Genomic DNA, 67023 nt, shown 5'->3' on the forward strand with positions numbered 1-67023 from the left:
AGACTTTGTAGAAGTTATGGTGAACAGCGAGTCTGCTGTTCAGGTTGGATAGTGAAACTATATCTCCCAATCAAAAAGAAGCCATGTGAGGTAAAACATCATCTCACACGGTTCAATGCAGGAACCGTCAGAGACAAGCCATGTGAGATACTTGGTTTTAGAGCCTAAAAAATATGAAAAAAATGTTAAACTCTTTTTTTAAAAATAAGAAAAAACTTGCAGACAAATACCAGGCCATCCAGACATCTCCACAATCGTCCACTTTTTTGTCTCCTCATTTTGTCACCAATTTTTGAAGTGCATAACCCGGAAATCAAACTCACAATCTCGTGCATGTGACCCAAACCTCCTACCAACAAGGATGTGTTTCATGCTAGGGTTATAGGATATATTCATTTTAACCTATACATAATATATTCACTTGGTGCCAAATTTGAAGTTAGACATAATTAAATTTAAACACATGTCAAATTTGAATGATACATTCACTTACAAATTTAAACACAACAATGAACTTAAACACACCGGAGAATTTAATTTAATAACTGATATTTTCATTATACACAAAAGAAGATTAGTACATGACAACTACATTTTAGCATATCACCTACACACTCCACTATTCTATAACATCCTAGCCTACTGTCGTCATCGTCGCTACTGATCTTTTTTATTTTACACAAGAAATATCAGTTATACAAGAGATCCTAATTACACAAAATTCTCCCTCGGGATACAAAATGATGCTAAATCCCAATGCTAATTTTGGATTAACATGCATGCCCCACTAATCTAGCCTACATCAAATGCTAATTTTGGATTAGCATGCATGGATCAACCCGACTTTGTGCACGCATGTGCTCATATTGGTGCTTTGGACCTACACCACCCTCCATGGCTACGACCACAATCACCTTGCTCTCAGCTTCCTCGGCAACATAAGGGCTATCATCTACTTTAGCAAACTCATCAACTTCCGATCCAGTCTTAGCGTCTGCGATGCTCATGGTAAGATTGCGTGGGGATGTTAGAGTATATTCAACTGTTATGGAAGAATAGGATTTGTTATGATTGATTATGATCTCTCCGATATGATTTGGTTTTATATCTAGGATTGCCTTGCGATCCAAGTCATATACTCTATATAAATACGCTCACAAGACTCAATGCAAATCATCCATCGTAGTATATTCATCGCCTTACAATCTAGTCTATTTTTAGTAAGGTCAAGTGTACAAACATTTCTTTTCTGGAGTTGCTGGGGAGACTAATTCCAAAATATGGCTCTGGCTGATTAGTAATTATGCAATTATAACAAAAGACAACAAGCTGAAAAGAAACCGGCATGGAGATGCTAAATGTGGATTCTAAAAAGAAGATAAAACTTGGCCAAGTATGTATGAAGTATTGTTGGCTTTGTGATTCGAGCAGATTGTCGTCCTGGTAACTTTGGGCAATATAAAATGTGGGTGACAAAGTTTTTACCAGGGGGTAGAACGAGTCTCTATGGTAGGGCTTACAGCTATATGCTGGGCCATTTAGAAACTTCGGAACTGAGCATGGTTTTTAGAAAAAAATTGGTCAAATACCCTACGGAAGTAATTTGTTATGAATGCTTCTTTTTGAAATATTCGGCAGGTCTTCGGAAGAGGACTTCAAACAAAACTGATTGATGGAGTTGATACCCTGCAGGCCGTAGCACTCTATCACCATCCAATGTTGGCTTTTCACCGGACCAAACAATCACACGATGACACGAACAGAGGAACACAAAGAACACAGAAGAACGATGGATTTTTCTCAAACCAGAACTGTTCTTTTTTCTTCATCAACTCACATTCACAAAATCTGATCGTCTGGCATGCTTATTAGTCTGAGCGTAGCCTTACATCCACACACAAAACTGACTTGAATTCTCACATAAACTCCTACAAAAAATATACTTCTATGCACGCACGCACACATGTCAAACTAGTACACGCATGCCATACTAGTCCTACCAAACTAAACAAAGCACGTCGATATCCTAGCAAACTAGTCATGTAACTCCCAAATTCTATTATGGCGATGCTAGTACAATCTCTAAATGCTTACTATCCATCTTAACTTACCTAAACAAGATTAAACCTAACAATGACTCTCTTAATCTTGTTGTTGTCACGTACTTAGATTTTGCACATGTTGATGTAGCCGGGCTCATCTATGACTTGACCAAATCACACTTGATCCAAGACAACTGAGTTTACAACACAAGCTCACCATATTGCACCGAACCCATGTATCCGTCTTCACCACCATGGAAGAGTCTTCGATGACCACCACCATCACCGAGACATACTTAGCGGCTACCTTCTCACCTTCCTAACAACTCCAATTGTCCTTTTACCATTGACACAACTTGACGACGATGAAGACTCCGACTGGAGTTGAAGCACTTCTAAGCACTCACGGTATCTTGTGGGCACAACTAACACAAGAACTTACCCACATAAGTGCTCATACATGCATGGACTAGCAGCATGCATGCCTACCTAAACACATGAACACAAGTGTACGGGAAAACATCTCAACATGCTAATTAGCATTCACACACACACTACTCGCACATGGACACTTCAACACACCATGATGTGATGTCACCACGTCTACACACATCGTCGTTGTCACCAGCAAAACAAGGTTGCCAGACATCTCGTACATTGCATCTCTCCGAGGCCTCCCTGACCCTAATGCACTCTTACTCTTGCCATGCTTGGCTTGCTTCCTTCTCCGAAGGTACCTATAGCAATGCTATGTTGACCATGTGGCCACCATTGCCGCCATGCTTCCTATCGCTTCGCGTAAGTGTCATCGATGTTACCACAACCTCTCGCTACCATCCTCGATGACACCATGCTATCGGTGTCACCGCTCCCTGTGGAGACCCGACCAAACTGCACTTGGTTCACTTGAATGGCCAATTTTCTGCTTAAGTTGAGGGCTAACATACGCTCACCAAAAGGCACGACATATGTTAAACATCAACTAATGCGACAAATCAATTCACCATCCAATTGAAACGAATGCAATTCCGGTAGTCCTGGTATGTGTATTTTGGTAATTCCCAGGAGAGGTATTATCTAGCGTAGTTGAAATATGTCTTGGTTTATATGTGATGAGTAATTGACAAGGTTGTTGCTTTTGGTTTGATGATTTTGAGATTGCATAAGCTTGTCTATGTACTGCATTGATGATCATGATTAACCTAAGTCGCAAAGAAAATAGAGTTGGCATTTTTGTCTCCGAATCTAGAAAAATTGCATACGCTGGAAAGTCTGGCGCTGGACAATTTGTACATGCCGGATGATCTGGCGCTCAGGAGAACTTCACGCCAGAGCATTTCAACTTAAAAGCAAAAGTTGAAGTACACATCGGATGGTCTGGTGATGGGCAGCAGTACACACCGGGCTAATTTTTACAGAGAGCTTGCAGGATATGTCTGGGGTGAATAGTACACACATCGGATGGTCCGGAGATGAAGGATGAGAACACCAGAGAATACGTCGGACTATTTCTTGCAGAGATGTTGCAAAATCGATTATCTGAGGAGTTGAACATGCCGGATGGTCCGACACTCAGAATGGGTCATCCGACATTCATAATTTTTCAGGATATGTTTTAAACTGAGGATTTTATTTTTGGAACTAACTAGAGATGATTTGGAAATATATGTTTGCTTGTCTCATGTTGTGCAGGTGATGGATGCAACTTGGTGGTCGACGACAAAATAATCGAGGACAAGCGGGTGCTTGGTACCAGCCGATCAAGAAGGCCGGGCGGAGTCAAGGGCCATCCTAGCCGTGCACATAGAGGTCAAACAAATCATGAGAAGATGGATGAAGATGACATGTTGACAAAGTCAAGCAAAGGAGATATTTGTGCAAGTGACAAGGCAGTCCGAGGGATCGGGAGCGGGAGAGACTTGCCGGTGGTTAAGATCACAAGACGAAGTACACGTGTTGACATCGGGATGCTTGCTTAAGGTGTAAGCAAGTGGCAGTGAGTTACGCTTTGCGAAGCATGCAAGGCGGTTTCGCGGTTTAGCCTCAAAACCATGGAAGGATGGAGTGCACGTGGCATCATCGTGAAGCTTTCATCGAGGTGAAGCTAAGTTGTGAAGGCACCACAGTCGTCTGATGGATAAAACAAAAATAGACTAAAATGCCTTGGTGGTATGTAGGAGGCCATTAGATGTGAGGGGTATTTTAGAAACAAGAAAACTTAAGGGCCAAACTACCTCTCTAGGCCTATAAATAGAGGGGTAGGACTGTGTGGGTGGCTTGAGCCAGCCATTTGAGTTTATATGCTAGGATTTTAGAGGTAAGGAGAGATGAGTGCTTAACCAATGTGTAGGTGAGAGCTTTTGTGAGTGAAACTACCTTATAATCTGGCTAAAAGATGGCTAACCTTTGCAAGAAATGAAGTGGTTATTTCCTTCGCTGCTTTTATTTATCTCCTTCTAGTTGCCCTCTATTGGCTCCCTTACTTTGTTGCAAGTTTTTTCTTTTTGTTTATGATTTTTGTTTTGGATGACGAGCTGAAATTGTCCCATCTTGGAAAGTCATTCTTCTTGTTGCTAGAGGTATAAAATTCACATACATATATATACAAGTTGGTCTTGAATTCCTTTTCCTCTAAATCATCAACTTGAAGAATTTCTTTACTAGGTGTCTATCTTTTTGGGTTCAAGGTGTTCTCCCTTCAAATTGCAACCTTTTCGTGGCTATGACTCGTGGAATAAGTTTCAATAGAACCTAGTGTTTATATATATCCATGAGAGTCATACTTTCTTCAAGGATCTTTTTGTGCAATATGTCTTTCCTAAGTTTTTGCTTTCGCTCTTGGTTCTAAGGTGCGTTGGGAGAAGACCATCAGTTTCGAAAGAAATTATGAGACGCCTATTCACCCTCCTTTAGTCGTCATTCTCGATCTAACAAGTGGTATTAGAGCTAGTTTCCTTACTAGTTGACCTTAACCGGCTTTGTGATCCACTGGTGACAATGGAGAGACATGAAAAGATCACTCTCTTTGAAGGTCGTGATTTTTCGTACTAGAAGGTGTGTATGGATGCTTACCTCTTGAGCCAAAGAAGTGCAATCTGGGAGATTATGGACTCCAATTATGAGATCCCTACTGCTCGTACTTCTCAGGCCTAAATTGAACAATATGAAGTTAACAATAAGGCTAGAAATATATTGTTCACCAGCCTGAGTCGTAATGAGTTTGACAGAGTCCAACACCTCTGTACCGCTTGTGAGATTTGGTCCACTCTTAGTGTCTTTCATGAAGTCACTAACCAAATCAAGGCTTGGCGTCAAAACACGTATAATCAAGAATATCAGATATTCGTGCAAGACCCTGAAGAGTGTTTGGATGCTTTGTTTGCTCAATTTGATGGAATTGTCAGCAACCTTAGATCCACTAGGATTTTGCCTTACTCTGACCATGAGAGAGTGATCAAGCTTCTCTATGCTCTTGATCATAGCATATGAGAAGTAAAGATCTTGAGTATTGAGAAGTCATCGAGTTATAACACATTGACTTGTGATGAACTCTTCAGCAAGCTTAAATCCAATGAGATAGCCAAGGCGGCTAGGATAGGCCTAGGAAACCCCCTACCTCAGAACATGGCATTGGTTCAGAACCTAGTGGTGGTAGTTAGTTGGCCTTTCTTGTGCTAACCCTTTATCTAGTAGATTTGCTTTATCTTCCTTGGTTTCTATCACTGAAGAGCAGGTGGACGCACTCGATGACGAGGATTTGGCTTTGATCGTGAAAAAGTTCACCCGCTTCTACAACAATAGAAGAGACCAGAGGAGAGGCAGTTCTTGTGCTTGTTATGAGTGTGGTGATACCACTCATTTCAAGGCAGACTGTCTGAAGCTTAAGAAGAAGGAAGACCGCAGCCACGACCACGACAAGCACAAGAAGAAGAACAAGAAGCACTTCTTCATGAACCACGACAAGATGACCAAGAAAGCGGCCAAGGTGGCATCTCAAGCTTTCGTGGCAGCGCTCAGCGACAATGACACTTCCTCGGGCTCGGAGGAGGAGGAGCCGCCCGTAAAGAGCAAGACAAAGAATAAGGACTTCACCGACCTTTGCTTCATGGCGGATGACAACAACAATGACACCAAGTTTGATCCTTCTGAGGTATCACCTTCCTACAACCAGCCTTCTATTCAGGTTGATACCTTGAATAATATTCTTATTAGCCAGGATAGATTACTTAAGAAAGCTGTTTGTGAAGTTAAAGAACTCAAGTCTAGGCTAGAATGTTCATCTTCTGAGCTTGAGTTGTTTAGGTCTAGGGCCAGGGATGAGGAGTGTGATATTTACCTTGTGGTCATGAGTGAGCTTGCCGAGCTTTATACTTTGCATGCTCAAATCGCCATCTGGCTTGAGACTGCCGAGGAGAAGCTCCTTGAGGAGGAGTCTAGGTCTACTCTTTTAAGCGCTTTAAATAATTGCCCTTTGCTTGCAAAGGATGTTGAGATAAAAGACATGCTCATCAAGGAGCTAGAGTCTAGATTGGAGAGTGCTGAGTGTTCTAAGGATGTGCAGCTAAATTGTTCTAATTGCATTGTCTTTAAGGATAAACTCAGCTGGGTTAGAGGGCAAATTCAAAAGCTTATGACTGAGAATGAGTATCTCTTTTCTCTTGTGGAGAAGTGCTTAGAAGGCAAGGGCAAAATGGATTTGTTCTTGGCTAAGACTAAGATGTGTCCTGATAAGACTGTGTTAGCTTTGGGTTTGGGTTTTGAAAGTTGCTTACTCCAGTTCTGGCAAGATTGTTTTTACTGCACCCACTACCTTATAGTATAAGAAAGCTAAGATCAATATTGCACAACCCATGCTAGAAAAGAAGAAACCCACACCACAACTCACAAAGAAGAAACCCACACCACAACCCAAGAGAGCTCCACAACATAAGATAAAAACCCATGTGAGAGAGTCTAGAGTGACCGACAGTCGAGTTTCTGAGAGACGCTACCACTCCACCTACTGCTAGTGAGAGGGTTACCTAGTTGGGTTTTGCTTTCGTTGTAGGAGGGATGAGCGGCATGAGTGGGAGTGGAATACTCGGGACATGTACCACCCCTCTTTTGGTGTACATGAGCCTTTTCCTCGCTCTTATTCATGAGGTTTTGACGCTCTTCAGTTTCCTCCTAGAGGTGGTACTTGGCATGAATCTTACTATGATTCATATGGTTTTGGTTCACGTGTTAGAGGCTTTGAGTCACAACGCCTTGGCAGACCACGTTTTGGTTCACGAGTTAATTTGCATGCACCTACTTTTACTACTTCAGGGCAGATGACTCAGTATGGGGTTTCCAAGAGGTTTCTATCTAACCCCAGTACTGAGCCATTCACATATTATTCTTCACATATGTAGGTGGTAGGCAGAAGCTTGGAGAAAAAGTATCTCATCGACTCCGGTTGTTCGTGCCATATGATTGGAGATGCATCATGGTTCTCCAACCTCACCCCGACGAAGTGACATGAGTACATCACTTTTGGGGATGACAAGAAAGATAGAGTGAAGGCCAAAGGTATGGTAAGAGTGAGTGAGAGTTTCACTCTCAAGGATGTGGCTTTGGTGGAATATCTGGGATATAATCTTCTTTATGTATCCCAACTGTTGGATGAGGACTTAGAAGTGCGCTTCAAGCGTGATGCTCCTCGAGTTCTCGATTCTTCAAGCGCTTTGATTTGTCAGATATCTCGAGTAGTGAGAGTTTTTGGAGCCAATTTTTTGAGTCTTTCAGTTCTTCTTAGTGTTTAATTACTCAACCCTCTTCTAAGCTTTGATGTGGCATCGAAGACTATGGCACATGAGTTTTGATTTGCTTTCTCGTTTGAGTGCCCTAGGCTTGTTTCGAGGATTGCCAAAGCTCAAATTTGGGAAGAACCTTGTTTGTGCTCCTTGTCGGTATGGCAAGATGGTTGCCGCCTCTCACCCACCAGTTAATTTCGTAATGACTAAACGACCGGAAAAATTTCTCTATATGGACACTGTTGGTCCATCCCGAGTTCGTTCGGCTAGTGGGAAGTGGTATGTACTTGTCATTGTTGATGACTACTCTTGCTACTCTTGGGTCTACTTTCTTGTGAGCAAGGATGAAGTATTATTACACTTTCAGAGCTTAGCTTTTAGATTGTTCAAAGAACTCCCTAGTGCATTGAAAGCTATCCGAAGTGATAATGGCACCGAGTTCAAGAATTATCTCTTTAATGCTTTCTGTCTTGAACATGATATTGAGCATCAATTTTCTGCCCCACGCGTTCCTCAGCAGAGTGGTATGGTTAAAATAAAGGATCATACTTTGGTTGAGATGGCTAGGACGATGCTCGATGAGCATAGGACTCATAGGAAGTTTTGGGCAGAGGCTAATAGCACAACTTGCTATATCTCCAATTAGATTTTTTTTGTGCTCGATTTTGAATGTGACTTCTTATAAGTCGCTTTGGGAGGAAGCCAAAAGTTTCTCATTTGAGAGTTTTTGGATGTCGTTGCTTCATCCTAAAGCATGGCAATCTTGACAAATTTGAATCGTGCTCTTCTGATGAGATTTTCTTGGGCTATTCTCTTTATGGTCATTCTTACAGGGTTTACAATCTTGACACTAACACCATCATGGAATCCTGTGATGTAACCTTTGATGAATCAACTCCATGTGCTAGCCGTGTTCTTGAGTGTGCAGATGATTAGGAGATGAGCGAAAGCATCTTTTTAGATGGTGACCTTCCAACTCTCGGTGATGATGAGGATGATCCACTACTTCCGGCCATCACACCTACTTTTGAGCTGGCTCCTACTTCTCTGATACCGACAGAGGGTCTTGCAGCCTCTACTTCCACTTCAACTACTTTAGAGCCTGCACCAGTACCGTTTGAGGGGGAGATCGTCTCACAGCGTGAGGCTCCTCGACTTATTCAATGAGCACATCCCCCACAATTGATAATCGATGACCTTGGTGAGAGGGTAACGGAGTCCAAATCTGCTTAATATGCTTGTTTCACAGATTCTGCATTTGTTGCTTCTTTTGAGCCCCATGATGTTGGACATGTTCTTTCTGATTCAAACTAGGTCAATGCCATGCATGAAGAACTAGAAAACTTTGAGAGACCCCAAGTTTGGATCCTTGTAGAACCACATCCAAATATCCATACCATAGGCACCAAATGGGTTTTCAAAAACAAGCAGGAGGAGGATGGGTCGGTGGTTAGAAACAAAACTAAACTTGTAGCTCAGGGTTTCACTCAAATAGAGGGAATAGACTTTGGAGAGACCTTTGCACCGGTTGCTAGACTAGAAGCCATTAGGATTCTCCTTGCATTTGCGACATCTCAAGGTTTCAAATTGTACCAAATGGATGTCAAAAGGGCTTTCCTAAATGGTTTCATAGAAGAAGAGGTCTATGTCAAGCAACCCCCTAGTTTTAATCATCCCAAATACCCACATAGAGTATACAAGCTTCAGAAGGCTTTGTACGGACTTAAGCAAGCGTCTAGGGCTTGGTATGATAAGCTTAAGTCTTTCTTGGTAGAGCATGAGTATGAGATGGGATCGATGGATAAGACTTTGTTTACTTTTAGGCATGACAATGATTTCCTACTTGTTCAGATATAAGTGGATGATATCATATTTGGCGGTTCTTTGCATGCTCTTGTGGCCAAGTTTGTAGAAATCATGTGTAGGGGATTCGAGATGTCGATGATGGGCGAGCTCAACTTATTACTTGGGCTTCAAATCAAGCAACGAAAGCAAGATACATTTGTCCACCAGACGAAGTACACCAAGGACTTGCTGAAGAAGTTTGACATGAGGGATGTGAATCCCTTGGCGACACTGATGGCTACCTCGACCATACTTGATCTGGATTAAGATGGCGAGGAGGTATACCAGCGGGAGTATAGAAGCATGATTGACTCCTTTCTATACCTAACGACGACAAAATCTGACATCCACTTCATCGTATGCTTGTGTGCGCGCTTCCAAGCTTCACCAAGGACATCTCACCGCCAAGCGGTGAAGTGCATATTGAGGTATCTCAAACACACCATTGAGTATGGTCTTTGATTTTCTGCATCCTCTTCACTTTCTCTTCGTGGTTTTTCGGATGCGGATTTTGTTGGTTGTAGAATTGACAGGAAGAGTACCTCTGGTACTTGTTATTTCTTAGGTACCTTTCTTGTTTGTTAGTCTTCTCACAAACAGTCTAGTGTTGCATAGTCAACTACTGAAGCTGAATATGTTGTTGCTGCTAGCTGTTGTTCTCATATTTTGTGGATGGTTACTACTTTGAGAAATTTTGGGTTAGACTTCAAGAGTGTGCTACTTTTGTGTGACAACACTAGTGCTATAAGCTTAGCCAATAATCCAGTTCAACACTATAGAACTAAACACATAGATGTGAGATTCCACTTCTTGAGAGACCACAATAAGAAGGGAGATATTGACTTGAGATACATAGATACGCAACACCAACTTACCTATATCTTTACCAAGCCTCCTGATGCAACCAGATTTGCCTATCTGAGGGGAGAGCTTGGAGTGTGACATCCATATGGCATTGTGTGAGGGGGAGTTGCAGTTGTACATATTCTATCTTATTTTTATTGCATTTGCATTGCATCTCATTATGTAAGATAAACATAGTAGTTGAGCTTTGACTTGTATGCCTTTAGCATTTTCCATTGCTAGACTTGAATTTGGACTAAGTTGAGTAGTTGTGCGGAGCAAACTCTTAAGCTTAGGCTCCTCTTGATGCTTTGACATGAAACATTTCAGGCAAGCTAGCTTTCCTAAAGATAAAATTTAGCAATTTTTTGAATCATGTAGACTATGAAATGCTACATTCTTGATCACCATGTTTGTAATTACTTTGGCTTGACAGTGGATTGGAAAACACTGTACTATATTTTCTGTCTTTGTCAAATGTTTATCTCATGATAGAGCCTTGGGGGAACATGTGTTCCTTGTGTCGCAAAGATATTAATTGACTTGATCTTGTGAAAAACTTGATAATGTATGCACCTTGAATGATATTGAGCAATCAAGTCTCTTGCGCTAAAATATGATCCAGTACAGTTATCTCGATGCTTCGTGTGGTTTGCCAAAGAAGTAAACCCATGGTAGATAAAAGTCAACTTGAGGATAAAATGGATAAAAAGAAATGTGCTTAAATGTTTCATTTTTAACCACTTGATCTAACTAGGTCTTGGTTTTATATGTGAGCGTTTGCAAAGCCTACTGTCATGAATGCTTGTTTTCCTAATTTGAGAATGAAATTTGCTAGTTCTTAATGCTTGTATTGTCTCGGCATGAGGGGATGCTTATGTGGTGGTCACTTTTAATATGATTCAGCTATATGAACCTAAATGCGCCAACAATTCTTCAGGTTTAGCTTGTGTAGCTTTATGTTCTTGTGACACTGTATCTTTTTGAGCCTTTGTGCAATTGTGCACTCTACATTCTACTCTCTATAGCCTTTTGATGCTTCTAGCTTTTGCAAATACTTTGTGGTATATTGGTGAAAGCTCCTTAGGATTGCATGTTGATGCATTGCATGATGCTTTATCCTTGATGTTTGCATTGCCAAAGGGGGAGAATATATGCACTAAGTTTTTAGAGAGAAAATTTGGGGGAGAAAATAGGCACTAAATCACAAAGAAGAATCTTGTATAATGAAAATTGTGCATTCATAAAGGGAGAATTTCTAATTTTTTGGCTTGTCTTTGCTTTCCTTTGGGCTTATGCAATCTTCTTATGCCAATTGATTCTTTTTGCTCTTTCTTGAATTTTTGGTCACTTGGATGAGCTTCACTTGTTGAATTTTTTCAAACCAAAATCTTTGTGCTTTGAGAATTGTCAATGCACTCATCAAGGGAGAGATTGACAAACCAAGTTGAAATGTGCCTTGATTTATATGTGATGGGTGATTGACAAGGTTGTTGCTTTTTGTTTGATGATTTTGAGATTGCATAAGCATGTCTATGTATTGTAATAATGATCATGACTAATCTAAGTTGCATAGAAAAAAGAGTTGACGTTTTTGTCTTTGAGTCTAGAAAAATTGCATACGCCGGATGGTCCGGTGCTGGGTAATTTGTACATGCTAGATGATCCGGTGCTTAGGAGAACTTCACGCTGGAGCATTTTAACTCAAAAGCAAAAATTGAAGTGCACATGAGATGGTCCGGTGGTGGGCAACAATACATGCATTACTAATTTTTCCAAAGAGCTTGCATAACGTGTCTAGGGTGAATACTACACGCCAGATGGTCCGATGATGGAGGATGAGAACGTCAGAGGATATGCTGGACTATTTCTTATAGAGAATTGCAAAATTGTTGTCTGGTGGAGATGTGAATGCGGATGGTCCGGCAATGGAAAGCAATGCACACCAGAGCTTTTCTTGCAGAGAGGTTGCAAAATGGATGATCTAAGGAGTTAAGCATGCCAGATGGTTTGGCGTTCAAAATGGGTGACCGCCGGATCATTCGATGTTCATGATTTTTCTGGGATATATTTTAAACTGAGGATTTTGTTTTTGGAACTAACTAGAGATTGTTTGGAAATATATGTTTGCTAGTCTCATGTTGTGCAGGTGATGGATGCAACTTGACGGTCGATGGCGGGATGATCGGGGACAAGCGGGGTGCTTAGTGTTGGATGATCAAGGAGGCCGGGCAAAGTCAAGGGTGATTCTATTCGTGCACATAGAGGTCAAGCAAAACATGATAAGATGGATAAAGATGATGTGTTGACAAAGTCAAGTGAAAGGGATGCCAATGCAAGTGACAAGGTAGCTCGAGGGATCAAGAGCGGGAGAGACTTACTGGCGGTCAAGATCGCAAGACGGAGTACATTTGTCGAGATCGGGATGCTTGCTTAAGGTGTAAGCAAGTGGCAATGAATTATGCTTTGAGAAGCGTGCAAGGTGGTTCCAATGTTTGGCCTAAAACCATGGAAGGATGGAGTGCATGTGGCATCATCGCAAAGCTTGCATCGATGCGAAGCTAAGTTGTGAATGCGCCACGGTCGTCCAATGGATGGAGCAAAAAATTTACTAAAATACCCCGGTTGTAGGTAGGAGACCATTGGAAGTGAGGGATATTTTGGGAACAAGGAAATTTAAGGGCCAAGCTATCTTCCTAGGCCTATAAATAGAGGGGTTGAGCTGTATGGGTGGCTTGAGCTAGCCATTTGAGTTTATATGCTAGGGTTTTAGAGGAAAGGAGTGAGGAGTGCTTAGCCTATGTGTGGGTGAGTGCTTAGCCTAAAAGAGGGTTGACCTTTGCAAGAAATATAGTTGTTGTTTCCTCCACTGCTTGTATTCATCTCCGTCTAGTTGTCCTCTATTGGCTCCCTTGCTTTGTTATGAGTTTTTCCATTTTGGTTGTGATTTTTGTTTTGGACGATGAGCTGAAATTTTCCCATCTTGGAAAGTCATTCTTTTTGTTGCTAGAGGCATAAAATTCGTATATATATGTATACAAGTTGATCTTGAATTCTCTTGCCTCTAAATCATCAACTTGAAGAATTTCTTTACTGGGTGTCTTTCTTTTTGGGTTCAAGGTGTTCTCTCATCAAATTGCAATCTTTTTGTTCATATACATCCATGAGAGTTATGCTTTCTTTGAGGATCTTTTAGTGCAATATGTCTTTCCTAAGTTTTTTCTTCCGCTCTTGATTCGGAGGTGCATTGGGTGATAAAATAGGAGAAGGCCATCAATTTCCAAAGAAATTTGTGAGGTGCCTATTCACCCCTCTAGTCACCATTCTCGGTCCAACAAAAATGAACAGATGGCATCATTTGCCCTCAAGGCAACCGCCCTAGGTTAGCGGTAGTATAGCAACTAATCACCACACCGCTCTTGGTGGGGCACAAGTAGATGGCACCTAAACTTAACCTGCAAAACAATCAACAAAGCAAGGTGAGTACAATGGTACTCGCAAGACTTACTCATATGGGTATATATATTCCTGACTCCAAGGATAATGCATTTGAATGAATTAACAAGGAATCGACCACGAGGTAAGCTTGAATTATGCGAAAGACAATTTAACGACATAACATGTAAGCACCTAACCTAACTTAACACTTTAGCTATCCTAGCAAGACAAAAGAATATAACCATAGACAACATATGGACATGATTATCTCAACTTAGAACATAATATAACCACCTCACCTTCTCCCACATATAACCACCATGCCCCAAATACCAAGCGGAACTCTACGGTGACGTCTAATGAACATTAAGCTTGCTCATAACCGAGAGCATGACAATTCAAATTGATTTTACAGGGGAGCACATCTTTACCCACACGATATGAGACCACCATCCATACAACCCATATGTTAGAAGCATTGATTCACGTGATAACCATTCATGTACCCACCCCGAACATTTGTTCCCAAGCCCGAGTATGTGGAGGCCACCTAGGTCTACTCCTGAAGCAACCTTAGGTGCCTCTTACAAGCCTGCTCACTCACATCATAGGTGCATGAGCAAAATGAAAATGGTGACTTATGATACTTGGCTCATCCTTTCCCTATTCTAATATGTGGTAGTATGAAATGGTGCTTAAGTGAACAACGCCAATGAATGGTGCTTAAACGATACAAGCGATTTATAGCATCTGAGTCCCTCGCCTGGCCTGCCCCCAACACCGCCCACATCGCATCTTATTCTCACAACTCATCATCCCAACATTGTTTTCATCGTGAAAAGTAATTAATCCATATAGCTCACGAATGATGAAATGTTCCACCGCTCAACTTCTACCGGTAATCTATGCATTGCAAAGCATTTTGGATAAATTTTAAGTTAAACATTAACATAGTTATACCTAGGTTACAAGGATGGAGATCGTCAATAATCAAGATAGGGACAATGCAACAAGATAGGTGCTATCCGATTCTCGATATCAACTCGCTAAACATGCATATACGATATATAGAAATATCTAGCAAAATTGATCAACACACCAAAATATAGAAGAAATATGCATAGATGCCTGCCTCGGTGCTCAGCTTCGCAATCATGATCAACCACAAAATTCTCCTCAAGAAAACTCATTGTTCTCTGATTCGTCGATCACTAAAAGAATGAAAATGCATCGCCATAAGCATGATGAAATGTTATGAAGTGTGCTTTATGATGCATGATCATGAACAAGATGCAACACGACATGTCATGAAAACATTGGCAAAAAAACACTTATGATCGGGCTAGAAGGGATCTAAACATCACATGGGATAAACTAAGGTCACTAGGTTCTAGGTGTCTGGCGGTTAGATCGGGTGAGGTGGCGGTCAGATCGTGATGGTCGAACAAAGAAGATTTCGATACTAAGCAGCCATGGGGTCTGGTGGTCAGACCGACCATAGTGGCAGTCTGACTCGTGACTATGGAGTCCAACTCAATTCTAGCCCGTAGCACCTCGACGAGGTTGTCGGAAAAGGCTCCAGTGATGCCTTTGGCCAAGAGTTGTAGAAAAATTCTCTACAAGACTAGGGGAGTTCATATTTGGTGGTTTGGGTGACATGCATGGGGCCAAACTCGAGGATCCCATGGATGACGTCCATGGCTAAGGATGGAGCTCGGATCTAAGCTAATAGGGATAGATTGGAGCTCGGAGAGGATGGGGAAAACGGTCGGGGAAGTCTCACCATGGTGTGGGAGAGCTTCCTAGGGGTTTGGTCGGCTACAAGGAGGCTTCGATTTGTAGATTGGGCTTCGAGGTCAAGCTCGGCCTTGAGGTGGAAGAAGAACATGTGGAAGCTTCTCCGGTGAAGATGACAGTGGGGAGGAGCTCAGGGAGGCTTGGTGAAGCTCGGAGGAGTCTTTTCTGTCGATCTCCGACCGACCTGGTGGTTGAGGTGGTGCTCCTCCTCCCTCTCTCGATTTTGGGTGGAGGTGGAAAATGAGTGAGGGAGAGAAAAGAGAGGTGGTCGATTGGGTTTTAAGTGGGTGTTTTGATCCCTGGTGGTCAGATCGCGGGTAGACCTGGTCAGACCACGTGCAGTGAGTTCTCCTCTTTTGCCCTTTTTCTACCAATTCTTTTCCCTTTCCTTCCTAAATGATTTTGGGTTATCTATACTGGTTAAAAAATCTCACTCATAAGTATATGGTGGAACTCGAGTTGCTTAATAATGTAACATCTTTAAGTAGTTTTTAAGACTTAAACAAAAACCAAAAGCATAAAACATGATACTATGATACATATGCGTGCTTGATGACTAGGTTAGGGTTTTGGGGTATGACAAATCTCCTCCTTTATAAAAAATCTCAACCCAAGATTCAGCAAACTCAAGAGAGGTCTATAGGTCGAACATCACCACAATGCGATAGATTGGGACATCTTAGTAAGAAGACACCCTAAGGGATTGATTCAAAATGGAAGTGATTTTTCCATAGGGTGAAAAAATAGGGTTTGTTGTGCTCTTCGAATGTCACGAGTGAAAAAGTCATCAAAACAGACTTTATGTGTGCTAGTGGTTAGACCATGGCTAAGCCTGGTAAGACCATGGCACGACGGCTATTGGATTGCGGTCATGGCGGTTAGACCGCTATTTGGAAAGAGAGTATTTTGGCTCTGGTGGCCACTCACAGTCAGAGCATGAGTTGGCGGTCAGACCACCTAGCTAAATAGTGCCCTAAAATGGTATTGCATGCCTCTGGTGGTTAGATCGGCAAGGGCGCAGTTAGACCACCAGGAGGGGTCTCTTCCTCCAGTTGAGATTTTTCTAAGTGTGTTATTTGGGGGAAACTTCTCATTGACAAAATGATGAAACTATGATCATGTGAGATGTCCAAAATACGCAAATGGAACAATACCATAGTTTACAAGTAGGCCAGGATATTCAAAGCGGATTCGATCTTCTCACTGCCAAGTAGCTTCATCTTCCGCGTGGTTACTCCATTGTACTTTGACAAATTTTATGGAGTGACTTCGGGTCTTGCACTCAGCTTCATCCAAGATTCGAATTGAATGTCGTGATTGGATAAGTCATGTTGAAGATTAAGATCATCCAATACCAGAGCTTCGGTTGGAACTCGGAGACATTTGTTCAATTGCCAGACATGGAAGACATGGTGTACGGTGGAGAGGGATGGAGGTAATTCCAATTGATAGGCAACCGCTCCGCACCGTGCAACCACTTGAAAGGGGATGATATAACGAGGCACCAACTTTCCTTTGACTTGAAAATGTTGCCTTCCTTCGAGAGGAGTCACCTTGAGATAGATGAAATCTCCGATGGTGAACACTAGCTCTCATCGGCGATGATTGGCATAGCTCTTTTGATGGAATTGATCCGCGGGTGAACATTAGTGAACAATCTTGATATGCTCTTCTGCCTCCTTGACCAAGTCCGGACCCAAGAAAGATCTTTCGTCGGACTTGGACCAATTTAGCAGTGTTTGACATCTTCTATAAAGTGCCTTGAAGGGAGACATCTTTATGCTTGATTGATAACTGTTGTTATATGAGAATTCCACAAATGGTAAGAAAATCTCCCATCTCTTTCTATATGTGAGTGCACAATCCCTCAACATGTCTTTACGAATTTGATTAACTCTCTCCATTTGGTCTCCAGTTTGGGGATGGAAGGCGGTACTATGGAACAATTCGATACCTATAGCTTCACAACTTGACGAAGTATTTGGTTTTGATGGGAAGGAAATGAGCCGACTTGGTCAACCGGTCAACAATGATCCATATCGAGTCGTAACCTTGAGAGGTTTTGGATAATATGGTAATGAAATCCATACCGGTTTCTTCCCACTTCTAGGAAGGAATAGGTAAGGGTTGGAGCGTACCTGCCAGTTTGAGATATTTGGCATTCACTCTTTGGCAAACATCACACTCGGTGACATACCGAGCGATCTCACACTTCACGCGGGTTCACCAAAATTGTTGTTTGAGGTCTTGGTACATTTTAGTTCTCCCCGGGTGAATAGATAGCAAAGAATCATGAGCTTCATTTAAAATTATTTTCCTCATCTCATAAATCTTCGAAACCACTAGCCTTTTTCGAAACCAAAGGATTCCTTGATCATCTTCGGAAAAATAACTAGCTTTGTCAGACTTCATTTTTTTCCCGAATTCAGGCTATGCCTTTGTCATCTTTTTGAGATACTTTGATTTGATCGAGGAGGGTGGATTTTATCTCTAGATTGGCAAGAAATCCCTCTGAGACTATCTTAAGTCCAAGTCTCCGAAAGTCATCACTGATTGTGGAACTTCTGGGTGAGATCATAAGGCAATTACACCGAGCCTTCTGGCTAAAGGTGTCGGCGACAACGTTCACCGTGCCCAAATGATAATGGATCTACAACTCATATTCCTTGATTAATTCAAGCCACCTCCTTTGCCTCATGTTGAGATCGGCTTGAGCGAAAATATATTTGAGACTCTTGTGATCGGTATAGATGTTGCAAAGATTTTGCAGGAGATAGTAATGCCAAATCTTTAGGGTGTGCACTACGGCCACAAGCTCTAGATCATGGCTAGGGTAATTCTCTTCATGTCGCTTCAGTTGGCATGAAGCGTAGGTGACAACTCACCTTCTTGCATGAGAACACAAACCCAGTATGAGAGGCATCGCAATAAGACATCAAAGCTCTTATGAATATTCTGTTGAGCGAGAACAGACGTGGTAGTGAGATGAGACTTGAAGGTTTGGAAAGCTGTTTCACATTCATCGGACCATTTGAACTTGATATATTTTTTCGACAATTCAGTCATAGGCTTTGTGATTTTGGAGAAGTTCTCGATGAACCATCGATAATAACCCTCAAGTCCAAGGAAACTTCAGATGTCGCTGACACTTTGGGGTTGCACCCAATTGGGCACATCTTGCACCTTGGTCAGGTCAACTGCAACACCACTTTTGGAAAGAACATGACCAAGAAAGGAGACTTACTTGAGCCAAAATTCACATTTGCTAAACTCGGCATAAAGATGATGTTTCTGAAGTATTTTAAGAACATCATGAAAATGTTCGGCATGTTATTCTTTGGTCTTGGAGTAAATGAGAATATCATCGATGAAGACCGCAACAACATTGTCGAGTTCTTCCATAAAGACCCTTGTCATCAAATACATAAAGTAGGCTGGTGCATTGTTTATGCCGAAAGGCACAACGGTATACCATAGAGTCCGTAATGAGTAGAGAAAGCCATCTTTGAAATTTCCTTCATTCGGATTTTAATTTGATGGTAGCCCAACCTCAAATCAATCTTGAGAAAAATTGGGCATCAGATAATTGATTGAATAAAATATCAATTCGAGGAATGGATACTCGTTCTTGATAGTGACCTCATTCAACAGATGATAGTAAACACACATTCGTAAAGTTTGGTCCTTCTTCGTCACAAAGAGCGTCGGGCATCCCTAAGGTGAGGAGCTCAGACAAATGAAACCTTTGCAAGAAATTCCTGAATTTGCTTCTTCAACTCTGCCAATTCATTTAGTGGCATCTGGTAGGGACTTTTCGAAATCGGGGCCGTTGCGGGCAAAAGCTCGATTGCGAACTCAGCTTCTCGGTCGAGTGACATTCCTGGTAGCTCTTCTGGAAAGACATCCAGGTACTCATACATCATGGGAATATTAGCAAGATCCATGAAGATGGCACCCTCCATTGCATAGAGATGTGGACCACTCTCATCAAGGTGTAGAGTGACCCGATTGTTAGAGGAATTTGCAAGAGAAATAGACCTTGGTGCACACTCGATGATTGCACCATTTTTGGTTAACCAATTCATTCCCAAAATAACATCCAAGTCCATTGAGTCGATCATAATTAAATTGGCTTGGAAAATGACTCCATTAATGAGAATTTGTGCATTCTAAGCGATATGCTCCGAGAATATCATTCCATCGGGTGTTGTTATGAGGTAGGGAGTGTGCATGACTTGAATGGAAAAAGCATGAGTCATGGAAAAATTCCACTTGATAAAGAATGGGAAGCCCCGTAATGGAAAAGTACTATGTACTATTGCGGGGTGAGAGTTGACAAGGAGCGTGCTTTAGAGCGCACTGATCTCATCTTGAGTTTCCTTAGCGGTGATGATGTTGATATTTCCATTCTTCAGGGCCGAAATCTTATGCGGCTCGTGAGGTGGTGGTTGACTTGGGGCATTGACCACACCATCTTGTTTTCGATAGTGATAACATTGGGCAAAGTACCTGATTTGGTCGCAATTGAAGCATGGACCCTTCAAGCCACTATTTGAGTTGCTTCTTTGATTCCCCACTACTTCCTGCTGCCATTGAGAAGGAGAACAATAGGCCAGCCACATAGGTTATGGAGGCACCATGGTTGGTGCATGAGGTGGGAGTGGCGGCCCTGTGCATAGGCGTTGCACGTTGTCTTCAATAGACAACTGTGCATCCCTCTTGCATTTCTTTTCCTTTTGATGTTTCTTCATCTAGTATTCTACTATGATTGATTTGCTCACCAACATATTGAAATCCATGAAGCTAAGAATAAAGAGCTTATCTTGCATTTTCAAAAGTCCATTGATAAATCACTCTTGTTTGCGCTCGTCAGTGGAGACATGTTCAGGTGCATATTGAGCCAAATAGTTGAACTCTTGCGCATAGTCCATCACGGACTTGTCCCCTTTCTTTATATCGAGGAACTCCTATTTCTTGATGTCCCTCACACCATTTGGGATGTAGAATGCATATAAAGCCATGTGGAACTCTACCCAACTGACGCGGTGGCTAGGGCCTTGCATGGCGAGGTAGCTCTTCCACTCTGCCCCGGCAGCGCCTTGAAGTTGATGGGTGGCATATTACACTTTGTCATGATCATCACACCACATGAGAGAAAGTTTTTACTTGATGATGCGAAGCCAATCATCGGCATCAATGGGATCTTCGGTGCTGGTGAAGATGGGAGGTTGAGTGTGGAGAAACTCGAAGAAACCTCCATGTAGGTCCGCTCCATCTCCAACTTGGTGAGTTGTGTTTTGAGCAATGACCTTGAGAAGATCCAACATCTCCATCATGGGCGATGGCGGGGGTGGTCTTCCATCACGAATATTCAAACCCTCCGGATTGTCTTTACCAGCACCACCATGGGTTATCATCTTGTCATTAGGCAAGATTAGCAATGATAAGGGCGAAAGAAAGATGGACTATTGAATTCAATTTAGGAATTCTAAAAAGGTTGGATATATGCAAGGGATGCTCATGAGAACATCCTACACCAACGGAGAATGCATGTTCGAAGATACGATGTAGCATGGGTATGCACGTAACCTAGCTCACTGCTCACGGATGCATTCTGTGCAAGTGTCAACAGTCAGACCATGAGACTGGTGGTCAGACCGCTGGGAGGTCTGTCGCCAGAGAGTAGCCTTTCCAGCTGCATTTCACACACCTCACACATTTTAGCAGCAAAACAATTACAATCTAACATCCACAGTGTTCCTCTCAAAGAGTTCGTGAGTACATTACACCTAGGGGCATACTATAGTTAATTAATCGTCCTATTGACTGCGAATAAGAAGCTACGCCCTAATTCTTGTTACTTAAGTTCAACTAACTTTAGTTAACTAGCTATAGTTCCTACTCTCTTATTTAGCCTAATACCTTATCACAGAAGATATGCTCCTTGTACATCTCCATTGTGTATTCTCTTTATTAGTAGCTCCTGCCATTGCATTATTAGCGAGAAAAGTATGAATATGAGAGAGGGGACCAATGTCAAGGTGAGGTACAATGGAACATAGATGAAGAATTAGATAAGACATAGGTCCTTAATAAAACACCTAAACTAACAACGTTTCTAACTCACCCTTTAACCCATGAAAGAACAATGTGAGTTAGAGAACAAGTTAAATCATATTAAAAAACACAAGGCATGAGATAGCTCTAATTAAGAAAAGGTAAGGAATAAAATAGAGCACACTCTTAGAGCGTGAAATTAAAATTTTAATGACTTTTATTAGTGAGGTAGACATATTTTACTTAAAACCACCATACTACTCTAACCTATGGCCAACCATGCTCTGATGCCACGTTGTGGAGACCCGACCAAACTACACTCGGTTCAATTTAATGGCCGATTTTCCTCTTAAATTGAGGGCCAACATACGCTCACCAAAAGGCACGGCATATATTAAACCTCAACTAACATGACAATTCAATGCACAATCCAATTGAAATGAAGGCAATTCTAGCTGTCCCAATATATGTATTTTGATAATTCCCAGGAGAGCTATTATCCAACACATATCTCTACCAACATTTACATCACAATATCACAATTATACGCGGGTTAGAGTGATTACAAGTTGATAAAATAAACAAGTTACAAGGTATTATCTAGCGTAGTTATACATAAATTGTAATAGAAAAAACATCTAAAGAAAATGAAGACCGGTGGTGTCATTTGCCCACAAGGCAACCGACCGGGGTTAGTAGTAGTATAGCAACTACTTGTCACCACACCGCTCTCAGTGGGGCACAAGTAGCCAGTTCCTAAAGTTCACCTACAAAACAATCAACAAAGTAAGGAGAGTATGAAGGTACTTGCAAGAATTACTTAGATGGGTATATATATTCATGACTCCAAGGATAATGCATTTGGATGAATTAGCAAGGAATCGACATAAGGCAATCTTGAATTATACAAAAGGCAATTTAACGACATAACATGTGAGCACCTAACCTAACTTAACACTTTAGCTATCCTAGAATGACCATAAGAACATAACTAGAGACAACATATAGATATGATTATATCAACTTAGAACATAACAAAACCATCTCGCTTTCTCCCACATATAACCACCTGGCGGTGACATGGGAACCAGGGGTCCCCGAGTCCTGAGGCCAGGACAGCAGAATGCCACGTGGCGCCTTCCCTCAGGGACCATCTCCCCGAGGCCCGAGAAGACCCAGTTCCGGGAGGAGTGCTCGGGGCCATGAACAGTGGTCCCCGAGTACTCGTAGTTCCCCGAGGATCCGAGAAGTGTCAGTTCCGGGAGAGGGTGCTCGAGGCCATCAATAGTGGTCCCTGAGTGCCCGTAGTTCCCCGAGGACCCGAGAAGTGCCAGTTTTGGGAGAGGGCGCTCGGGGCCATGAACAGTGGTCCCCGAGTACCCGTAGTTCTCCGAGGATCTGAGAAGATATATATCCGGGAGAGGGCGCTCGGGGCCATGAACAGTGGCCCCCGAGCACCCAAAGTTCCCTGAGGACCTGAGAAGCCCCTTACCGGTGGACCCCACAAGGGCTCAGCGGTGAGGTGTCAATTGGTGAGAGGCCCGATGCTGCATTTAAGAAGGAGCGTGGCCTGTCACTTCCTACCACTCCCCCCCCCCCCGACGCCTGTCGTACTGAGTACATCAGTCCCTGCCACCACCTGGAAGGAAGGTGTGGGGATATTTAATGCGACGGATCCCATCGCACGTCACCCTACGGCGCCCATAAGGGGAACGGCTCGGAGATATCGTTGTTGGGCTCAAGGCATATCGCCTGCCGCCTGCTGTGTCAGATCTGCTCTGACCGAGCGGGCATGCGGGGTTGTTTGGTGGCTGCCCGGTGGGCCCCCCGCCACTGCATCTGCTAAAGTTAGCGTAATGGGCGACAGGACCGGCCGAGGGCGCATTTTCAACCCCCTGTAACATCAAACTGTAGCCCCATGATGGTTGCTTTCTATTTATGGCTCATGGGAACTCATGCCCTCCTTTCTGGGCACGCCAAGCCTCCCCTGACGGGATAAAAGGGGGGGGGGTGCACTCCAGAGAAGAACGCCAGGTAGGGGGGTTGCATCCCTCAATCTGCCTTGTTTTCTGCAGGAAAAATGGCGGGCGAACATCATCTTCAGCGCACTGGCTCAAACTCAAGCGAAGAGGTTGAGCACGAGGCCCAGGAGGCCCCAGCACTTGCTGTTCCTCAGCAGCAGCAGCAGCCGGCCCATACGGCACCCCTTCCCTTGGGGACAATGGCACTGGGCCCAGCAGGGCCGCCGCCGCTGCAGGCAAACGTCCCTGTCGCAAGATCTACGTACGGACAGCGCCGGGCGCCATTATGGCGTAGGCTCACCTTCGGTGACACCAGCCCTGGGAGTGCTTTGCTTGCGGCGCAAGCACTCCTCAGGCACCCACTTGTCCAGGCAGCGAGGGAAACCCCAGAAGGCCGTTGGCTGGAGGAGGTGGCCGCCTTGGTGGGCACGGCTCACCGACAGGTGCTGGCCGAAAGTTCCTGCGCCACCTCCCACCGCGGTGCCACAAAATCCGTCCCATCTTCGGGTGGTGGCAGAACCGGCCAGGGGGGCTCCGGACGGAGTGCCACTCCCCTGGCCACAACAGGAGCTCAGGACCTCCGCCTGCACCTCAACGAGCGGAGGGCTGTCGAGGATGCGCGCGTCACTCTTGAGCGCCACCGGGAGTCCTGGCGCGAGGCCGAGGCAGAGGACCAGGCTTCCTCTATGCTGGCCCACGACCGCCGGGTTTCCCTGGCGCACCGGTGTTCGCCCCCCAAGGGCACTGCTGGAGCCGTGGGATACGGTACGGGCTGTTGCGCATTCACCAGTGAGCTCCGTCGGGTCAACTGGCCCATGAAGTTCCGACCAGAGCTACCGGAGAAGTACGACGGGTCCATCGACCCCGTTGAGTTCCTCCAAATCACCACCGCCGCCGTCCAAGCGGCGGGCGAGAGTGAAAAGGTTGTGGCCAACTACTTTCACGTAGCCTTGAGGGGCTCTGCCTGCTCTTGGCTTATGAACTTACCCCAGGGTCTATTAGCTCCTAGGATGATCTATGCCACCAATTTGTGCATAATTTTTAGGGCACCTTCACATGCCCCGGCTTGGAGTGCGACCTCCACGCCGTCAACAACAAGAGGGGGAAACGCTGAGGCGCTTCAAAAAATGTTTCAGCCAGGTTCGCAACACCATCCCGCGGATCACCCCCATGCCATCATCGTCGCCTTCTGGCAGGGCGCCCGCGACGAGCGCATGCTTGAAAAGCTAGGTACGCATGAGGTCGAAACCATCGCGGAGCTCTTCGCGTTGACTGACAAGTGCACCAAGGCGGCGGAGGATCGGGCGTGGCACGTCCTGCGCCCTGAGCAACCCGTTGCCGACAAGGCAGGTCCTTCCCACTCCGACAAGTGGGAAAAGAAAAAGAGAAAGAAGCGCGACGCTGCCCCTATCGTGCCGACGGAGGGCCCTGCCCGCAGGTCGGCACGCCGGATGGCTGTCGACAAGAAGCCCGCTCCTGCGAGGCCCGAGCCAGGAAAATGGTGTGAAATCCACCAAACTGACTAGCACGACCTCACTGAGTGCCGGTCGGTCAAGGGCCTTGTCGAGCGGCGCCAGAAGGAGCGCGAGGAGCACCGCAGGGGTGGCGATGACAAGGGTGCCCCCGAAAACCAAGAGCTTGGGTTCCAAGAGCCTCAGCACACCGTCACTTTCATCAACGGAGGTGCCTACACGCCCTCCTCTGTCGCTGGGTCAAGACAATGCAGCGTGAGGTGTGCTCGGCAACCCCAGGCGTTACAGCCGCAAGGCCTCTGAAGTGGTCGGAGACCCCAATCACCTTCAGTCTGGCAGACCACCCCGCGAGTACTGCAGGGGTGGGACGACTGCCTCTGGTAGTGTCCCCTACCATCTGTAATGTGAAGGTCAGCTGGGTGCTGATCGACGGGAGTGCAGGCCTAAACCTCCTGTCCTAGGAGGCATTCGAGAAGCTGCAGGTGCCTTCGAGGTGCCTAAATCCATCCCTCCCCTTTTACGGGGTGACACTGGGACACACATTACCCCTCGGGCAGGTCAAGCTGCCCATCACTTTCGGGAGCCGGGACAACTTCCAGACGAAGAATGTCGTCTTCGATGTCGCAGAAGTCCCTCTGCCCTACAACGCGATCCTCGGGCGCCCGGCGCTCACCCGGTTCATGGTGGTGACGCACTACGCCTACCTCACGGTCAATATGCTGGGCCCAACTGGCCCCATCTCCGTGCCCGCCGAGACCAGCAGCGCCGTCTGCTGCGCCGAGCAGCTATACTCGGCCTTGGTCTCTACTCGGGCTGAGGTCGAAGGACACCCAGGGGGCCTGGGACCCTCTTCATCAGAACCCCGACTCGCCGCCGATGCGTCCATCCCCACGAAGGAGGTCATTGTCGGAGGATTAACTCCAGTCGTAGGGATCTTGAGAGACCCCTTTTTAGAGATTCGACCGGGGGGATGATCCTGAATACGTTCATCGGAGAAATAAATGGGAATGAATGCAACGGCCGGTGGTGGGGGTGTTGACCTAGTGCAAGAAGAAGTAAATGCACCAGAATTTAGACAGGTTCGGGCCGCACGGGGGCGTAATACCCTACTCCTGTATGGATACTATAACTGTCCTGAGGAAGTCCTCAAGGATGTTGCTGGTTACAAGAATCTTGATCTATCTAAGAGCCTGGGGCTCCTTGTTCTTTGGCCTGGGACTGGGCTCAGCCTTCCTTATAGTGTTTCTCTTGCGCTGTGTTCTTGTCTATTCATTGCCTCTCAACCGTCGTCTGTGTGCATCCCCTTTTTTCTCTCTTGTGCCGCTGGCTGCTTTAAGTACCCGCCGGCCGCAGCATGCCCCGAACGGAAGGGGGGGCACGAGTTCTGAGATACCATAAATGGAAAGGGCGTCATCATTTCCTCTGGGCGAAGTGACCGGGGGTGGGAAATATGGCACACGCCCAGTCATCCGTCACAATAAATGCCCTTGCAACGGGCGCCGTGGAGCGGGCCCACCGGGCAGCCGCAGAGCGACCCGGCGTGCCCGCCCTGTCTTGTTCCCCTACCACAGCAGCGTGGCAGAAGGAATGCCTTGGTCCTTACGACGTTATCCTGAGACAGGCCAGATGGCACGGGACGGAACCCGTGCAATTAATAACCCCACGTCTCTCTGCCAGAACGTGGCAGGAACTGACGCTGTGCACGGCGGGAGCAGTTGGAGGTGACAGGCCACGCAAGCTCATTAAATGCGGCCTCGGGCCTTTGACTGGTTGACACCTCATCGGTGGGCCCCTCGGGGGCCTTTCTGGGTCGTCGGGGTACCGAGTGCTCGGGGTACTGTTCACCTCCCCGAGCACCCTCTCCCGAGAATGCCTTTCCTTGTCCTCGGGGAACCGAGTGCTCGGGGGTACTGTTCACCTCCCCCGAGCACTCTCTCCCGGGCATACTTGTACGGATCCTGGGGGAATCGAGTGCTCGGGGGTTGCCGCACGCAGCCCCGAGCACTCTCTCCCGGAACTTAGCTCTCCTGGTCGTCGGGGGACTAGGGTGCTCGGGGGTGACCGTACACTTCCCCGAGCACTTTCCTCCCGGTACTTGGATTCCGTGGATCATCGGGGAACTGGGGTACTCGGGGGCCACCGACTGTGGCCCTGAGCGCCTTGTCCCGGGACTCGCTCTTTCTCGCCTCGTAGGAGAGACTCCGCGGGATGGTGCCATGTGGCGGATGGCTGGCCTGGCCTCGGGATTCGGGGACCCCCGGTTCCTGATACACCGACAGAAGCCCCTGGGCCCATTGGCAGGCAATGGCCCAGAGACTGCGGATGTGCCCTTCGTCGCGAACGAGGCCGAAGCCGGCACAGACGCCACGTGGCGAGCTTTTAGAAGGTGGTCCCTCCGGTTCAGGTCTTCCGGATGACCCAACGGGAAATCGAATGGACGCACGTCCACACAACTCCCGAATGGTGTGACAACAGGACAGGCGGCACACGATGACGGGGCAGGCGGCACGCGCGGCAGCCACACAAATCGAGGAAAATACGCCTGGCAACCGCTGACACCGCACGACCCGTGGGAGACTCGCCTGGCGGTTGCGTCGATCGAGGAAACCGTCCCGTTGAGTGTGCTGTGGCAGGAGACGTTTGAATTCCCTGGGTTATAAAAGGAGGAGGGGAGCGAACCACCCCCTTCTTTATGCCATCTCACGATCAAGCTGTTGCCCTCTTTACGCTCCTCAGCCCTTAGACTCTCCTTAGGCGATCAGAGCATCTTCCCTTCTCCACCGTTCAGATCATCCCCGCCCTGACAAAATGCCATGAGCAGGAGGAAGCTGCCGCGACAGGACTCCCGACGGCGTGCTGCCAGAGTCCCGCCTGTCGGACGAGGAGGCGGCGGGGAAGATTCGGAAGCTACTGGTCCCCGAAGGCCAGGAGGGGGCCCTGGTGGTGACGCCGACCAGCTTCCCGCCGGTGACCAACCACCCGGGGCGCATCGTCCTCTTCACCTCTTTCGTGGCGGCCGGGCTGGTGCCGCCGTTCTCAACGTTCTTCCTCTAAATCCTCGACACCTACGGGATCCAGTTGGTGCACCTCAGCCCCAACTCGGTCGTCATCCTGGTGGTCTTCGCCCACTTCTGCGAGATGTTTGTGAGGGTGCCGCCGTCGGTGATGCTTTTCCGACACTTCTTTGCGCTGCGGTCGGCCGGGAAGAAGAGGGTCTTCTCCACCGTGGACGTCGCTGGCTGCTGCAGCTTCCGGCTGCGGGACGACCTGGGGGAGCGATACATTCCCCAGGTGCTGTGAAGCAAGTGGGAGGAATGGCGACGCGATTGGTTCTACGTTGACGTCGACCCCCAAGACCGTCTGACCCTGCCGGAGGTGGCGGCGGAGCCCCAGAAGGCGACCTGGGAGGTGCCGCCGCCGACAGACGCACGGCTGGAGCTGGTCTTGGAGCGCATCGGGTTCCTGTGCGACGCCGGGCTCACCTCGGTGATGGTGGTGGCGGACTTCCAGCGCCGTCGCCTAGCGCCCCTGCGGGAGCAGGCCCGGCCTTGCTGGCTTTACACCGGCCGTGAGGACATCACCCGGACCCAGATCGGTGAGGACTGGGACCTGGGCATGCCGGAGTTGAGGGGCATGCTCCGGGTGGTGACCGGGGTGGATGACCTGGGCCGGGCGAAGCTCCCGTGGAAAGAGATGGCGCTCTGAGCCAATCCTGACCGGGTGGCGATTCAGGCGAAGTTGCCAGGGTTCGACGCCCAAGGGTTGGTCGACCGGTCGAGGCGCCGAAGTCCCGAGACCACCGAGACCCCCGGGGTGGATGAGGCGGCCAACGAGGAGGCCACAAGTGGTCCGGCGCAGACTGGTGGCCCAGGTGTCACGAGCGGCAAGCCGCAGGCCAGCAGTAGGGCTGCTGCGGGCAGCAGCCGCCGTACCGGAGGAGGTGGCACCGCTGACAGCGGGGTGGCGACGGCGCTGGAGGACCGGGGGAAGCGCCCCTGGCTCTTTATTCCTGTGCCGAAGTCCCCGCCATCGCCGTTGCGAGGCGAGGGGGGAAGCCGGGACGGCCAGTCGTCCAGCGCGGGGCCGTCGGCGGGGGCGGCATCTGCGGTTCTGGAACCGCACCTTGGTCTGCTTGGGCCCGATTCGGTGCCCGGAGACCAAGCGGCGGTCCTGCAGAACCCCCGACGGAAGAGAAGGAGGGAGGACTCTGGGCCAACGCCATCGAGCCCGGAGTTCAGGATTCCGGCAGCAAGATGGCAGTACCGAAGACCCACAACCACATAAGTTTCGTCCTCCATTCTTTCTTGGGCATGATTTGCCCAGACTAAGTTCTGAGTTTTGATCTCATTCTTCTCCTGCAGGCCGCCTATGGGCGCTGCCGAGAGCCAGGGGCGGCCGGAGTCGCCGAGGCTGGCGCCAGCCCTCGAGCCGAGCGCACCCGAGCTGAGTGCACCGGCGGAGCCAGGGCTGGCAAGCGCGACGGCGGTGCCGGGGCCGGTGGACGCGGCGGCGGTGCCAGGGCAGGCGGACGCTGCGGCGGAGCATTTGGCGCCGTCCGAGCCCACCCCGAGCGTGTCTAGCGCGGGGTGGGTGACCATGTGGCAGTTTTCGGGGACCCCGAGCCCCCCGGGGGAGGCTCGCAGGGGACCCAGCGCCCAGCCGCCGCCCAGCTAGCCAGCCGACCCTCTCCTGGTCGTGCTTGGGAGCGCCCGAGAGGTGATCGGGCGGCTAGGGGCGGCCGTAGCGGAGGAAATGGCGTAGCGAGAGGCGGAGCGCGCCGCTCTGGCCACGGAGAGAGCGCAACTTACCACGGCTTGGCGCGTTTTCGACTCCCGCCTTGCCGCTGCATGTGCCGCCAACGAGGACGAGCAGCGCGCCATGGAGGAGAGCCGAAAGGCCTTGGAGGAGGCCCGCGCGGAAGCGGAAGACTCTGGAAGATACCCGCGCGGAGGTCGCGCGGGAGCGGGAAGACGCCGCCCGCCTGGCCGAGGCATCGCGGCAGCAGGCTACCTTGGCCCTTGCCAGGGAGAGGCAGGCGCAGGAGCAAGAGGAGGCAGCGGTGAACCACGAGAGGGCAGCAGAGGCCTTCCAGGCCGACCTAGCTCGCCAGAAGGGCGAGGTCGACCGGACCCGCACCGTGCTCCAATACTGGGCGGAGGAACTCCAGCACGTCGAGGGGGAGCTCCAACGCCGAGAGGAGGACGCCGCGATCCAGGAGACCAACGCCGAGATGACGGCGGCGGCCTTGGGCGCCCGGGAGGATCTGCTGGCCCACCGGGAGACGGAGGCTGCCGAGGCGGCGGCGGCCACTGCTGCTAGGGAGGAGCGGGTCCCCAAGTCCGAGGCAGAGCTGGCTGCCCGCGAGCAGGCCTTGTCCGCCTTGGTGGGGCAGATGAAGCTAGCTGAGGGTCAGGCACCCGGCGCTGGCTCTGCCGGTGTGGCCAAAGGCCAGGGGCTCGAGGAGCGGCTGCGGACCGTGACGGAGGAGCTCGAGGCCGCCTCGGTCGAATGGGCCAGCCTGCAGCTGATGCTATAGGACACCCTCCAGCGGATGCAGCGGTCCGTGATGGCGGCCGGGCTCGGGCAAATCCTCGTGGTGGAGAAGGGGGAGGGCCCTGGCCGGTTCGCCCTAGGCTTCCAGAAGGTCTGCGAGTGCCTCGTGGCGCTGCCTTGGGCCGTCCAGGAACTCGCCGCCCGGGAGGGGAGTGGCTTGGCCCAAGCGGTGGCCGAACACGTCCTGGCTTGCTACCGGAGCTGGGACCCAAACTTCCCGCTGGAGCCAGCTTAGGAAGGGGTGGTTGAAGCTGAGGTGGAGGCCGACCGGGAGGCAGTTCGGAGCACCGCCGCCACGGTGGCGGCCGGCTTCAAGCAGGAGGCGCTGCCGCCTCCAGTCCCGAGGAGCGGCAACGAAAGCTCCGACTCCGACTAGGCTTTTTTGTAGTAGTCTTTTCTTCTTCTTTTCTTTTTACTTGATGTAAATATGGGAGTGATCCCTCAGAAACGCTGTCCCTTCTTTTGTGAATATAATGGAGGCCTTTCTTTGGGGTCGCAACTCCACTATTCTTCTGAGTGCTTAGTGTAGTTTCTGCTGTTTTTACTTGATGCCCCGAGGAGTACTCAGTCGGACCGACCCCGACCTTTCCTTCCCCGAGAACAAAATTGCCCCGACCGTCCTTCTCGGTGCTTTCAGCCCCTGAGCCCTTGCGAGTCCGCAACGGCTAAGTCAAAAGACAAAGGCACGAACTTCCTTGCTTGGGAGATAGATCGATCCAGCACGGAGCACGCCATGACCGGTGAACACTTTTCCACCTTGCGACCACTCAGCCAGTAGACTAAAGACACGCGCGAGCGGGAATGCGACCAAGAGTCCCCACGGTTCGGTGGTGCCCGGGCTTAGGACGGACCGGACCGAGCACCGACAGCCCGTCCCTGGGGCCTAGGCTCCGGACTACTCGAGCGGCTCGACCGATAGGATTACCCGGGGCGCCCAGGGACTCAGTAGTGCTCGGGGCCCTATAAGCGGACCGAACACCACGACCACCATGAAAGACTTCGATCGGACATTACCGCACGTACGGTACACCTTTCTACGGACCGTTCTGTCGTTCTAGGAAAAAGTGGACACGCGGTAGGGTTTTGTGCGCGAGGAGACCATCTCACCGAGAAGATTAGAGTACGGGGGCCCCCGAGGACGACTCGGGAACAAAATATTATTGAATGTAAATTCGTCTGAATTTAACCACTCACCGGACAGCTGTCAGCGTTTCGGCCAACCGATCCAGGAGGGGCATGCGTTCCAAGCTCGGGGTGCCTGGGGACTTGATTCCCATGGCCGGGGCTCTTGAGCACCAAGGGGCGCATGAGGAGCCCGGGGTCAGGCGATCTCGACCACTCATGCTTGAGCGGTAGGACCACCCGAGGATCCTTGGGGCCGAGCAGCGACCTAGGCATGAAGGCCCTCGCGGTCGAGCTGCTTTTGCTTTTGATTGTCGATCTGTGACTTGAGAAAAGATGGAGAAATTCTTTGCTTGGTGCGCTCTGTTAGTGCGGTACTCATTATAGACTGCTCTCGTTTTCAACCCGAGACCTCTCGAATACCCAGACCGGCGGACAAGAGCAGACAGAGGCATAACCCAGAGGTCCTATGGTTCGGTGGCGCCCGGGTATGACAGACCAGACCGAGCACCGACAGCCCGCTCCTGGGGCCTAGGCTCCGGAATACTCGAGCAGCTAGAGCGATAGGATTACCCGAGAACCCCAGGGACTCGGTAGTGCCCGGGAGCCTGCCATGACACCGAATACCATAGCCTACCACGACAGACGTAAGTCAGTGGCAACTGCCCGTGCGTATACCGATCGGGATTCTTTTATCAGCGGGGAAAAAGAGAGAGTGAACTTTTCTCGCACAATCGAGCATCTCACTAGACAGATTAAACATATGGAATCCAGAAAAATGAATTTTGACAGAAGGATTGCACATTGATATACATACTGTATTGACAATTTCTTTTACAAGGTTGGGTGACTTACCAAGTTAATGGTAGCCCCCGGTCAACTTGGGCAGGGGGGAAGCCCCCGGCCTGGTTGACCTGAGCCGCGAGCATGACCATCTACGGGTAGAACTTGCGCAGGTGCTCGATGTTCCACGGGTTAGGGAGCGGCTGCCCATCTTCTGCCGCCAACCGGAAAGAGCCTTCTCGCGGGACACCGATCATGGTAAAGGGGCCTTCCCACATAGGGGACAGCTTATTCCTTCCTTCGCGCGACTGGACGCGTCGGAGAACTAGATCCCCCACCTCGAGAGACCGGGCCCGGACGTGGCGCTGATGGTAGTGCCGCAGGCTTTGCTGGTAGCGGGCTGCTCGGACGGCGGCACGCCACCGGCGCTCCTCCAAATAGTCAACGTCGTCGCGCCTCTGCTACTCCTGCTCGCCTTCGGAGTAGGCATGCACCCGAGGGGAGCCTAGGGTGAGCTCGGAGGGGAGGACCGCCTCAGCGCCGTACACGAGGAAGAAAGGAGTCTCCCTAGTAGCGCGGCTTAGCGTGGTCTGGTTGGCCCATAGCACGGCAGACAGCTCGTCGACCTACCCCTTCCCTTGCTTTGCGAGCACGTCGTAGGTCCGGGTTTTGAGCCCCTTCAGTATCTCCGCGTTGGCGCGCTCGACCTGCCCATTGCTCTGAGGATGAGCGACGGAGGCGAAGCAGAGCTTGATGCCGAGGTCTTCGCAGTAGTCCCCGAACAGGGCACTTGTGAATTGAGTGTCGTTGTCGGTGATTATTCGGTTCGGGACACCAAAGCGACTGGTGATGCCGCGGATGAACTGGAGCGTCGTGTTCTTGGTCACCTTGATGACTAGGACCGCTTCCGGCCACTTGGTGAACTTATCGATGGTGACGTAGAGGTACTCATAGCCCCCGACTGCTCGGGGGAATGGACCTAGAATGTCCAGCCCCCAGACCGCGAAAGGCCATGACAGGGGGATGGTGTGAAGAGCCTGTGCTGGCTGGTGAATCTGCTTTGCGTAGAACTGGCACGCTCTGCAGCGCCGAACCAGCTCGGAAGCATCCTGGAGAGCTGTAGGCCAGTAGAAACCTTGCCGGAAGGCCTTCCTGACCAGCGTGCGGAACGATGCATGGCCACCGCACTCGCCCTCGTGGATCTCAGCGAGAAGCTCGCCGCCTTCTGCCCGGGTGATGCATTTCAGGAGAATGCCGCCTACGCTACGCCGGTAGAGATCCCCATCTACTATGGCATAGCGTTTGGACTGCCGAGTAACTCTTTTGGCAGACGCCTCATCCCCGGGGAGGAACTTTTCCTTCAAGTACCCTCGGATGTCGTCCATCCATGAGGCATCTTGAGAACAATCAGCAAGTGCAGTGCCCTCGCTGGACGGTGACATCCTGATGGGGCTTCCCACTGAGGGCACCGCCGGGGTCCCCTGAATTGAGTTTGAGGTTTCCCCTTCACCCTGTTCGGTAAGTAGGATGGAAGGCCGTGTGAGTCTTTCTTCAAAGACTCCGGCAGGGACGCGCGCACGGGAGGAGGCCAGGCGGGAGAGGTCGTCGGCCGGAGCGTTGTCGCGGCGCGGGATGTACCGTAGCTCCAGGCCGTCAAAGCGCTTCTCCAGCTTCTTGACTGCCACCACGTACGCCACCATTTGAGGATCCGTGCACTGGTACTCTTTGGAGACCTGGTTGACCACCAGCTGGGAGTCTCCCTTGACTAGCATGCGATGAATCCCGAGGCCCACCGCGGCTCGGAGGCCAGTGATGAGACCCTCATATTCCGCCATGTTGTTGGATGTACGGAACTGCAGTTGCACGACGTACCGGAGTTCTTCACCCGTTGGGGAGGTGAGAACCACTTCGGCCCCCGCGCCTTTTAGCGAGAGGGAACCGTCAAAATGTATGATCCAGTACCCGGGCGCATCGTGCTCGGGATATGTAGAGATCTCTTCTGGGATGACCTCAGGGACGGGCGTCCACTCTGCCACGAAGTTAGAGAGTGCCTGGCTTTTGATCGCCTGGCGACTGACAAAATGTAGGTCGAACTCCGCCAGTTCCACCGCCCACTTGACTACACACCCAGTGCTTTCTCGGTTCTGGAGGATGGGTCCCAGTGGGTACGTGGTAACAACCGAGACCTTGTGCGCTTGGAAGTAGTGGCGCAGCTTCCGGGAAGCGATGAGCACGGCGTAGAGCAGCTTCTGAACCTGGGGGTACCTTGTTTTTGCCTCCCGGAGGACTTCACTGACGAAGTACACCGGTTGCTGTACCCGGTGGGCCCGGATTGCGGCCTCACCCGAGGGCCTGCTACAGCCCCCACGCTCGGCGACGTGGTCAGGGCTGACCGGGTGCTCGGGCTCCTCCCTGGTCGGGGAGAGCCAAGTGCTCGGGCTCGACCCCCTGCTCGGGGGGAGCCAAGTGCTCGGGCTCGACCCCCTACTCGGGGGGAGCCAAGTGCTCGGGCTCGACCCCCTGCTCGGGGGGAGCCGCGAGGACGGGAGAGTAGTCCGGGGCGGCCGGGAGCTGGGACCCAGCACCTGACCCCGTGCACTCATCGCGCTCCACCACCAGCACCATGCTTACGACCTGAGGGGTGGCCGATACGTAGAGTAGCAGTGGCTCGTCTTCGGACGGGGCCACCAGCACGGGTGGTGAGGTGAGATACTTCTTCAGATCGCGGAAGGCCTGCTCGGCCTCCGGCGTCCAGTCGAAACAACCAGTCTTCTTTAGAAGCTTGAAGAGGGGGAGCCCCCGCTCTCTAAGTTTGGAGATGAAGCGCCCGAGGGCCGCCATGCAGCCGGCGAGACGCTGAACCTCCTTGAGTCGAGCCGAGGGTCGCATCTGCTCGATGGCCCGGATCTTCTCTGGATTGGCCTCGATCCCTCGGCTAGAAACCAAGAAATCGAGGAGCTTGCCCACGGGTACCCCAAAGACACACTTCTCGGGGTTGAGCTTCAGGCGGGTAGTGCGGAGACTATTGAAAGTCTCGGCAAGGTCTTCAAGCAGGGTGGCACGGTCTCGGGACTTGACCACGAGATCATCGATGTAGGCCTCGATGTTGCGACCAACCTGCGAATCAAGGGTGATGCGGATAGCGTGCTGGAAAGAAGACCCAGCGTTGCGCAAACCAAAACGCATCGACATATAGCAATAAGTCCCCACCGGGGTGGTGAAAGCGGTTTTTTCTTCATCCTCCTTGGCCATGCGAATCTGGTGATAACCAGAGTTTGCATCTAAAAAACACAAAAGATCACACCCCGCGGTTGTACCTACAATTTGATCTATGCAGGGCAAAGGAAAAGGATCTTTGGGGCAAGCCTTGTTTAGATCGGTGTAGTCCACGCACATGCGGAGCTTGCCGTTGGCCTTCGGGATGATAACTGGGTTCGCCAGCCACTCGAGGTGGAGGACCTCTCGGATAAATCCGGCGTCAAGGAGCTTGCTGACCTACTCCAGGATGAACTCCTGGCGCTCAGGCGCCTACCGCCGGACCTTTTGCTTCACCGGGCGTGCGTCCGGACGCACGGCCAAGTGGTGCTCGATCACCTCCCTAGGGATCCCGGGCATGTCAGACGGCTGCCATGCAAACACATCGGGGTTAGCCCGGAGGAAGATGACGAGCGCGCTTTCCTATTTGCCGTCCAAGTCACCGCCGATTCGGATGACCTGGGAGGCGTCTTTGCCCACCACGACCTCCTTTGTAGGAACGGAGTCATCGTCGGCGAGTTGGGGTTTGGATGAAGAGGGTCCCGGGCCCCCTGGAGAGCCTTCGACCTCGGCCTGAGCTGAGACCAAGGCCAGGTATGACTGCTTGGCGCAGGAGACGGCACCGCCGGCGTCGGCGGTCACGGAGATGGGGCCTGTTGGGCCCGGCATCTTAACCGTGAGGTACGCATAGTGTGCAGCCATCATGAACCTAGTGAGCGCCGGGCGCCCGAGGATGGCGTTGTAGGGGAGGGGGAGCTCCACGACGTCGAAGAGGACGCTCTCCGTGCGGAAGTTATCCCGACTCCCGAAAGTCACGGGCAGCTCAACCTGCCCGAGGGGCAGGGAGTGCCCGGGTGTCACCCCGCAGAACGGAAGCGACGGCTTTAGGCGCCTGGAGGGCACCTGCAGCTTCTCTAAGGCCTCCTTGGAGAGGAGGTTGAGGCTTGCGCCCCCGTCGATGAGCACCCTGCCGACCCTTACATTGCAGATGGTGGGGGACACTACCAAGGGTAGTTGCCCCACTCCTGCAGTACTGGCGGGGTGATCGGCCATACTGAATGTGATCGGGGCGTCCGACCATCTTAGGGGCCTTGCGGCCTCTTCGCTCGGGGTTACCGAGCATACCTCGTGCCGCATGACCTTGACGCCGCACCGTGAGGAAGGCGTATAGGCGCCTCCGTCGATGAAGGCGACGGTGTGCTCGGGCTCCTGAAAGCCGAGCTCTGTGTTGTCGGGAGCGGCTGCACTGTCGCCTCCCCCGCGGGACTCGTCGCGCTTCCTTTGGCCCTGCTCGACGAGGCCCTTGACCGTACGGCACTCCTTGAGGTCTTGGCATCTGGTCTGGTGGATTGGGCACCATTTTCTTGGCTCGGGCCCCGCAGGGGCGGGGGCCCTTGCTGGTGTGGGAGCCCGGGCGGGGGCCGGAGCCCTTGCGGGAGCCGGAGCCCTAGGAGGGGCCCGGGCCGGGACTCTCGCAGGCGCATGCCGTCTGTCGGTGGCCGCCCGGTGTTCTTGCTGGTGGTCAGGCTCTTGGGCAGGCCTACAGGCGGGGCCCTGGGCCGGCTCGACGGGGACAGCCTCGCTTCCTTCTCTTTTTCTTTTCCCGCCTGTCGGAGCGGAAAGAACTTGGTTGATCGGCGGCAGGGCGCTCGGGGCCCGGAGCGTGCCAAGCCCGTGCCTCCGCCGCCTTGGCGCACTTGTCTGCCAGCGTGAAAAGTTCCGCAGTGGTCTCGACCTCATGCGTGTCTAGCTTCTCGAGCATCCGCTCGTCGCGGACGCCCTGCCGGAAAGCAACAATGACAGCGTGGGGGGTTATCCACGGGATAGTGTTGCGGACCTAGCTGAAGCGCTGAATAAAGCGCCGCAGTGTCTCCCCCTCCTGCTGCTTGACGGCGTGGAGGTCACACTCCAGGCGGGGGCGTGTGAACGTGCCCTGGAAATTAGCCACGAACTGGTGGTAAAGATCATCCCAAGAGCTAATAGACCCTGGGGGTAAGTTCATGAGCCAAGAACGGGCAGAGCCCCTCAAGACAACATGAAAATAATTAGCCATCACCTTTTCACTGCCACCAGCCGCTTGGACGGCAGTAGTGTATATCTGGAGGAACTCAACGGGGTCGATGGACCCGTCGTACTTCTCCGGCAGATCAGGGCGGAACTTGGAGGGCCATTTTTCCCGGTGGAGCTCGCTAGTGAAGGCACGGCAGCCGATACCGTACCCTGTGGCGTGGGTGGCGTTCTTGGGCGGTGAACGCCGGCGAGCCGGGGAGCCCTGCCAATCATAGGCCGGCAAAGAGGAAGCCTGGTCCTCAGCTTCGGCCTCTTGCTGGGTCTCCCGCTGGCGCTCGAGAGTGACACGCGCGTCTTCGAGGCTCCTCTGCTCGTTGAGATGCAAGTGGAGGTCCTGGGCCCCAGACGCGGCCAGGGGGGCGGCGCTCCACCTGGAGGCCCCCTAGCTAGTGCGAACGCCACCTGACGATGGGCCGGTCCTAGCGGCGCCACGCTGGATTGTGGTGCGAGAACTCTCAGCCAGTACCTGGCGGCGGGCAGTGCCGACCAGGGCAGTGACTTCCTGGAGCCAGCGGCCCTCCGGGGTTTCCGCCGTCGCTTGGACAGGTGGATGTCTGAGGAGAGCGTGCGCTGCGAGCAGCGCGCTCCCGGGGCTGGCCTCGCCGAAGGTGAGCCTACGCCGGAGAGGCGCCCTGCGCTGTCCAGACGCGGACCTGGTGGCAGGAGTTTCGACCGCCAGCTGGGGGTCGAATGGTGCACCGGCGACGGCGGCGGCAGCCCTGCTGGGCCTAGCGCCCAGGTCCCCTTGGGAGGGGAACGCCGAGCGTGCAGATCGCGGCTGCTGCTGGGACGCGGTAGCGACTGGGGCCTCCTGTGCGAGGGGCTGCATTTCCCTGCTGGAACTGGAGACGGAACGCAGGAGGCGATGACCACCGACCATTTTTTCTATGGAAGGAAACTAACAAACAGATTCAGGGATGCTTCCCCCCTACCTAGCGCGCCAGCTGTCGGAGGATTAACTCCAGTCGCAGGGATCCCGACAGACCCCTTTTTAGAGATTCGGCCGGGGGGATGATCCTGAATACGTTCGTCGGAGAAATAAATGGGAATGAATGCAACGGCCGGTGGTGGGGGTGTTGACCTAGTGCAAGAAGAAGTAAATGCACCAGAATTTACATAGGTTCAGGCCACACGGGGGCATAATACCCTACTCCTGTATGGATACTATAACTGTCCTGAGGAAGTCCCTCAAGGATGTTGCTGGTTACAAGAATCTTGATCTATCTAAGAGCCTGGGGCTCCTTGTTCTTCGGCCTGGGACTAGGCTCAGCCTTCCTTATAGTGTTTCTCTTGTGCTGTGTTCTTGTCTATTCGTTGCCTCTCAACCGTCGTCTATGTGCATCCTCTTTGTTTCTCTCTTGTGCCGCCGGCTGCTTTAAGTACCCGCCGGCCGCAGCGTGCCCCAAACGGAAGGGGGGCACGAGTTCCGAGACACCATAAATGGAAAGGGCGTCATCATTTCCTCTGGGCGAAGTGACCAGGGGTGGGAAATACGGCACACGCCCGGTCATCCATCACAATAAATACCCTTGCAACGGGCGCCGTGGAGAGGGCCCACCAGGCAGCCGCAGATGGACCCGGTGTGCCCGCCCTATCTTGTTCCCCTACCACAGCAGCGTAGCAGACGGAACGCCTTGGTCCTTACGACGTTATCCTGAGACAGGCCGGATGGCACGGGACGTGACCCGTGCAATTAATAACCCCACGCCTCTCTGCCAGAACGTGGCAGGAATTGACGTTGAGCGCGGCGGGAGCAGTTGGAGGTGACAGGCCACGCACGCTCATTAAATGCAGCCTCGGGCCTTTGACTGGTTGACACCTCATCGGTGGGCCCCTCGGGGGCCTTTCTGGGTCGTCGGGGTACCGAGTGCTCAGGGGTACATTCACCTCCCCGAGCACCCTCTCCCGAGAATGCCTTTCCTTTTTCTCGGGGAACCGAGTGCTCGGGGGTACTGTTCACCTCCCCCGAGCACTCTCTCCCGGGCACACTTGTACGGATCCTCGGGGAACCGAGTGCTCGGGGGTTGCCGCACGCAGCCCCGAGCACTCTCTCGCGGAACTTAGCTCTCCTGGTCGTCGGGGGACTAGGGTGCTCGGGGGTGACCGTATACTTCCCCGAGCACTTCCCTCCCGGTACTTGGATTCCGTGGATCATCGGGGAACTGGGGTAATCAGGGGCCACCGACTGTGGCCCCGAGCGCCTTCTCCCGGGACTCGCTCTTTCTCACCTCGCAGGAGAGACTCCACGGGATGGCACCATGTGGCGGATGGCTGGCCTGACCTCGGGATTTGGGGACCCTCGGTTCCTGATACACCAACAGTCGTGGTGGGCGAAGACTCGTCCCAGGTCATCCGGATCGGTGGTGACCTGGGTGACAAATAGGAAAGTGCACTCATCGCCTTCCTCTAGGCTAATGCTACGTGTTTGCATGGCAGCCATCAGATATGCCCGGGATCCCTAGGGAGGTGATCGAGCACCACCTTGCTGTGCATCCAAATGCACGACACGTGAGACAGAAGGTCCGGCGGCAGGCGCCCGAGCGCTAGGAGTTCATGTGGGGGCAAGTCAACAAGCTCCTCAATGCCGGCTTCATCCAAGAGGTCCTCCACCCAGAGTGGCTAGCCAACCCAGTCGTCGTCCCGATGGCCAACGGCAAGCTGCGGATGTGCGTTGACTACACCGACCTTAACAAGGTTTGTCCAAAAGATCCTTTTCTTTTACCCCGCATAGTTCAGATAGTCGATTCCACTGGGGCCGATCCTGCGGAACCGAGAAGGCACTGGGCGCATTGTCAAGTGGGCAGTCAAGCTTGCGGAATTCGATCTGCAGTTTGTCAGCCGCCAGGCAATCAAAAGCCAGGCTCTGTCCGACTACGTGGCAGAGTGGACACCGGTCCCTGACATTGACAATGAAGAGTTTTTCGCGTACCACGGGCAAGATGAGCCCGGGTACTGGGTCATGCACTTTGATGGCTCACTCACGCTGACAGGAGTGGAGGCTGGAGTGGTGCTCACCTCCCCAACAGGTGAAGTACTCCAGTATGTCGTGCAGCTGCATTTTTGAGCGACCAAAAATATGGCGGAATACGAGGGCCTCATCGCTGGTCTCCGAGCAGCGGTGGGTCTCGGGATCTGGCGGTTGCTTGTTAAGGGAGACTCCCAGCTGGTGGTCAACCGAGTATCCAAGGAATACCAGTGCGTAGACCCACAGATGGCGGCGTACGTGGCGGAAGTGAGGAGGCTGGAGAGGCACTTCGACGGCATGGAGTTGCGGCATATACCTCGCCGCGATAATGCTCTGGCCGATGACCTCTCCCGCCTGGCCTCTGCCCAGGCGCTCATCCCAGCTGGGGCCTTTGAAGAAAGGCTCACATGGCCATCCGTCCTGCCTACTGACCAGGATGAAGGGGAACTCTCGAGCCTAGTTGGGGAAACCCAGGCAGAACCCTTAGTGGGAGGTCCCGTCAGGGTGCCACCGCTCGGTGAGTGCGTTGCGCTTGCCGGTAGTTCTCAAGATGCCTCGTGGATTGACAAGATCTGAGGGTACTTGAAAGAAAACATCCTTCCCGGGGATGATGCCTCTACGGAGAGGATTCCACGGCAGTCCAAACGCTATTGCATAGTAGATGGGGATCTCTACCGGCGCGGCACGGACGGTGTCCTCCTGAAATGCATCACCCGGGCAGAAGGCAGTGAGCTCCTCACTGAGATCCACGAGGGCGAGTGCGTTGGCCATGCATCATTCCGCACGCTGGTCGGGAAGGCCTTTCGGCAAGGCTTCTACTGCCTACAGCCCTCCAAGATGCTTCGGAGTTGGTTCGACGCTGCAGGGCTTGCCAGTTCCACGCAAAGCAGATTCACCAGCCAGCTCAGGCTCTTCATACCATCCCCCTGTCTTGGCCCTTCGCAGTTTGGGGGCTGGACATCTTGGGTCCACTCCCCCGAGCAATCGGGGGCTATGAGTACCTCTACGTCGCCATCGACAAATTCACCAAGTGGCCGGAGGCGGTCACAGTTGTCAAGGTTACCAAGAACATGGCGATCGAATTCATCCGCGGTATCACAAGTCGCTTCGGCGTCCTGAACAGGATCATCACTGACAATGGCACCCAGTTCACAAGTGCCCTATTTGGGGAATACTGCGAGGACCTCGGGATCAAGCTTTGCTTCGCCTCTGTCGCTCATCCTAGGATCAATGGGCAAGCTGAGCGTGCAAATGCCGAGATACTAAAGGGGCTCAAAACCCGGACCTACGACATGCTGGCAAAGCATGGGAAAGGGTGGATCGATGAGCTGCCTGCTGTGTTATGGGCCAACCGGACCACGCCAAGCTACGCCACTGGGGAGACACCTTTCTTCCTCGTCTACAGCGCCGAGGCGATCCTCCCCTCCGAGCTCACACTCTACTCCCCTCGGTGAATGCCCACTCAGAAGGCGAACAGGAATAGCGAAGACGCGACGACGTCGATCACTTGGAGGAGCGTCAGCGACGAGCCGCCGTCCGAGCCACCAGATATCAGCAGTGCCTGTGGCGCTACCATCAGCACCACATCCGGGCCCGGTCAATCGAGGTTGGGGATCTAGTTCTCCGACGCGCCCAGACGCGCAAAGGAAAGAATAAACTCTCCCCCATGTGGGAAGGCCCCTTCATCATGACCGGTGCTCCGCGGCAAGGCTCGTTTTGGCTGGCCACAGAGGACGGGAAGCCACTCCCAAATGCATGGAACATCGAGCATCTGCGCAAGTTTTATCCCTAGGTGAGCTTGTTTGTGCTCGGGCCAACCAGGCCAGGGGCCTCCCCCCTGCCCAAGTTAGCCGGGGGCTGCCACCAACCATATAAGTCAGCACTTCTGTACAAATTGTCAATATACGCTCATATTACTCTTATTCTGAGTTTTTTTGCTGGAATCCATATGTTTAATCTGTTTGGTGAGATGCTCGATTTGTGCAAGAAAAACACGCTCCCTCATTTTTCACACTGATAAAAACGGATCCCGGTAGGTATGCACGCAGACAGTGACTGCTGACTTAAGTCTGTTGTGGTAGGCAGTGGTGCCCGCCTGCATAGTAGTACCCCGAGCACTACCAAGCCTCTGGGGTTTTCAGGTAATCCTACCGCTCGAACATGAGTGGTCGGGACCTCCTAGACCCCAGGGGCGGGCTGTCGGTGCCCGACTTGGTCAGTCCTACCTCAGGCACCACCGAACCATTGGACCTCTTGATTATGCCTCTATCTGTACACTTCGCTGGTCCGGGCATTCAAGAGGTCTTGGGTCAAAAATGAGAGCAGTCTATAATGAGTACCGCACTAACAGAGCACACCAGGCAAAGAACCTTTGCCTATTTCCTAAATTTATAGATCAATGATCAAGAATCAAGCAGCCCGACCACAAGGGCCTCAGTGCCCCGGGTGCTGCTCGAGCCTCTGGGGTCCTGGGGTAATCCTACCGCTCGGACATGAGTGGTCGGGACTGCCTAGCCCCTGGTTCCATTACCGGGTTTCCAGTGCTCGGGTGGTAAAAAGACATCCTGGGAGCTTAGGCACTCTGTACAAGGGAACCCATGTTCCCGGGCGCCCCGAGCTCAGGGCATCAACCCTTTCCTGGACCGGTCAGCCGGAAGGCTGACAACTACCCGGTGAGTTGCTAAAGTTGTATGAATTTCTTTTCATATAAACGCAATAAACTATTGTTCCCGAGTTATCCTGGGACCCTCGCATGCTAATCTGTTCGGTGAGACAGTCTCCTTGCTTGCAAAACCCCGCCCACGTGCTCGCTTTTCCGGAACGACAAAAATAGATAGTAGTAAGTGTACCGTACAGGCGGCAATGGCTGACCTAGGTCCTTTATGGTGGCTGTGGTGCCCGGCCGGCTTGGCAGCACCCTGAGCACTATCGACCCTCTAGGGTTCTCGGGTAATCCTACCGCTCGAATATGAGTGGTCGGGACCGCCTAGACCTCAGGGGTGGGCTGTCGGTGCTCGGCCTGGTCAGTCCTACCCTGGACACCACCAAACTGTGGGGACTCTTGGTCGTGTTTCCTCCCGCATGAGTCTCCGGTCTATTTGTTTGAGAGGTCGCAGGGTGAAAAGCGTTCACTGGATGTGGCATGTACCGTGCGAGGTGGATTTGTCTCCCAAGCAAAGAAGTTCGTGTCTATGTCTTTTGGCTCAGCAGCTGCGCACTCACGAGGGCTCGGGGGCTGGATGCTCGGATGGTCCCACTACTCGAACAACATGTGGTCGGGGTAACCTAACTTCTCGGGGGAAGACTGTCGGGCTCGGCCCGGCCGGTGCCTCTCGGGACATCAAGCAAAAGCAAGCAACATAAAGAACAAGTACAGAGTGGAGTTTCGATCCCAAGAGGGCTCGGGGCAGGGTCGAGCAAGGTTCTCTGCTCCGAACCGGTCGAGACTCTTGGCTCAGAGCTGGCCAGAGCCCTCGGCTCGGGGTCCACTGGTGCACTCGACCCAGGGACAAGGGATGACCTCGGCTGCTCCGGGGGCTTCTGGCCTCCTGCAGAGTCCTTGGGCGGCCTGAAACGAAAACAGGTTAGTAACTAGCCAAAATCCAGGCAAAATGTGCTCGAGACAGAAAGGGAGCTTATGTGGTTTTGGGCCCACGGTATGGCTTCGGCTCAGGCCCGGGCTCTGCCCTCCTCCTTCTCGAGGGAGGGCTCTGGCCCTCGGACCGTCGTGGGTCGGCCCCAGTGGTCACCCCGGAGCCTGCCTCCGAAGGCTGGTAGGTTCGGCCGTCAACCGTTGCACCGCCAGCCGGGCTCTGGCCCCCGGGTTGCCACGCCCTAGATCCAACCTCCACCCCGGACTCCACTTCCGAAGACTGGCCGCCTCGGCGGCCCACCGTCATGCCGCCTACCGTCAGCCGTTGTCGCGGAGGTCACGGCAACGAGGATGAGGATGGCTGAGGGACGTACGCCCGGGGAAGTTTCCCCTTGTCGCCTCGGGTCGCCGGCCTGCTGTCTTCGGCGGAGGCGCCCCACCCTCTGTTGTCATCCGCCCTGGGGATGTGTATAGTCCCGGGGTCCCAGCACCCTGGACGGTCCACCAACCCGTGGGTGTCGAAGGTCGGCATTGACTCCTGCAGAGCCGCCCAACCCAGGTTTGCGCAAAGCGCCAGCTCCTCGCGTGGCAGGACCGCGCGGGTTAGGTCGTTGACGCCAGTCACCACCTTCAGCAGGGTCACCAGGGCCCCCTCGTCGAGGTCCCCCTCCTCGCCTATGCAAGTCCTCGTCAAGTCGCCCGGACCGGTGTACATCCAGGCGAAGCAGGCGCGCTCCCGCAGAGGGGCCAGACGGTGGCGCAGGTAATCGGCAACCACCATGAGCGAGGTAAGCCCCGCCTGGTGCAGGTCTTCGATACGGTTCAGCACCGGGCGCAGTCGCAAGTCCTCTGTACGGGCCGCCTCCAAGATCGGCCTGTGGGGCTCCGCCGGCATTTGGGGCAGCGAGAGGCGGTCATGGGGACTGACATCGATGTAAACCCAGTCTCGACGACAGTCGTCCCATTTGCCGCGCAGCACGTGCGGGATGTAGATGTCGCCGAGTCCCTCCCGCATGCGGAAGTTGCAGCAGCCGACAACCTCCATCTCGTCAGATCCCTTCTTCTTCCCAGCCGCTCAAAGGATGAAGAAGTGCCGGAAGAGCACGATCGACGGCGGCACTCCCACAAACATTTCGTAGAAGTGGGCGAAGATCGCCAATGACCACCAAGTTCGGACTCAGGTGGGCCAGCTAGACGCCGAATGTGTCCAGCAATTGCAGGAGGAACGTCAAGAACGACAACACCAACCCGGCAGCGACGAAAGAGACGAAGATTACAATCCGCCCGGGCCTGCGCGTGGAGGGCGGAAAGTTGGCCGGCATCATCACTGACGCCTACCGCTAACCAGCGGAGACCATCAACTTGCAGACCTTCTCTGCCCCCTCCTCATTCATGAGGCGGGACTTCGGCAAAACGCTGTTGGCGCTTGACACGTCCCGACGGCCGCTTCCTACCCTCGGTATTTTTTGTGGGTGGGGAGTGTGCTGGAAGAGGCTAGAAGCAAGATGTGCCGCGAGCTAAACAGAGAGCTCCCGGTGCGCAAGGAAGACGAAGGCAGAGGATGGCAACCGCTAGAATGGCGTGGGGGGTAACAGTTCATTGCCCCTCCTTTTTATATCATGGGGAATTCAAACGGCACATTCCTCAGCGCAATTTGCAAGGCGCATCTCCCTCGATCCACGCGGTTGCCACGCGCACCACCCTCGATCCATGCGGTTGCCACGCGCGCCTCCCGCCTCGTTATCACTCCCCTCGGAAGTCGGAAGGGCACGTGTCACACCCGGTTTTAATGGCCAAAACCAGATGCGGCTTATGTGTGCCCAAGATGTTCAACACACATAAGGACGTCACAGGTGAAGCAACAAATACAATGCTTTTATTAAATAACGTTAAACTCTTACATCAATTGACATATATTGTCTTCTATGAAGATATCTGCAGCGGAATAGAAGCACTGGTGCCCAACAACACCGCAGGCAACCGATCGGGAGACACGCGCCTATAACGTCACAACCTCATCTTGATAGTCTTCAACATCTTCACTCACTGAGCAGCAGCATACATGTCGCATGGTGTAGGGAAAATAGCAAATGTGAGCACATAGAGTACTCAGCAAGTGGGGGAAAGTAATGATATGCAGGCTTATACCAAGAATAGGCTAACAAATGGTATTTTTGCGTAAATGCGAGTGATGAAAACATATTTGGACTCAAAAGCATTAAGCAATTATTAAGTGAATGTAACCCAAACAGTTCAGCATCCAGCATACAAGGCTCCCCACCTTGTACACCATAACCTCCTCGTACTCTCTATACTATAACCAAAACCACAACCATCTAGTACTCCCTGTACCAGAACCATAACCACAACCATCGAGTACTCCCTGTACCAGAACCATAACCACAACCATCTAGTACTCCCTGTACCAGAACCATAACCACAACCATCTAGTACTCCCTGTACCAGAACCATAACCACAACCATCTAGTACTCCCTGTACCAGAACCATAACCACAACCATCTAGTACTCCCTGTACCAGAACCATAATCATAGCCAAACTCATAACCACAACCCACTAATCATGTGAGGATCCAAGTCTCTCATATCCGTGAGCACAGTTGTTATAACAGTTTTACACTCTACAGAGGTTGTCCAGCTTTCCCCACAAGTCAGTGAATTCCATATTGCCATGTTCGCGAAACACTTAACACACGCCAGTGGTGTGCCGCCAAGAATCACTGCATGACATTTGCCACCAACCAAAGACTAATCCAGTATGTGTCTGCCCACTAGGTTTCACCACCAGGCTTTACGCAAGCTAAGCTCCTACCCAGAAGCCCCCTTTTGTGCTGACCCAACACACACTGGATAGACTCTAATCAGTATGTCACGCCTTATCCATATCAGCCTCGTGGTTGGTACGTTACTTCTTAGGTTGTCGCTCCATGAACCGGTCCTTACTTAGGTTACTTGAGCAAACACTAAACCAACATCATAACCATGACCACTATCACCAACATCCCTATGCTCAAGGCCTAAGGTTCCATGTTGCTAGACCATTAACATATTAACGACCATTGTTGCATATGTTCATTAGTCAACATTATGACACTTCTCAATATCCCAAAAGCATGGCTAAGAAATCTACCCACAAAAGACACCTAACCATAAACCATCTAGGTTCCAAGGGATGATAAGGGAAAATCTAGGGAAAACCCTAACATAGGTGACTACCCATCATAGTGACACTGCATGCAATTTTGTAAAACAAAATATTTAAAAACATAGGTTCAATATGATCAAGGACACTTGCCTTTTTCCCAATGCTGATCAGTGTTGTCAAAATCTTGGTCTTGAAGTCCCTCGAACTACTCCGGAACGTTATCAACTAATCGTGAGAACTACCAACAAACAACACAAAGTAAACACTAACAACAACATACCAAACATCATTAAAACACTTTAAAAACACTATGGTTAGATAGGGATGATTTTAGAAATATTTAGATGCAAGAATCGTCTAAATCGGAGTTAAGATGAAAAGAGAATGAGCTTTCAAGAGATGGATTAGATTGAAAAGAAAATACTGATTTTCCGGAACTATCTTCCTACGGGAAAGGTTTTATTGCACAATCACTGTGTCAGGCTTGACAACATTATTGCGCAAGATTCAAAAGTGTAGGGCAGACTAGACTTCACTGACTAGGCTAAGGAGAATGATGTGGCGCTGACTTGGTATGCTATGCAAATACCATCTTGGATTAAAGAAGGGATACACTGAGGTCTAGTATCGACCACCTATGATGGATCAAAAATGCTGAAGGTTGCGCTTCTAAGTTAATGATACTACTAGCGACTCTATGTAGCGGTGGTGGTTTGGGTTTCATCGGAGATGGCGATCGGGAGCATGGCCACTGACATCGATGTCGGCTTCAGTGGTGTTTTAGTGAAACGAGGGGAGCATGGCGTAGAACGTGGAAAGACTAACTCAGCGGTATGGTTGATTTTGGAAGGGGTCATCCGAGGTAGCGGCAAAACAGCGATGACTGCTTCTAGGTTTGGTGGTGACCGTGAACAAATGCAGGAACAAAGATGTTCGCGTTCCCAGAGATTGGCTATGAATTTTGAGGAACCGTTTGAATATAGATGTTCATATATCCCGGGAACACAATGCTACGGTATAGTTTTGGGTAGATCATCCACTGAGAGGAAGAACGATTAGCATAGCTGAGACGGGTGATGGCTGCGGCGTGCTGTGATTGGCAATGGCGTCCTGGTCGTGTCGCTGCACAAACGGGGATGGGCTCCTAGGGTCATGTAGAAGACTCGATGGGACATGCCGTGACATGGTTGGTGCATCCATATGACTTTTGGATTGACAGGGGACGCGAATGCAAATCCGGTGCACGCGCAGAACTCGTGCAGAAACCGTACAATGGGTATGTCGACCTTAATTACGGTGGTTTTGGCTGCTCTACTGGCCGAACCGGTTGGCAAGGGCGTGGGGACCATCATGGGACATGCACCGGTGAAAGGGCTTGGTTATTTGACCTCCGATCGGTCGGGAACATCGATGCCAATCGGCTACTGCGCGGCTGTCCGCGACGGCGACGACTGTGGCGGCGTAGATCAGGCTTTGGCCGGGGCTAGAGCTTGGCTAGGGACTTAGTATGATTCTAAAACAGTAGTAAGGGAGGAGAAAAAGGGGTCCTCACATTGCTTTGGTGGTCGAGGAAGAAGGATTCACGGAGAAGACGACGTAGCGCATCACGGGCGACGGCGGCGGCGCTCCGGTGATGAACGGGCAGGGCAGCAGTGACTTCTAGGGCTTGGGGGCATGGAATAGAGGTAGGAGATGGTGTGAAACTCATATTTATAGGGCTAGAGGCGGCTGGTTGAGGTGGAGTCCAAACCGAACACGAATCGGATTCGAGTTCGAGTCGGTTACGATTTCCTTTTTCGCAGCTCTCCATTCCGAGGATGATATCTCCATCGTCCGGACTCCAAAATGGACGTTTCTTGATTCCAAATTCTAGTACTCAAAAAGATCTACAAAGTTTGTAGTCATTGGAACTTCTGGAAACATCATCTTGATTTCCAAAAATGTGGCACAAAATAAACTGTTTGAACTCAGACTTATCTGCGCAGCACTGATTTCGGGGGCAAAAACTCCCAGCTCCATTATCCAAAAGAGGACTTCCATAGGTTCGAATTGAAGCTCTCGACGATACCTACAACTTTGGTATTGTCAAGATTTGCATTTGAGACCGTTTTGAACTCCAAAACTTCATGAGAAATGAGGCTGTCTAGGACTCTGCGAAAATTTGCAGATTTCATGGATCCTTTGTGTTGGGCCTTCTAGATGACTTGGCTAAAGATTTGGACTTGAGCAAGATTAAGCTCAAAGAAACTTTTGATATATCTAGGGTTTAGAAAAGAAACTTTTGCAGAGAAATTTGAATAGGGTTTGAATTTGAATTGAGTTTGGAGTGAATTTGAGAGAAATGAAAAATAAGGTTGAACAAGAATAGGAGTAGATAAGAAATTTGAATTTGGATTTGGGTAGAATTTGAGAAAGAGGAGAGATTGACTTTAAACAAGAATTTGGATAAGATTTGAATTGACCTGGAGAAGGATCAGGTATAATCAAGGATTGAATAGATGATGAATTCAAAGATTTTGAATTCCAACCATTAAGATTCTTAACTTATTCATTACTAAGTTTTGTAAAAACATTTTCAAAATCTTTTTCACTCAAAACACCAAAGAGAAAGAAAAGGAAAAAGAACTCTAATGCACTTACCTGGCTCCTAACAAAACTCAGCATGCAATGCATAGAAAATAATAACCTATATTGATTGATTCATTAAGAAAATAGGTTTTAAACCTATACTACTAGTGAAGCTATTCAATACTCTTGGAAAATTTTAGAAATTTGAGAAATTTGAAAATCAGGGTGTTACAGCACGCGTCCTTTTGGTTTCCCTCCTGGGCCGTACCAAGAGCTGGGGCCAAAAGGACTGCGAAGATCGCAAGAGTTTGGCATCTGATGACAAGCCACGTGGCACCGATGCTGTGATCGGCGTCAAAGAAATAGGGCCCCATCCGCAATCTCTGGGCCATCGCCTGTCGATGGGCCCGGGGGCTGCTATCGGTGATATGGGAACCAAGGGTCTCCGAGTCCTGAGGCCAGAACAGCAGAATGCCACGTGGCGCCTTCCCTCGGGTACCATCTCCCTGAGGCCCGAGAAGACCCAGTTCCGGGAGGACTGCTCGGGGCCATGAACAGTGGTCCTCGAGCACTCGTAGTTCCCCGAGGATCCGAGAAGTGCCAGTTCTGGGAGAGGGCGCTCGGGGCCATGAACAGTGGTCCCCAAGTACCCGTAGTTCCCCGAGGACCCGAGAAGTGACAGTTCGGGGAGAGGGCGCTCGGGGCCATGAATAATGGTCCTTGAGTACCCGTAGTTCCCCGAGGATCCGAGAAGATATATATCCGGAAGAGGGCACTCGGGGCCATGAACAGTGGCCCCCGAGCACCCAAAGTTCCCCAAGGACCTGAGAAGCTCCTTGCCGGTGGACCCCACAAGGGCTCAACGGTGAGATGTCAATTGGTGAGAGGCCCGATGCTGCATTTAAGAGGGAGCGTGGCCTGTCACTTCCAACCACTCACCCAACACCTGTCGTACTGAGTACGTCAGTCCCTGCCACCGCCTGGCAGGAAGGTGTGGGGACATTTAATGCGACAGGTCCCATCACACGTCACCCTGCAGGGCCCATAAGGGGAACGGCTCGGAGATATCGTTGCTGGGCTCGAGGCATATCGCGTGCCGCCTGCTGTGTCAGACCTGCTCTGACCGAACGGGCATGCGGGGTTGTCCGGCTACTGCCCGGTGGGCGCCCCCACTACATCTGCTAAAGTTGGCGTAATGGGCGATAGGACCAGTCGAGGGCACATTTTCAACCCCTTGTAACATCAAACTGCAGCCCCATGATGGTTGCTTTCTATTTATGGCTCATGGGAACTCGTGCCCTCCTTTCTGGGCACGCCAAGCCTCCCCCGACGGGATAAAAGGGGGGCAGGGTGCACTCCAGAGAAGAACAGCCTGAACAAGCGCGAACATATAGCAAGAAGCCTAAAGCCCGACGAACAAGTCTCAGAGGTTCTAGCTCACGGCTGAAGGTCAGAGAGATCGGCGCTTGAAGACTGAAGCTCTAGACTTAGACAAAAAACCTTGTAACACAAGAGATCCAGAGAGAGGCATTCCAAGAGCATTAATAGCATACACACAGGAGTAGGGTATTACGCCCTGAGCAGCCCGAACCTGTCTAAAATCCTCGAGCATTTACTCCCGCTAGCAGCCGACCATCCGTCCCGCCTACATCTCACATACTCGCATTAAATCCACGTACGAGGTAGATTCAGAATCATCCCCCCGGCCGAATCTCAAAGGGGGTCCCTCAGGATCCCCGCTTGAGGAGTTCATCCTCCGACACCACCATACCATGGGAACTCTATGGTGACATCTAATGAACATTAAGCTTGCTCATAACCAAGAGTGCAACAATTCAAATTAATTTTACACCCTACAGGGGAGTACATCTTTACCCACATGACATGAGACCACCCTTTATACAACCCGTCAGTCGCAAGTGATGATTCATGTGACAACCGTTCATGTACCAACCTTGAACCATTGTTCCCATACCCGAGTATGTTGAGGCCACCTAGGTCTACTCCCAGAGAAACCTCAAGTGCATCTACAAGCCCTCCCACTCACATCACAGGCTCATGAGTCAAATGAACGCGGTAACTTATAATAGTTAGCTCACCCTTACCCTATTTGGATATGTGGTTGTACGGAGATTCCTTAAGTCAACAGCACCAACGAACAGTTCTTAAATGATGCAAGTGGTCTATGGCATCCGGGTCCCTCTCTCGACCTGCCCCTAATACTGCCCACATCTAGTCTCATTCTCACAATTCATCATCTCAACATTGTTTTCATCATGAAAAGTAATTAAGGCCTATAGCTTGTGAACGATGGAATGTTCACCGTTCAACTTCCAATGGATAAGATCTTGACCAAATATTCCTTATAGTTTTGTCAGAATCCAAGAAATAAGGTGTTGTGCCACCGTATCGAACCCTGTTGGGTCTTGTAATCGTGTCGGGGTCAGAGTCTAGGTTGTGTACACCTCTCTCCATGGTGGCACAACCCTAGGTCAACCTCCTCACGTCCCCCCCCTATATATACATAGTAGCCATCATAGTTTAGGCTTGGGTTTAGCTTAGATTATTTTGTTTTAGACAGTTTCATCATTTATTGGTTTGTTGAACCCCAACTCGAGTACTTCATTGGTAATTAGCAATATTTAGATTACATCTACCTATTCTTGCTTGTGTTCTCAATTCGCTTGCAGGAAAATCCTTCTTAGCGAGGTCAACCGCGTCTTGGCACGGTTGATAACCATGGAGTAGTGGTGTAGTGGTTATGAGGGTTCTCGATCTGTTCTGTTCGGAGCCTTTGGATCATCAACGTCGAAGCTCCACCAATCGACTTATCATATTACCTCTCAAAAGATCGGGTGTCCCCTCATCAATGGGTGTTTGGCGGTCAGAATGTAAGGGTCGGATAGAAAAGAATTTGGTACTGAGTAGCCATGGTGGTCAGGCCTTGGGGTCTGGTAGTCAGACCAGCCATATTGGCAGTCTGACTTCTGACTATGGAGTCCAATTCAATTCTAGCCGACCAAATTCCCACCCAATGGTCATACTAACTCAGGTGGCGGTCAGACCACTGGGCCTGCCAAGAGTGGTACCAATACGCTCTACATGACTAGGGGAGTTCATATTTGGTGGTTTGGGCAACATGCAGAGGGCCAAACTCGAGGACCCTATGGATGATGTCCATGGCTAAAGGTGGAGCTCAAGTCTAAGCTAATAGGGATCGATTGGAGTTCATGGAGGATGGAGAAAATGGTTGGGAAAGTCTCACCTTGTTGTAGGGGAGCTTCCTAGGGGTTTGGCTAGCTTCGGGGAGACTTCGATTTGGAGGTTAGGTTCCAGGGTGAAGCTTGGCCTTGAGGTGGAAGAAGAATGCGTGGAAGCTTCTCCGATAAAGATGACAGCGGGGAGGAGCTCATAGAGGTTTGGTGAAGCTCGGGGAAGACTTCTCTATCGATTTTCAACCATCGTGGTGGTCGAGGTGGTGCTCCTTCTCCATCTCTCAGTTTTAGGTGGAGGTGGAAAAGGAGTGAGGGAGAGAGAAGAGAGGTGGTTGATTGGGTTTTAAGTGGGTGTTTTGAGCCCTAGCGGTCAGACCGTGGGTAGGCCCGATCAGATTGTGAGCTGGGCCCACATGCAATGAGTTCTCTTTTTCCCTTCTTTCTACCAATTCTTTTCCCCTTCCTTCCTAAATGGTTTTGGGCTATCTATACTACTTCAAAATTAATTCCCACTCATAAGTATTTGGTGGAACTCAGGTTGCTTAACAACGTAATGTCTTTAAGTAGTTTTGAACACTTTAACAAAAACCAAAAGCATGAACACATGATACCATGATGCATATGCGTGCTTGATGACTAGGTTAGGGTTTTTGGGGGTGTGACAAATCCACCACCCCCCCCCCCCCCGCCTAAAAAGAATCTCGACCCGAGATTCAGCAATCTCAAGGGAGAGGGCTATGGTTCAAACATCGCCACAAAAGAAAGAGATGTCCACATCTTGGTACGAAGACACCCTAATGGATTGATTTGAGGTGGAAGTGATTTTTCTGTAGGTGAAAAAATAGGGTTCGTTGTGCTCTTCTAACATCACAAATGAAAAAGTCATCAAAACAGACTTATAAACTTTATGTGTGTTGGCGATTAGATCGTGGCTAAGCCTGGTCAGACTGTGAAGAATGCATTAAAAGTGGTCGTTCTGGAGGAGTAATCATCGGTATGTTCGGAGGCTCAGATTTCTTTCAACATGGAGTTGCCTGAAGAAAATGGAAATTGGGGAGTCTGTGTGAGATGATTTTGCGCTAAGGCTAACACTTTCTTAGGGCAAGTACATTAGTGTCTTCTTATAGGCCGGCTCATGCATTGACACATAATCTTGAGACAATTTATAAGACAAGTCCAATAGTAGATTGCATTTTCAGTTGTCTCATAGTAATTATGCAACCCCTTAATTTATGCATCACTACCACAGAATCAGTGAAAGCAGACGGAGTGTCACATACGGTTTCTTAGGACCCATCACTGATAAAATGCCCATAGACGGTTGCTAAGATAGACGTGTCTGTAACATAACCACTATCTAGGAGTGCCAGAACTCATAGACAGTTTTTTTAAAAAATATGTCTATTTCTATCTTACAGACACAGACAGAGTTTAGAAAAACCTATCTGTGATATTGTCATAGACGGTTTCTTATAAGATCCGTCTGTGTTTGTATGGTAGACATAGATGGATTTTCTAAAAAACCATATGTAGTTAAAGACCTAGGTACAATTTTAAATTTGACCCATCGCTCTTCAGCTTCCTACTACCCCCCATAGAGACAAACCGCTCGTCCCTCTCACTAAAGCAACAAGAAGTCCATATCCCTCGCTCTCCTCGTTCCAATCTGAGCCTCTTCTGCAAAGGTTTTTTAGGGTTTGTTTTTGTGTCACACCCTGAAAACCCGAACCTAGATCTCGGGCATGCATATGCACCATGACATCATATTTCATGTTTTGGTTGTTGTTTTATGCATTCAAAAAACTTTTTGAAATGTCACATCATTAAACGCCTCACATTTCAACATATATACATGAGTGGGAATTGTTTGAGGGTAGTTAGATAGCCCAAAACCATTTAGGAAGGATAAGAAGAATTGGTAGAAAAAGGGAAAAGGTGGGAAGACTTTCTGCACATGGGTCAACCTTTGGTCTGACCGCCAGGGCTTAGAGTAGCCACTGAAGCCTAATCGACCACCTCTCACTCCCTCACTCATTCATTATTTCCCACACCCAGGAGAGAGAGAGAGAGAGAGAGAGAGAGGCGGTCTCCCTTACCATTCCTTCACCTCAACCTCAACGAAAGCCAAAACTTTAAGGAGAAGGTCACCCACGTCATCCCCGAGCTCATCCCCAAGCATTCCCCCTCGCTAGAGCAAGCCCCAAGCCTACTTCCACCTAAAATTGGAAGAGAGAGAGAGAGAGAGAGAGAGAGAGAGAGAGAGAGGAGAGGAGAGCTCCAGCTCGACCGCCACGATGGTCGGAGATCGACGGAGATGGTTTCCTTGAGCTTCCTGAAGACCTCCCCGAGCTCTGCCCTGTCGTCTTCTCACCGGAGAAGCTTCCACGTCTTTTCCACCTCTAGACCAATTGGAGCATCCTAGAGCCGATCTCCACGTTAGAGGTTCTCTAGAGTCGGCCAACCCTCAAGCAAGCTTCCCCACACCTAGGTTAAGATCCTTAACCCCTTTCCCCTCATTTTCCCTGAGTATCCCACACTCCCTATAGTCATAGGACTGAGCTCATCCTAGCCATAGATGTCAATCAATGGGGACCAAGCTTTTGGCCCCGTGCATGTTGCCCAAACCACCAAAAATACACTCCCCTAGTCTTGTAGAGTGTTTTGGTACCACCCTTGGTTGAAGGCATTGCCGGAGCCTTCACCTGTGACCTCATCGAGGTGCTGCTGGCCAGGCCAGCAGTTTGACCGCTACTAGGGCCAGTCTGATCGTCGTGTTGGACTTGATCGGCTAGTGTTTGGAATTAGATTCCCTAATCAAGATTCATACCACCACTTCGTTGGTCTGACAACAAAACCTTGTGGTTTAACCGCTGGGGGTCCGTTTTGACCACAAGGTTTACTCGGTACCGATTTTCTCTCTGTCCGACCCCATGGTCTGACCGTCACCTCCCACGATTTGACTGCTAGCCACCCAGAACACAATAAAACTTAGTTTATCCGATGTGATGTTTAGCTCCTTTCTAGCCCAATCATTTCAAACATTCTTTTACAAATGTTTTCATAATCACACATCATAAATAATACTTTGTAGCATTTCATCATGTTTATTGCAATGCATTTTCCACTTTTAGTGATCGACAAACCGAAGAGTGATGGGTTTTCTTGAGAAGATTTTGTGGTTGATCTTGATTATGAAGCTAAACACCAAGGCAAGCATTGATGCATACTTCTCCTATATTTTTGTGAATCATTGGTCAACTTGTTAGATATTGCTATGTGTTGTATATGCATGTTTAGCTAAATAGTGTCAGGAATCGGGTAGAACCTATCTTGCTGCATATGTTCCTACCTTGGTATATTGTTGATCTTCATCCTTGTAATGTCTAAATTAAAATTTATCCAAAATGCTTAGCAATACATAGGTCACCGGTAGAAGTTGAGTGGTGGAACGTTCCATCGTTCATGAGCTATAAGCTTAATTACTTTCATGATGATAATGATGAGTTGTGAGAATGAGATGAGATTTGCGCGGTGTTAGGGGAAGGTCAGGAGAGGAACCCGGATGCCATATACCACTTATATCATTTAAGCATTGTTCGTTGGCGATGTTGACTTAAGTACTTTCCCGTACTATCACATATCTGAATAGGGTGAGGATGAGCCAAGTATCGTAAGTCGCCACATTCATTTGACTCATGCGCCTATGATGTGAGCGAGAGGGCTTGTAGAGGCACTTGAGGTTTCTTCGGGAGTAGACCTAGGTGGCCTCTGCATACTCGGGCATGGGAATAAAGGTTCAGAGTGGGTATGTTAACGGTTGTCACATGAATCATCGTTTGCAGCTGACAGGTTGTATGGTGGGTGGTCTCCTATCATGTGGCTAAAGATGTACTCCCCTGCAGGGTGTAAAATTAATTAGAATTGTTGCGCTCTTGGTTATGAGCAAGCTTAATGTTCATTAGACGTCACAGTCAATGATTTGTGAACTGCCAATCTAACGAACTTGTTGAAGAAATAGGGGATGCTTTGAGTAGACAAATCATGAGGAACACATAGGGTTTTTATATAGGTTCGGGTCTCAAAGAGGATAATAACCCTACGTCCTATAGGAGTATGTGGCTAACCTAGATGGATCTAAACCTAGTCGATGACTTTCTTGCTTGGCTTCTGTTGGCTTGTATGTTCACTTGTCCTCTGTAGGGCCCACCGGTTTCGTATATATATATATATGTGTGTGTGTGTGTGTGTGTGTGTGTGTGTGTGTGTGTGTGTGTGTGTGTGTGTGTGTGTGTGTGTGTGTATGTGTGTGTGTGTGGGTGCCATACGTCCTGTGGAGTCCTCCTTCATATTCTTGGAGATAAACCTTCCTGGTTATGGGATGCCTTGGGTACCTATGTGTAGTTTCCTTTCATCCAGGGATCCCCTTCCTGGAGATAAAGATATGCCTCAAGAATTATTGCGGAAAACCTTGGAGTACTCGAATATGTTAACTATCCATTATTCATTGTCAAGCTCCCCATCAGTATATAAATGAGGCTTCGATAGATCAAGTATATGGCCAGCAAAGATAAGCTTTTGTGCGATCACATCATCGAGTAGGACTAAGGTCCCCGATTAGGGTGAAGCATCTAACCGGATTTTTTAGTCTGCTACTCGGGATTCCAAATGCCTCTGAGTCCTCTAGAGAGTTTTAGAGAAGGTGCACCATCTGAGTAGGTTTTCAGTTTGCCTCGCCTTTTGGAACAAACAAATTGTCACTGATTGATTTTGAAAGTTGAAATGTCGCAACGGAGATTTCGGGTAGTGGTGAGAATCTTTTCCTGCCAGAGTATCATGTTTACGGTAGCATCACGAGGAGCCAAACTCCTTGTGGTATTGTACCAACTTCCCGCATGCGTTGGGCATTAAATGCGACTTGATGGCAGATTGGGAAATCTGCATCCTTTGGAGTGCATTTGCAAATAGGATGTTCAGGGAAGTCCCTCCATCGATAAGAACTCGGGTAACCTGTAGTTATTTATCGCAGGCTCTACCACTATCGGGAAGTGGTCTGGCCTTTTATTAGGAAAATCTTCTTGGACAAAGGAGATTTCCTTGTTTGACCACTTAACAGTCTGACGACCCTTGGAGATGCTGCTAAGACTTCTTGGGCCACCGTCTTATAGTGTTATTTGGATTCGTAGGATACGGAACCACTGAATATGTGGTCTGTCGTCCTCTTATTCGGCTAGAAAGACATCATGTCTGTATCATCCTCACTGGCATCCGTGTCAGAGTCCCTGCTTTGGGCCATGACCTGAGTCTTCTTCCTTCGGCCGCATTCTCGACCTCCGCTTTGACCATCTTCTTCTAGAGGTGGCACTCGTGGAGGTTGTGGTTCTCGGTCTGGTGAAAGACATACAAGGGCTTACCATCGCGTTCATCTGAGCCTGGTGTAGAGTTCATGCCCCGGGAGGAACCAGAATGCTTGTCGAGACAGGTGTCAAGCAGATCTGCAAAAACTTCCTGAGAATGATTTTTCTTGCCCTTACCTCTCTTGGTGTTCTTCTTATGCTTGGCCTTTGCCTTGTCACCCTTGAGCCTGAGTTGAGGGTGCGTGATGCCCTGAGTCATCTTCTTGATGAAGAGAGGTGCATCTTCAGCCATAGTGGACTCATCTACTATCTTCATGAGCTCCTTAACTATCTCAGACTCTTGGATGGCGATATCTTCAACATATCTCTAGCTCCTGACCCCCGGGTTAATGCTTGGATGACGTCGTAGTCACTAACCTTTGTAGGATCAATTACACTATAATATGTCAATCTGAGGGGGGTGAATGATTGTGGAAACCAAATTCAAAGATTAATTCACCCAAATCGAAAACAAACATAAACTCGGAATTCCACTCGAGATAGATTGCACACACACTACGAAAATTGATGTAGAGTAAGATCCGGTGCTCTGATTGCCCTCAAAATTGGCCAGTAGAAACAAGATTTAAGTATAAAACTATTCTGACAAGAATCAGGTCAATCGGATATATAGATAAGGATTTATGCCTATTCGAAGTTGATTATACCACACATAATTGAGTAGATCAAAACTTGGTCGATAACGAACAAAAGCTACTCAATATTAAATCAAAACCACTCAAAATTTTGTTAGATCAAACAATAGATATTCTAGTAAGATTTTGGATGGATTAAACCAAGATGAAACTTGATAAAAATACTAAATTAATCAAAACCAAAACCAAGCACACAGAATATAGAATAGAGAAAAAAAAGTCTGAATCAACAACTCATCAACTTACGAAACTTGATTTTCATAACATAGATGAGTTTACAAGATGCCTCTCCAAAGCATCTAACAAGGATTTTCATGAAATCCCAAAACCTAAATAGATCTACTCTCTAGATCAAAAGTCTAAATCTGATCTCGTTCTTGGCACACCTCACCCTGATCGAGACCCTCTCAATATGTAGCCTCCCAAACCGATATTGGTTTGGAAACAACCTAGTCATATCCTACTCTGACATGAACCATACAAAAACTCATCCACTCATAACCAAATCCAACTTATGCTCGAGTCCGACTCCGACTAGCACTCAATTCCTTATGAGACTGGACTCTCCAACCAATCAGACCCTAACCTGACCTCGCCATGTATTTGAACAACAACATTGTTCGAACACTTCATCTGGTTTTCCATGACCTCGCATGCTTGCACTTCCCTCAATGCACCTAGTCACACACCTGCAACCTTGTCTTCATGTACACCGTTCTCTAGTCCGAACGTCCTACACGACATCCTCAATCACCATGACCTCAGTTGAAACTAGTCATCAAACCTCAGTTGCTCCCTGAACTTAGTTCCTTAATCAGTCATCGACCACGTTCACCTTCGAGCAACACCTACACATGAATCAAACAACAAACAAGTACGAGAACAAGTGCTTCATGACTTGACTCAAGATCAGTCACGCAACACTACTTACACAAATATATTGCATCATCTCAATGCTAACACCAGCGTATAAGCATTTCTAATTAGTATCTTAGCAACTCATGAACATTATCCTAATATCATTATGCTAAATCACTTTGCCTTGCCAATTTCATCATTCAACCAATTTTTCATCACATGATCTCACAATCTCCCCCTTGATGAAAACATTGGCAACCCTCATGTGAACATTAGTGCTTCACAAATTATTTGGATAGTTGCTACACTTAAAGATTATGGAGTTAATTTAGAGAGTCTTCCACTTTTCTGTGATAACACTAGTGCTATAAGTATTGTTAAAAACCCTATGCAACATTCTCGGACTAAATACATTGGCATCAGATTTTATTTTCTTAGAGACAATGTGGAAAAAGGGAACAATGAACTTCTCCATGTGGATACTAAACATCAACTAGTAGATATTTTCACAAAACCTTTTGATTCTTCTTATCTTGCTTTTCTTCGGGGAGAACTTGATGTTATTCATCCTATGAGATTGTTTTGAGGGAGAGTTCTTATATCTTGGAGCTTGTCAGAATTTAAAAATAAGAAAACAATGAAATATGATGAGCATCATATCTGATACATATGTGACTTTTGAAGCCAATGCTTATACTACACGGGAGTTTTTGCACTTTCATATCTATACATGTAACTGTGTAGTTTTTGTCATGACTTTCTAATCAGAATGGAAATTCGAATTAAATCATGTCATGGTCAAACTTTCAAGATTGCTTTGATCTTTGATAAAAATGCTATATGTATAGTATCAAAGTTATGTGCTAAATGCTGAGTTATAATTGATAGATGAAAGATCAAGGAAATATGCATTGTCATACTTCTTGTTGAGACCGCTTATCATTGCACTTTGATATGAACTTGGAAGAAGTTGTGTATGACCGAAACCATTAACCTTAAGCTTTTGATTGTCTATATTGTCGATCTCCATCATTGTTACCTGGGAGTCACATGTTACTGTCCAACTTAAAAAGTAATGCTATATACTTAGCAATGCTTAGGTCACATGTAGAAGTCGAGTGGTGGAACGTTCTATCCTTCATAAGCTATAGGGCTTAATTAATATTCACAAAAAAATGATGTTGGGATAATGAGTTGTGAGAATGAGATGAGATATGGACAGCGTTAGGGACAGGTTGGGAGACGGACCTGGGTACTATAGACTGCTTGCATCGTTTAAGCATCGTTCATTGGTGCTATTGACATAAGTATTTTTCCATACTTCCACATATCCGAATAGGGAAAGGATGAGCTAAGTATCATAAGTCACAGTGTTAATTTGACTCATGCGCCTGTGATGTGAGCGAGCAGGCTTGTAAGAGGCATATGAGGTTGCTCCAGGAGTAGACCTAGATGGCCTCTGCATACTTGAGTATGGGAACAAAGGTTCAGAGTGGGTACATGAATGTTTGTCATGTGAATCATCGTTTGCAACAAACAGGTTGTATGGAGGGTGGTCTTGTGTCGTGTGGGTAAAGATGTACTCTACTGCAGGGTATAAAATCAATTTGAATTGTCACGTTCTCAGTTATGAGGGAGCTTAATGTTCATTAGACATCATCATAGAGTCTGGTTTCGTATTTGTGGTATGGTGGTGTGAGGGATGAAATAAGGTGTTTCTTTATGTCTTATGTTGAGAAGAGCATATTTGGTTATATGTGGGATGAGGTGAGATGGTTCCTTTGTGTTCTATGTTGAGATAATCATGTTTATATGTTGTTTATGGTTATGTTCTTATGGTCATGCTAGGATAGCCTAAGTGCTAAGTTATTTTAGGTGCTCACATGTTTTATGTTGCTAAATTGTCTTTCTCATAATTCAACTTAACCTTGTGGACTATTCCTTGCTAATTCATGCAAATGCATTATATATCCTTAGAGTTGGGAATATATATACCTATATGTGTAAGTCTTACGAGTACATTCGTGTACTCGTACTCACCTTGCTTTGTTGATGGTTTTCCAGGTGAAGTTTAGGTGCTGACTACTTGTGCCCCACTGAGAGCGGTGTGGTGATGAGTAGTTGATATACAACTACTAACCCTGATCAGTTGCCTTGTGAGAATCCGATGCAAATGTGCACTCAAGACATAGTCAATCCTGAAAAGCAGAAATGCCCTACTTGGCACGCCAACTGTCAAGGGTTTTTCCCTGACAATATGTCCATAAGAATAGCAGAGTTATCTTCGTGATCTAGGAATCGAACAGGAGATGAGGCGCACATGATGTATACAGGTTCAAGCCCCCAATTGGACTAATACCCTATGTCCTGTATGGTTGATGATGTATCTGTATTCACTTGAGTACAGACAATGTGTCTAGATCTATTACAAGGAGTAGATGGTATCTAAACTAGACTAATGATGAAGTCGCCGAGTATCTCTTATGGCCCTAGTGCTTGCATCAAGTTGCAGATGAGTTATGTTCCTCTGGAAAAAAAAGTCTCCCTTCGGGGGTCTGGGTCCTCTCCTTGTATAAGGGTCTTGTACCATGTTCTATCTCACTATAGTCGATAGGGAATCCTTCATCTTGTCCATGAAGAAAGATCAGATAAATCCAGCTAGGATACTAGATGTTCTTGAGTTAAGTAACCAATCGAGACCTTTCTAGTATGCACCTTCTGAATATCCGGGGGTATCTGGTATCATAGATTCAATTTCATAACATCAGGAGTTATTAAACATGCACACAACATACCTTATCCGTATATGGTATACTCTTTATACGTATATACCCCATAGTTAGATATTCGACACTAGCCCCCTAACTCTGCTCGGGAGGAAGGGTTTATGCAATTTCCCACTCGAGTACCGCCAAGTCTAAGCCTGGTCGAGTAGGGTTGTTCAGGCTTGCAGTCGACAAAATTGAGTAAGAATGGATTTTATTGTGAGTATTGAGTGGAAATATAATTGGGTCGAGCACCCTGCTGTTAACCGCACTTGAAGCTCAAGAAAGGACTAAAAGCTTGATTAGTCGACACCCAATTCCGAGTAGAGTTAAAAAAACCTTTCAAAATTTGAAGCGATGGGTATAGACGCATTTAATGCATGTAGAGATTCGCACAATATCATCACCCCACCTTTCACACCAATCGAGGCTCCACAAAAACATGTTTCGAAGCTAAATCATTTTTCGAATTTTACCCGGAGATAATGCCTACTTATTCCCTCAAGGAGAAACTCCATCGTCTCATCTTTTTTGCTTTCGCCAAACTCTCACTCTTGGATTTCTTCTCCAAAGTTTTTCAGCATTGTCTACTTTTGTTCGAGAAACTTTTGTTCTTCTCCCTCATGGAGGGCAATCCTGATTGGGTGGCTCTGCCACTAGGAGTGTTGGACCTCATCTCCAACAAGTTACCGCATCCGAAAGAATTCGCCTTTTTCTAATGCGTCTGCTCCACCTAGCATGAAGTGCGCAGGATGGCTGAGTTCGCACTATGGATCCTGTAGGATCGAATATGCGCAAAATACCCAGTCAGAGGGGGTGAATGATTGCGGAAACCAAATTCAAAAATTAACTCACCCAAACCAAAACTCGATTTAAACTCGGTATTCCACTCAATACAGATTGTACATGATCTAGTAAAAATGATGTACAGAAAGATCTGCTGGTCGGATTGCTCTCAAATTTGGTCAGGAGATACTAGATTGAAATATGAAACTAACCCAATAAGTATTGAGTAAATCTGATATGTTGATCAAAAGTTATTCCTGGTCGAAGCAGGCTGTGTCAATTAGTATTGAGTAGATCAAAACTTAGTCAAGTTGACAAAAAGCTACTCAAGAACAAACCAAATCCACTCGAAATTTTCTCAGATCAAACACTAGCAAGGTTTTGGATAGATTAAACAAAGATGAAACTTCATAGACACTTGAAATTAACTGAAAACCAAAACCAAACATGCAGAATATAGAACATAGAGAAGATTCTGAATGAGCAACTCATCAACTTACGAAACTTGATTTTTATGGCATAGATGAGTTTAAAAGATGCATCTCCAAAGCATCCAATAAGGATTTCCACGAAATCCCAAAACAACTATCTCTCAAGTTTCTCTATCTCTCTGCTGCGTTGTGCTGCCCTGTTCTGCACTCTGTTGTTTTTCTACCCAATACAACATACCTCTCTATTTATAGGGTAGCCACACGCACAAACGTGACCGAATCGAGCTACAACTCCCTGTCGTATTTAATCTGATCTCTATCCTCCTCTAATCACAAGAGGACAAACAACTTCTGCTAATTAAGCTAATTAGCCTACAACTCTTACGTAATCATGCATGCACAACTCCCATGCATACATGCATATACGTAATGAACTCAGAGTCTGTCTCCGACACCAACTCTTGTCTCGAGTTCAGCCACCACACGACTCCCTCGTCCTTGCTCCGACTTGAATAAGAATTCGTCTTCACGTCCTCTCACGATCAGATCACCTCCTGCGTTCATTGCGAAGTCTTGTCTCCATATGCACTGTTTTCTCAGCTCGAACGTCCCGCATGACATCCTCGATCACCACGACCTCAGTTCCTCCTGAACCTAGTTACCGAACCTCAGTTCCCCCCTAAACTTAGTTCGTCGATCTGTCATCGGCCACATTCACCTTTGAGCAACACCTGCACATGAATCAAACAACAATCGAGTACGAGCACAAGTCCTTCCCGACTTGACTCAAGATCAGTTCACGCAACACCACACAAACTTCAAGCAAAACCAACACGCTTACATAAGCATACCCAACTAATGATAGTGCATCAAACAAACTATGTTATCCAAGCATATCTTAGCAACTCATGAACATCAACCAAATGTCATTATGCTAAATCACTTTGCTCTGCCAATTTCATCAACCAAACCAATTTTTCATCACATGATCTCATAGATCCTAAAAGGGTAGTTCGTGCACAATGATGGCTTGGTGGAGGTGCATCATTGGGGAAGTGAAGTAATCTTCGACCTTCATTTTTTAGGTTTAGTTGGCGACAGCTAGGAGATGATCGATGCCTCGAGTGGGCTCTTGATCATCATCGAAAACATTTTACTAATATTTTGCTTAATCTAATATGCTATTGCTACTTTTTCCTTATCGATGGAATAGAGTTATCATGAATAGATGCAAAACTGATTAGCACATCCTATCGCCACTTTCTAGATTATCTAACTTATATATTCGTTAATGCCTAAAAACTCAATTAAACAAGCCATTAGATGTGTGATGTAACACCCAAAACTTCAAAATTTGCAGTAATTTAAAATTTTGCTAGAAATTAAATAAGTGGATTTCATTTTAGCTCTATAGGAAATTAACTTCTAAATTTAATTTGGAATAGGTTGAATGTTTGTCGCATTCATGCCGTTGTAATTGCAATAAGGTTTTATTGTGTGGGAAATTCTTTTTGCTAAAATTCGCTAGAGTTCGCTCGGTTAAAATCTCTTTTGGAAAATAAGTGTGAAAACCTAAAGCAAGGAAGAAAAGAAAAGGATTTCTCTAATGGAAAACCTTCCTGGGCCGTCTTCCCCGCGCCGGCCCAACCCGCCTCTTTCCCCCTCCCTTTTCTCTCCCGCCGTGGGCCGCGCCCCTCCTTTTTCCGCGCCGGCCCGCAGGCCGAGCCGGCCTACCGCGCCCACCGAGCCGCTCGCCTCTGCCCGCCTCGCTGCCAAGTGGGCCCAGCTCTGAGCCGAGCCACCCTCCCGCCCGAGCCGCCGAGCCGCCGGCTCGCCTTCTTCCTCATTCCGCCGCCGGACACCGACGCCCCCAAATCGCCGCGACCGTTTCAAATCGAAGCCTCCCCGTGCTTTAACTCTCCAATCAAACCACACCACCGTGATCGCCGCCCCCTATTTCCTCCATTTGAGCCGTTTCCCCCTTGAATACCCACTCGTTTGCATGGAAACCGAAGTTTTTAAGTGCTTTCAAGCCGCCGGCCGACTCTCCTCGAATCCGGCCGTTCCACTCCTCCTCTCGGGTATTTAAGAGCTCTATCGGCATCCTTGTTCGGTTCCGCACCCGAATACCCCATCTCCCCTCTCTCTTGTGCACGGATTCGAGCCGCCGCCGTCACCTCCATTGCCGCCGGTAAGGAGCTCGGTCGCCACTCTCTTTCTCCTCAACCGAACCGTGATTAAGCTCGTTCTTCGCTCTTTTGGTGCCGTCGGACCTCTAGGAGCTCACCCCGGCGCTTCTTGGAGCTTCACCCGCCGTCGAACGCCGTTCCCGCCAAGCCGCTTCACCTCCGCCCGCCGTTCTCCGTCGCCGGCCATCTTCGGACCTCCTCCGCCGCCGTCAAGCCCGCAGTAAGTTTCCCCGCGAGCTCCTCGATGCTTTGCGCCTAGTCCCGAAGCAAACCGTGGCCGGATGCGCCTTTTGCGCATCGCCGGCGAGCCCGCCACCGTCCCCGTCGTCGCCGGCCGCCGCTCCCACTGTTGAAACCGCCGGTGCCACC

The 67023-nt window shown here is 49.3% G+C and overlaps 1 protein-coding gene across 1 annotated transcript; it reads left to right on the forward strand.

The window, feature by feature from the left end:
* Positions 1-6006: 6006 nt before the first annotated feature.
* On the forward strand, positions 6007-29869 carry LOC133898510 (uncharacterized). Its single transcript, XM_062339235.1, has 3 exons — positions 6007-6225; positions 29022-29300; positions 29651-29869. The coding sequence occupies exons 1-3, from the start codon at positions 6007-6009 to the stop codon at positions 29867-29869; spliced, it is 717 nt and encodes a 238-aa protein (XP_062195219.1).
* The last annotated feature ends 37154 nt before the right edge of the window (positions 29870-67023 follow it).

This window comes from Phragmites australis, chromosome 18 (assembly GCF_958298935.1).
Source record: "Phragmites australis chromosome 18, lpPhrAust1.1, whole genome shotgun sequence".
Taxonomy (NCBI): Eukaryota; Viridiplantae; Streptophyta; class Magnoliopsida; order Poales; family Poaceae; genus Phragmites; species Phragmites australis.

Bases quoted from the DNA above. Each gene is read 5' to 3' on its own strand.
- LOC133898510 (XM_062339235.1), top strand. From the start codon at position 6,007: ATGACCAAGAAAGCGGCCAAGGTGGCATCTCAAGCTTTCGTGGCAGCG. The intron at 6,226-29,021 runs GTTGATACCTTG...GTGGCGATTCAG, and splicing joins ACAACCAGCCTTCTATTCAG to GCGAAGTTGCCAGGGTTCGA. The intron at 29,301-29,650 runs GTGCCGAAGTCC...CTTCTCCTGCAG, and splicing joins GCCCCTGGCTCTTTATTCCT to GCCGCCTATGGGCGCTGCCG.